Raw genomic sequence first — 70,447 nt, 5'->3', positions numbered from 1 at the left:
TAACTACAAACCTCTTCTTTCTTAATTAAAAACCTATCAAGATTGTTTCGTCTCATATGGTAAAACTGCTATAAAGATATCTGATATGTTAAGGTGCAGGTTCGAACCCGCAATTCCCCACTTCTCATCATTGTGTGTGTGAGTTTCATCACTAGGCTAGTTACGCTAGTTAGTAGTTACAGCCAAAAAATAAAAACCTATCAAACTTAAACAATAAAGTTCGACGAAACATAAAATTAATGCACAATTTAATAGCATAGTTATCAATATCGATAATAATAATAATAATAAAAAAACTAAAAAGAGTGTGTATCAAAAATCTTACATCTTCTCCAGATTTATCGAGACAGTCGTTAGTATGAAGATTTCGCTGTTCCTCCGTTAAATTAGAAATATCAACACCACAGAGAGGGCAATCAACAGAACTACCAAACTCGTCACACAAATTCACCTCCGAATCCAAAGCTTTTTTTCTGGACGCAACTAACCTGGACTCTAATGAATTACTGAAATAAGCGTGTTTATTACTCTTTTTCAGCTCCGAAACAGAAGAGGAACAAACGGTGGAATCAGAGTCTAATGTAGAAGGAACAAAATCTAAGCTACCGTGACCGATATCGTAACCTTCAGAAGGGGGAATGTTCTCTTTACCAGGGAACGGTGTCGTTTTGTTGGTTTTGGGTTTCTTGGATGGTCGTTGGATTTGACTATTGGATTGTGAGAGAGGTTTGAGAATTGGTGATTGAGTTTGAGTGAGAGGAACTTCGAAATCATCGTCGTCGTCGTTGTCGTCGAAGTGAGTGTGATCTGAATCGGCCATTGTTGTTGAGGTCGGTTGTTGCGTGAGATCTTGTAGAAGAAGATAATGATATAATAATAACGCCTTTTTCAAAAAAAATGGTGGGAAAGTGAAATTTTGATTCTCTTTTGAATCTCCCCCTCTATCTCAATCTGAAATTGCTACAGGCCTACAGCGAATATTTGGTTCAATAAATTTTTGTTTTTTTTTAATTCGTTTTTTATTTTTATCTTGGGCTAAAATTATTTAAAATACAAATTTAATCTACTGAATTTAAAGATATTAAACAACTGATTTTTTTTTTAAGTTTCATAAATTTTAAAGTTTTTATTTTGGTTTAATTTATCAAAACTGTTAAAGGATAATGAATTGTTTTTTTATTGATATTGATGGAGGTTTTATAAAGATATTTCGGTGAAAAAACATGATTGACTCTTTTTTATCTGGTGGTTAGAAATTCACCTTTTAAAGGTGAATAACTAAGTGTCTAGGGTTTAAACTTTGATCCAGCTATTATAATGCATTGTTTCTATCAAATGAGTTAAAAGTCACAAAAACTTAATTGACCTTTTTAATTTAGAAATTTAATCTTCGTGAATATTTTTACTTCGATAATAATGACTCTATGAAAGCTTTTTAAACCTCTCAAATACACAATAGTTTTCCAAGCAACGACCATTGTAGTTTAAGTGACTGTGGTTTCGAGGTACATGGTTTTAAACTGCAATCTACAATTGTACGTGAGTTTGTGACGTCAATGTTGTACAACCAAATATATGTAACACGATTCACATCCGTAAGTGCGATTTAAAACCTTGATCACATAATGGATGCCATCTACCGTGCATGATATAGGAGGTCAATTGTAAAAGGTTTTCACTCGTCAGTGTAAGCCTGTAAAAAATATTTTGATTTACCATACTTTAGGTTCATGATTTATTTGTAGTTTCAATGCTACTAGTTGAATAACATCTCAACCACCAATCACCACATCACTGGATTTAAGTCAAATTGGATTGCATTCAACAATGTTGTGCTTTGTGTCCGTCATTTTTGTTATAGTTTTTGAAATCAAACCATTAAGCATCTAATTGCATGTATGCGAGGCTAATATTCAATCCGAACATAGTTAACTAAAGTCCTTTCTTATAACTAGTTTACCAGTAATATATGATTGCAAAGTACAATTCTATCATATTCAAATGATTAAAAAAAAGAACTGCAATAAACTCTTGCGACCAACTTTGAATAGTATGACTGAATGATAATTATACAGTTACTTGATGTAACTTTCATAGTGAAATGTGAATTACAGATTGAAATTAATAAAAATAATATCACAAAATTATAAAACAAATCAAACTAAACATGTCACTAAACTTAAAATCATTACAATTACATTTTTTTTTATTGTGACAACAACTATTGATATTTTACATTGGTTCATGCAAAGTTTTGGATTTGTTTAATTCAGCAGACTGAGAGAGAAGGGAGATATTTTATTAGAGGGAGGGGAAAATAAAAAGAATTATGCTTTTTACCCAACAGTTGTTGCTCGTTTCCAACTGAAAATATCATTTTGCCCCTGCGCAAGTTAAGTCATGCACCTCTGGCCGGTGGCGCGAGTTAACTCACGTTGTTATGGCCGGTGGTCTGGGCTCAAGAACGCGTTTTTTGAACGATTCTTGACTCTTCTTAATTGATTTTACACGTTTTTTTACACCTCTTTGCACGTTTTTTGACTGCATTTAGTGCAGTTAAAACCTATGTTACCATAAACCCCCTATTAATACCCCTCCAACCTTCACCATTTTAGTCTTTTCAGTTGGGAACGATGAAAAAGCGTTGGGTAAAGAGCATATTTCAGATAAAAATAGGGGTTTTATGGATGAGTTTTCACCTTTGCTACCTAACACGACCAAGTTAAAGGTTTTAAACTTTTTAAAATCCATGCCTCCCGAAGCTTTAAAACAAGCTAGACGATCTAAAAATAACAATTTATAATTCATTTTTAACCTTACCACGACCACCTTACCAACATACATCATTTTTTCTCCAAATATTCAAAAATTAATTACAATAATAAATAAACACTTGTTATACAAAAGAAATGGATTAAAGACGCGACTTTATAATTACTTCCTTACCCAGATGCGATAACAATCTACCCACACACATTGATTTTATTTTACACCAAATTCTTAATAAAGGCAAAAATATATTTCTCATTTCTTCCCACCAATGAGAGAAGCCCCAAACACTTCGCTTGATCCATACTTATCCTCATTCCCAATAACATAATTAAGGGTGAACAAAAACCCGGTATTTGAAAAAACCTGCCCAGACCGACCCAAAAAGGTAAAACGGTCGGTTCCAGACGAGGTGAGTCTGCGGGTTCAACAAAGGGAAGTTTCAGTTTCAGGTGGGTTAAAACAGACGGGCGGAGAATTTGGACCCTTCGATGTCCGAACCCGCCTGCAGTTGAGGACATAATCAATATTCACACATTAAGATCTTTCGCATTCCATCAAATGTTTATCTAGTTTATCAATCTTCCTGGTAGATGTCCACTTTTTCAATCATGGATGGGCTTTTTTCTTACCATCTATGTTTTTTTTTTCTTTCTTTGAACTCGGTTTTGGATATGCTTCTTAGTGAAAAGCTAAAACCGAGAAAACCGAACCGAAACCCGTAAATCGGCGAACCAGATACCCGAAAAACCGAAGAAAGAAAAGGGGCTGAATTTGGTATTCTCATAACACTTGCAGGTTAAAACGGTGGGAGGTTTTGGGCCAAACCCTCCCGTTATCGAGCCTTAAACGTACCAAAGTCGTTTGAAATCAGAGTAGGCATGTCATTACTAAAAAGGACTTCGCCTTTATACCCAATTTAAGGATATCTATCAACCTTCGGGCCTCAACCTCACATGCCATGCAGAAAAGTAAATAAAAAATGCAATAAGCAAATGAGTTGGAGGATACAGTCCTACAAAACCCTTGCACTAGTTCCTCTCAAACCTACCAATAGAATACTAAGACCCACACAATCATCATTGCAAAGTACCTGATTATACTTGCAGAAAGCATCACCCTCAACACTATCATATGTCTCATCGACGTCGATCTTAAGCATCCACCTCCCCCGCTTTATCTCTAGTCTTGCATTTCATCGCATGGATAATAAACACGTTGAACCATAAAATTGTAACAATGAAATATTACAATTGTTTAAATTTATGAAACACTATATTCTCTTTAATAAAAAAATTTAAACAAGTCCCTGTAAACTTAACTCGTTTGAAAGAGACAATGTATTTATAACAGCATGGATCAGAGTTTAAACTCTGGACACCACTTACTCACCTTTAAAAGGTGAATTTATAACAACTAGATTAAAAAGAGTCAATCAAGTTTTTTCACCAAAATATTTTTACAATACCTCCATCAAAATCAATAAAAAACAATTCAATATCCTAAACAGTTTTGATACATAAATTAAGGACCAAAATAAAAACTTCAAAATTTATGAAACTTAATATTTTTTTTTTGTTGGTTGGGGTTTGAACCCCGACCTTGCATATAAGTTGTTTAATACAATAGATTAAATATTTATTTTAATAATTTTAGCTGAGGATAAAAATAAAAAACGAATTAAAAAAATAAAGAAAATATAATGAGCCAATAATCGCTGCAGCAAATTCAGGAATTGTGGTTCACACTACAGTCAGAAAACCAATTGCTCTAATCTGTTTCACTGTGTAATTTTTTTGACAGCAGCGAATCACAGTCCCTTACTCTTTCGTGTGTGTCCGCGACGGTTCCATCACCATTTACGGCTGCGATATCTCTCCTCACAAAAGGCGACTGTCGTCGCAACGGAACTTCACTCCGCACCGAGATTCACCAACTGCAAGCCTCAGCGGCGCGATCCACGTCCTACCTTCTCTACTTTCGGGTGTCCGTGACTCTGTGATCCATAACTAACCTTCCAGACTGCATTTGATTATGGCGGCGGCGGAGGAAAGGTGGTGTGTGGTCACCGGAGGACGAGGCTTTGCTGCTCGTCATTTAGTCGAAATGCTAATCCGATTGAACACCTACTGTGTCCGCATCGCCGATTTGGGATCCACCATTGAACTTGAACCCTCTGAGCAATTAGGTCTTCTCGGTCAAGCTTTACACTCCGGTCGTGCTCAATATGTCTCCGTCGATCTTCGCAACAAACCTCAACTCTTAAAAGGTCAACCTTAATACCAAAACAAAACAACATTCTACATAGTTTACATTAATTAATTAATCTTGTTAATCTCTGCAGCATTTGAAGGAGTTGAGGTTGTTTTCCATATGGCTGCTCCAAATTCTTCTATAAACAACTACCAGCTTCATCATTCCGTCAATGTTGAAGGTGAAGCATTAAATCATTACTCTTCTGTTGTTGAATTTTTGTTTCTTTCGATCTAAGTTAGGTGTTTATTTTTGAAGGAACAAAGAATGTTATTGATGCTTGTGTTGAGTTAAAAGTGAAGAGACTCGTTTATACTAGTTCTCCCAGTGTTGTTTTTGATGGAATTCATGGAATTCATAATGGAAGTGAATCGTTGCCTTATCCACCTTCGGTACCTACTTTACCAACACTTCGTTTTAACTTTCATTTTTTTGACTTGGATTGAAACTTTAGGAAGATAACTGCATATACATGATATGCATGGATAGGGGTTTTATGTTATTATATAATTTAATCTAGCTATTGGGATGGAAATAGGTTCAAAATGTTTGTTATGGTCTTGAACTGAATCCTACTGTTTCCAGCATAATGATCATTACTCAGCAACTAAAGCCGAGGGTGAGGGATTGGTTATTAAGGCTAATGGGACTAGTGGACTCCTGACATGTTGCATACGCCCTAGCAGCATTTTTGGACCTGGTGATAAACTGTTGGTGCCTTCATTGGTTGATGCTGCAAAGGCAGGGAAATCCAAGGTAGATGTTGTTCTTACCTGCTTTTGGTAAATGTTTGATGTATTTTACTGCTTAAATAAGTAATCCAATACTCACGGCAATTTCATCTTTATATGCATACTATTGAATCTGAAGTTTACCACAGGAACAAAATTGGATTTAGATTGATCACAAAATTGTTAATTTTTCTTAATAAAATTAAGTGCCGTGATATGGAAAAACTGGTTGGGGACCAATATGCATGTGTGACTACTTTCATTAGCAGAAACTTTCTTGAACCTTTCTTTAATTGATGATTTATACTTTTCTCTTACCAGTTCATTGTTGGTGATGGCAATAACGTATACGATTTCACATATGTTGAAAATGTGGCTCATGCCCACATATGTGCTGATCGAGCTCTAGCTTCAGAGGGAACCGTTTCAGAAAAAGCTGCAGGAGAGGTACCATATAACTTTTTTAGTCATGCTATATTTCTGTTTGTAAATGAAAGATAAGAGAGGCATAAGAGAAGTTTTGATGGTGTATTTTAAGATTTGGACGATGAAGCTCTTTGTTGAATCATTGTCTGTTCTTTCTTCCCTGGTGTGCACACTTTTAACAAGGAAATTATTTATAAAACAATGTTAATATGTTAAAGGTAGAAACATTTATCTGGGTAAATGAGGAAGTCTGAAAGACATACTTGTGGATATTAGGAATAGAAAAGTCCAGTGGGCTGACATCCTAACAAAACCTTTGTCTACAACAAGGTTTATCTATCTCAGGGACAAACTCAGGGTGTCTGACAAGCTTGCTCTTGGTCAATCACCCTCAGTTTGAACGGGGGCTATTAGCTCAGTTTCATATAGTTGAGAATTCTCTGATTCAGTTTAACAGCCTCTCTCAATTTTTCTGAACTTTCTCTCTGGTTGTCTTCTTCTATGAACATCAGTTTCTAACAGTAGGGAAATAATTGCTTGTTAAACTTAGTTAGATTCGGAATTGAGTATTGCATTTTTTGTGGAGAAAAACGAAAGATGGATCTGTATATTAAGCTTGGGCAACTTAGTAATCACTGTAGTGTTTTCTTGATGATAAATACTTGTTTTGTAGGCATATTTCATTACGAATATGGAACCTATAAAGTTTTGGGAGTTCATGTCTCTAATTTTGGAAGGTCTTGGATATCAAAGGTGATTTCTTTTGTACTGTTAACCATTAGGTCTTTCTTGCTCTTATTATGTAACACTTATTTTAATCTGTGATTCACTCTTGATGCAAAACAAGGATCCAAATCTCTCGTGAATTAAAGTAATACAATATTTTGACTTGAAACACTTCAGGAATATTCATATATTATAATAATACAGAAAACTTGTCGTCACATCCTAAGCAAAAAATGAAATTAAACTTAGTAATTTATTAGCAGATAAGAGAAATTCTTAGATTACAAAAATAAAAAATATGAAAATTATCTTAATGCAATTCATTCTGCATCACCCCTGCCCTATTTATAGTCAAAAGAGACATGCTGGCATGTGACTATACTGAGGCAAATACTTATACATTCTTTTTGTTTGTTTTATTCCATAATATTGAAGGCGCAAATATAAGTTGGATTTTGGCATTAGGATTAGGTTGAAGTCTCTGTCAAATCATCTCTGGGTTAAGAATTTTTTGTCCTGGCTATTAATTATTATCTTTTTTTTTTGTGCGTTTGGAAGAGCCTATTTATAGCTTATTTGGATTTATCTTATGGCATAAGCACTTGTGTAAGTGTGTGAACTTATGAAAATAGCTTATGATATCTTTTAGCGGTTTTCAACTTATTTCAATAAGCTCTATAGGAAAATAATTTAACCACATTCACTCTTTGATTACATAAATAGATATACCTAAGTGCTTATATGAAAAGTACCTACTCAATATATGCTTAATTAAGTTGTTTATCCAAATGGCATCCTTATTTAATAAACACCTGATCAAGTTTCGTAACCTAATGCACCCTTAACGGTTTTTTTTTTATGCCAACGAGAATACTGGTTTGTCTATTATAATCAATCAATTCTTTTGCAATTATATTTCTTGCTTCTATTTTTTTAATGAAATAAGGAATACATTTACGGTTTTTCATCCAAATAAACTAATATAAACATAATTATGGTATTGTCAGTGTCTTTCCTTTGTTATCTGAGTTATGTACCTTGCAGGCCAAGCATAAAGATCCCTGTCTTTGTTATCATGCCAATTGCACATTTGGTGGAGTGGATATATAGGCTGCTTGGCCCATATGGAATGAAGGTGCCTCAGCTGACCCCTTCAAGAATAAGACTCACATCTTGCACCAGATCTTTTGATTGCTCAAAAGCAAAGGACCGCCTTGACTATGCACCCATCATACCTCTACAGGTTCTGTGACGTTTCAGAAAAGTATACGTGCTCTGTCTTAACTCCAATATTCATGGCTCTGAACTGTGTTGAGATGCTTAATTACTTAGAAACTTCACTGAAGTAGCTAATTTCATGCCTGAACCATGTGCTTTGAAAAAAAATCCTGAGAAGTTGGCTAATTCTAAATCCTACAAAATTACTGATACTGTGGAGTTAAGATTTATCTAAATAAACTCAGAAATCATGTATGAGATGTGATTCTAAAATGGATGATGTTTCTTGCTCAAAGGTTCTTACATTTTGCAATGAGTATATATGTTAATCCTACTTCTTGTACGGGGTGTTCTTCATGTTTAATTAAGGGACTGTAATTTTTCTTGCAGGAGGGCATACGGAGGACAATCGAATCATATCCACATTTGAGGGCCGAAAATCAACTTAAGTCTAAAAGAGAAGGTCCCTCCAAAGCTTCTGTATATCTTGGAAGTGGAAGAGGTATGAATAATCGACTATACCCATCTAACTTCTTTGTTTGTGATATCTGGAATTGCCTTTTTGTTATTTTTGTTTTGGTTTTGTTGTTGTAACGTAGAATTAAACTTCTAAACGCCATTTAAAAGTAGGCACATTCACATAATTGTAGCAGGACACATGAAAGACATATTCTGATATTAAAAAAAAAAAACGTTGGTAAAAATTGCAAAGATAATGCAGGAAGTTGCAGTAGTTTAGGATCCCAATATGTTCATGTCATATCCTTTCTACTCCACATATCTCATCTTGATACGAAGCAGTGCATTTTAAAATTTTAATATGCATGTATATTGTTGATATGCAAGCTCTAAGAAGACTGAAGCATTGAACTCTTAAAGTTCAAATTTCGGAGCTGGTATTTCTAACTAAATCCACCACCATTCCTAATTTTTTACTAGTGATCACTTTTCTAACTCTTATTGTCTTCTACTTATTATGATACAAACACATCAGTGTAACCTGCTAATGCTGGGAGTTGTATATCAGTTTTCATTTATTTATGTAGTAGTTTTAATTGATCTACCACATTGCAGTTGCTGACACGTTGCTTTGGAAGGATAAAAAGCAAACTTTCACTACATTGTTAGTCTTCATAGCAATATATGTGAACTTCATTGCATCTGAGAATACCTTCATTACTGCTCTTACAAAGCTTCTATTATACTCATCGATCGGTTTATTCATTCATGGCATTCTTCCTGCAAAAATGTAAGCACACTGTCTACTTATGAATTTACCAGGTTGTCAATTAACACTGGAATTTACCAGATTGTCAATTAACACTGTATGTTGTCGTTAACTTGTCTAATGATGGATTACTAATATAATAACTATTGTTCGAAAGTGTCTCCTATTTAAAGATAATATACATAGTGTAAACATATAATTGATCGTGTTGTGTAGTTCCTTATTCAGGAAATAATTTCTCCATCTCAAGAACTACAATGATGATCCAGCTATTGGACACATTGCACTTTCTAATGTGAAGGCAAATGCTAACTTTAATTGCATTGTATGCTTGTTCAGATTGGGGTACACTGTTGAGAAAATGCCCACATCATGGTTTCACTTATCAGAAGATATTTCAAATCAAATTGCTTTCTCAGTTGCCTCATCTTGGAATTTTGCTGTGAATGCATTAAAATCCCTTGCAGAAGGGAATAATTGGGTGATGTTTTTCAAGGTATACACACTGCATCAAAATTTTGTATACAGTCAATTTTATATATCCTGAGGTCGTGGATTCAAACTTGCTGACACCTCTCTCCTTTGTGATCAATAGGTTGTTTTCACTCTGCTCGTTCTTAGCTTCCTGGGAGCCTTTTCACTTAAGAACTTGTATACTATAGGTTCTCTCGCTTTCTCTCATGTTGTGTGGTTTATTTGAATCCATTGATAGTGCTTGGATGAGAATGATACTAGTTTGTTATTGTCTTTGTTACAGGACTCACCTTAGCATTTACAGCTTTCTACGTTTATGAAAAAAAGGAGGAAGACATTGACGGCATATTTTTAAAATCACATACTTTTGGATGCAAATTGATATCTGATCTTACCAAGAAGTTTGTTACTTCAAAGATTGATTGATGGTTTTTTCTTCTTCTGGTTGGTACTAGATTTTTCTTAGATGAGCGGGCTGATGCATCTTCATTTAATCCACGTTGGAATTCCCTGTATCATTGTACAATTATTGTAATGTAATTTGATATCCAGTAGATGTTTTTTTTGAGTTTTTGTAATGTAAACTTGCTCGGAGTAGAGGTATTTTTTTGCAGTGGAGCTTTTTGTTGACTCTGAAGCAGTGGTAAAGAGAGCTTAAAATGTTGTGGGTTGGAGGTTGATTGATAAACCTGGGAAGCTATTTAGATTGGGAGATTAAAATTTGTCACTCCTATCGGGAATTTAATCGGTTTGCCGATGCCCTTATATGGGATGTGATTGGTGATTATCTTTGGCGGCCCTTTGAGTCATGTTTGCTCAAATCAGTCCATTGTTTTTTTCTGATGTATCTGAAGTTTCTACCAAAAAAATTGATATGGCAAAGGCTCCTTTGAGTCGGATGCATCAAAACCTGTAACATGACATGGGTCATAATTCGTAACTTACTTTCATATTTCTTTATTGTTTATTTATTTATATAGTTTTTTTTTTTGCACGAATTTATTTAGTTATTTGTGAATAAGAAATCCATGACATTTCTTATTTTATAAATTTACAAGTCTACTAAATATTTAGTTTTCTCTTTTCTATTGCATATTCAATTTTTAATATCCATATTTTCAACTTATCTTTATTTAATAAATAGATATCTTTATATTTTGAAGTTTTGTGGTATTTGACTTTTGACAAATGAATCACTGATTTTTTATTTATTTATTTACTATTACATTTTAAAAAATCACTTTTCATTTCATCATCACTAATTTTGACCAAATAATTTTGATAAAGATCATAAAAACAAATGATTTATGTGACTAATGAGTATATATATATATATATATATATATAGATATATGTCGGCGATTAAACCATGTTAAATGGGAAAATACTTGGGTGACTTTAGTGTATTTTAGATTAGAGTGATAAATGGATGTAATATGGATTTAATATATATATCATCATATAATTTCCCTAAAAAAAACTTTGATATATTTTTTTAAGTAGATCATATAAATTATGTGCGTAACTTTTTATACAAATATAAATCCATTTGATTGATATGTTTAAAACATTAATCTAATCTAAAAAACATATCGCATGATTTTATATTTGTGTGAAGAATTACAAAGATCTTATCTTATCTTATATAAAAGTTCAATTGAAGGTAAATTTAACAAATGCCTAAAAAAAAAATTGAAGGGTAAAAAATGGAATGGTTTTTTATAACAATTTCAGCCAGCAGTGTGATGGGATAAATTAAAAATTCTATAACATCTAAGTTTTTTTTGGTTACTATAACATCTAAGTTTGGGAAATTTTACCCTATACCCCGACACATATACTTTCACCCCTACAAATCTTCGAAAATTCCAATTTTGCCCTTTTTGCTATTTAACCTTTTACACATTAATTTTCCATCAAGTATGAGTTCACCCCCACATGGTATACTATTAAGTCTGTATTTTCGATTTATTCTTCCTGTATAGAAGGCTTCCGAAATTTTTCCGAAGAACTCATCTTTACTTTTCCAGAATGTTGTAGACATCATTTCCGAAAATAAACCGGAAACCTTATATAATAGTTTTCCGGTGTACATCTTTTTTCCAGAATTTATTTTCTTATTTTAAAAGAATCTGTCAAAGAATTAATAAAAGGCGAGGAATTAATAAAAAAACTAGACAAAAGAATTAAACTAAAAAACAATAACCTCACAAAACCAGAAGATCTAAGAAAAAAGTGAGAACTTTGAAAAGGTTGTTTTATGGCCGCTTAATTAAAAAAGTTTGAGTTAATTAAATAAAAAGTAAGAACTTAAAGAATAGAAAAACAGTGCCTGCCCGTCAGAAAAAGAAAAAGAGTCATCCGGAAGGCTTTGCACGCGGTTTCCAAAAAATCAGAAAACGATTCAGTGAATGATATCGGTGACCCATAATACGATTCCGTGAATCTAACACAATCATAGGGCAAAACGACTCCGGTAACTCAGAAAACCTTAGAATATTCATAAAACCTCAACCTCAATCAATGATTCCGGCAAACGATTAAGAGAACAAACACAACCGTATGGAGAAACAATTCCGGTTGCAAGAGTTGATGCCAGTAAAAGAAAAATTAAATCAAAATGTTTTTGGCAAAGTAGGGTTCCGGAAATACTTGTTGCTGCTGCAAATGTTTTCCATAAAAACGTGGGGTGAACAACTGAAATAGTGATTGAGTTTTATTTTATACAAGGGGTAAATTCGGTACTTTGTGTCAAATGTTGGGGTCAAGGTATAAATGTAGGGGTATGGGGTATAACTTCCCTAAGTTTGATTAAGTTATATTTTTATAATAGTTATTTATTTTTTTACCCGAGCCCAATCCACAGACATATCCATTTGGAAGAGCCTCCAAACCCTAAATCAACAAAACATCGTTCTCCCCTTGCGCTTCCGTTGCACTGAACTCTACCGATTGCCGCCGTCAACAACTAAACCTGGCTGTGCCGTCGGTAAGCGGTAAGAATCCCTAGATTCTCTTCTCTTCATCTTCTTTCTTTCTTTCTTTCTTTCTTTCTTTCTTTCTTTCTTTTCCTTTCCACATTAATTTACTCTTCTATCTCTCTACTCTATTATAGATTCCATTTCACTGCGACAACGCTAAAGCTTTACGGTACCATAATCACTCACCACCGCAATCATGGCGGATGTAATGCTAATGAAAGAAATTGAAGACAAAGCTTTGCTTCTCGGAATTGATCTATCCTCTATCGATCTCGATTCCATTCACCTTCCTCCAGGTGACAACTGCGGAATCCTCAGGTATATTAATCAATGCTCTTTCACGTTAATTAGAACCATAATTTCAGATTTTATGATTCTGATTTGCTTTTTCGCCATGTATGTAGTGATGACGATGATGTTATTCAAGAGGAGAATCTGGAGTTTGATTCTGGATTTGGCAATATTATTGTCGTGGATAATCTACCTGTTGTTCCCAAGGAGAAATTCGAGAAGCTTGTAACAGTTGTTAGAAAAATTTATAGTCAGATTGGTGCTATTAAAGAGGATGGTCTCTGGATGCCTGTTGATCCTTCTACTGAAAAGTCCTTGGGTTACTGCTTCATTGAGTACAATACTCCTCAGGTAAATAGATACTTTTTTTTTAGGTCGAATTCAATGTTTGTTTTACCATCGGTTTGATGAGGTTAAATTGCAATGGCTATTTTAGGAAGCTGAGCTTGCTAAAGAGAAGACTCAAGGATACAAACTGGATCGTTCCCATATATTTTCTGTGAGTATGTTTGATGATTTCGATCGCTTCATGAAAGTGCCAGACGAGTGGGCTCCTCCTCCAAACAAGGAATATGCTCCAGGGGTAATGATTATATCTCGACACAATTGACAATTCTGATCATTTGAGACCACCATATTAGGATTATGGGAGACCTTTTGTTAATTTTATACCAAAAACAAATAGGCACCACTTGCGTGCTACTTGGTTGTTATATAGTAGTTAGATACTTAGATTAAGGCAATTTCATGTTTTCTCATGGACCACACTCCTTGTAGAATTACAAATATGATTGGTTTACTTGGTAGATACCCCAACGTTCAATCACTATGTTCTTAAATCTGGTTATAATTTCTAATTTAATTTAATATCTTTTACTTGGTAGCCTTCTATGTTTAGTGATTCTTAATGGTCTTTATTTCTCTCAAAGGAAAATCTGCAACAATGGCTTACTGATGCTAAGGCACGAGACCAGTTTGTGATTCGTGCTGGTTCAGATACTGAGGTTTTGTGGAACGATGCTAAACTTTTAAAGCCCGACCCTGTTTATAAACGTCCTGTAAGTGAACATTATATATCAGTATCTTGTATTATTTGATGTTTTCTAGGTCCCTTTGATCATTAATCTCTTAATCCCTTTATGGTTGTCATATTTTTTGAATTACAGTTTTGGACGGAGAGTTTTGTACAATGGTCACCTTTGGGTACTTACTTGGCAACAGTTCACCGTCAGGGGGCAGCAGTTTGGGGAGGTGCTACCACCTTCAATCGTCTCATGCGTTACGCACATCCTCAGGTTTTTTTTTTTTCTTTTCGAGTTTTCATTTTATTTTTTAATACATTACTTTATTTTCGTTAGTATTAAATTATTTATATAAATATACTAATATCAGTATATGAATATAAATCTCAGGTTAAGCTTATTGATTTTTCACCTGGTGAGAAGTATTTGGTAACTTATAGCAGCCATGAACCAAGCAATCCTCGAGATGCTAATGTGAGTGTCTTCTTCTTTGTTGTTCCATTTTGAGCTTTTCGTGAAATTGTACCTAACTACAACATTCTTTCTCTAGAGGGTTGTGATAAACATATTTGATGTGAGGACTGGTAAAGTGATGAGAGATTTTAAGGGAAGTGCTGATGATTTTGCTATCGGAGGTACTGGAGGTGTCACTGGAGTGTCATGGCCTGTTTTCAAGTACATCTCTCTCTCTCTCTCTAACTTAAATATTTAGCATGCCAATTTAGTGATGAATTTGCATTTTTTTCTTTGCAGATGGAGTGGTGGAAAAGATGATAAGTACTTTGCAAGGATGGGAAAAAATGTACTTTCTGTGTATGAGACAGAAACATTTTCTCTCGTTGACAAAAAATCTTTGAAGGTTGAAAATATAATGGATTTCAGCTGGTCACCAACTGATCCCATCATTTCATTGTTTGTTCCTGAGACAGGAGGTGGTAACCAGCCTGCTAGGGTAAATTTCTGTTTTCCTTCCCTTCTATGGTCATGTGTAATGGATTAAGTTTTTGTTTTACTCAATAGCTTTTTACCTCATGTGTGTATGTATTTATTTATTTTTAATTTCTGTTCTTGATGGATTTGTAGGTAAGTCTTGTTCAAATCCCCAGCAAAGAAGAACTCAGGCAAAAGCTTCTTTTTAATGTCAGTGACTGCAAGATGTACTGGCAGAGCAATGGAGAATACCTTGCTGTTAATGTTGATCGTTATACCAAGACAAAGAAAAGCACATTCACAGGCTTTGAGCTTTTCCGTATAAAGGAACGTGACATACCTATTGAAGTTCTGGAGCTCGAGAATAAGAATGATAAGATCATTGCATTTGCTTGGGAGCCAAAGGGACATAGATTTGCTGTTATTCATGGTGATAACCCTAAGCCTGATATTAGTATCTACTCTATGCGGACGGCTCAGAACACTGGCCGAGTTTCAAAGCTCACTACTCTGAAAGGCAAGCAGGCAAATGCTTTGTTTTGGTCACCAGCAGGTCGCTTCATTGTACTAGCAGGATTGAAAGGTTTCAATGGACTGTTGGAATTTTACAATGTTGATGAGCTTGAAACCATGGCTAATACTGAACATTTTTATGCAACTGATGTTGAATGGGATCCAACTGGAAGGTATATTATCTATCCAAATGTGTGTTGATATTGCTTACCAAGGTTGAAGATCATGGATAAATTTGTGCAAAATCAGTCTAAAATTTAATTAACCGTAGCTATTAAATGTTGACTTTTCTTATTTACTGATCCCCATGTTTATATTGGTTATCCATTTTATACGACAGGTATGTTGCAACTGCTGTAACTTCAGTTCATGAAATGGAAAATGGATTCAATATATGGTCTTTCAATGGCAAACATCTTTATCGGATATTGAAGGATCACTTCTTTCAGGTAATTTTGCTATCATTTGTTATACATTATTTTATCCGTGTATTACAATGGTCCAAAGAATGACTTTTGGATGTACAATGTTTATATGGTTATAGTTTTTTTACATGGGATTGTGAATCCATTGTTGGCTGTAAAAGTTTTTCTACATGCAGAATTCAGACTAAAGCTGTTGTTAAATCCCTTGTTTCCAAAAGCCTTTTTTCAGTAGCTTTACTAATACTATTTATTCTTCCCACAAACCAAAAATTGCTGTACAATATTTACAATGTTCTGTAATTTTTTCTTCTTTCAATATATATAGTTCTTATGGAGACCCAGACCAGCCTCTTTCTTGACTGCTGAGAAGGAGGAAGAGATTGCAAAGAACTTGAAGAAGTATAGTAAGAAATATGAAGCTGAAGACCAAGATGTTTCATTGCTGCTGAGTGAACAAGAGCGTGAGAAGCGTAGGGTCTTGAAAGAAGATTGGGACAAGTGGGCCAATGAATGGAAGCTGTTGCATGAAGAAGAGAAGCTAGAGAGGGAAAATCTGAGGGACGGAGAAGCTAGTGATGAGGAAGAGGAATATGAAGCCAAGGACATTGAAGTTGAGGAAATAGTGGATGTTACCAAAGAGATCCTTCAAGTTGAGGAGTATTAGCCATGTTTTCAAGAGTGAGGCGAAGAAGTATGTAACTGGCTAGTAGATGGTATTGAATCATTTTATTTAGTTATCCTAGTAGCTAGTTGGGCAGTGTCCTTTGTGTTCATCTTTGTAGACCCAATTTTGTAGTTTTTTTGTTTCTTTTTTGATAAAGAAATTCCCTTTTTTCTCATAAATTTGAACGCGACAGTTTTTGTAGTCCCTTTTCAGACACAAGTCTGTTAACTCATCACACTTTGCCATCTTAGCACTTAAATGCTAGAAGAAATTTGTTTTGTCCGATTATTGTTTTACAGGCCTATGTTATCATGGACTATGGTTTTACATATTTCTTTCTAATCTTTTCCATTTGTCTTCTCAACAATTGTGAAAAAATTATGATCAACAACCATGCCTGTTATACAAAATTAAATGAACTTGGCTTGATATACAAAAAAAGTTAGCCTGATTCTAAGCTTAGAATTGTAGTTGGTACAAGTCACAGTTTATTTTTGTCTGTCTTATAATGTCATTCGTCATTCAATTCCCAAATCTTCATAATGGTTCCACATAAACACAAAAACTAGCGACGCAAAATTGCACCAATTCATCTCAAATTCCCAATTCAAGGACTCAGATTCATTTTTATCCTCTCTGCACCAATGTCAATCCGTGCAAGGATTCACAATATTCCAAATATAACAAAGAATCACCCTAAAACTCTTCTAATCCTTTTTAGTCTCTTCCATGTGTGTAATTTTTTTTGGAGCAATGATATTTGAACAACCATTTGGTACAACTTTCATGACAACCTTCTTTTTCTCTCTTCTTATTGGTCAAAAACAATGGAGAGAGAAAAATGATGAGAGAGAGTAAGAATATAATGTGAGTATGAGAGAGAAAGTTGTCTAAAAGTTGTCACAAAATGGTTGTACATATATCATTTCTCTTTTTTTTGAGAGATTGTGTCTTTGAAGAAATGCAGAACATGTGAAAAATATGTGTTGATGTGGGGGTGGATATCTCTGAGTACTTTCCCTCTTTTACCCTCAAAATACGGCCAAACTTAATTTCAGAATAGGCGAGTGTTCTCCTTTTTCCACCCCAGATTTTTAGGTGTAGCCAATGCTTTTGGCTTAATTTTAAGTGTGAAAACTTAATTTTCACTATTTTTCAAAGAAAGAAAGATTTGGAACATTAAGATCTGCATTATTTTTCCTTAAACTTTTAGGTGTAGTGTCAGCTTCACATGCACAAGGACGAGACATTTTAAGTGTGAAAAATTCATATTCTGAATTTTTTTATAATGTGAAACTGGATTCTCATTAAGTAAAAAATTTGGAAACATCTTTAGAATTTCAAAATATCAGAAAATTCACATTTAGATTCTAATTTTAAATACTTCAAGAAAAAGAAAAAAAACGTTTTTGGAAATTCACATGGTTTGTGAGGGGAGGGGTATGGGGAATTTTTCAAATGTAAGATTTTCTCTATTTTGAGAAAAGCATGTATAGCAATCAATTCAAGGCATGTATCGAACACTTTAGGTCACATTTGTACAGAGCTTCAAAGTAAGGGCTAGATTCTAAACACTAAACCTATAGGAATGGGAGTAAGTGGTGTTAACTGTTAACTGTGAATATTGGAATTTGATGTGTAACGACTCAAAATCAAAAGATATTCTTCTGTCAACTCTGTTCCTCATGTATGCTTAGTCTTTTATTTGATTTAAGAACTAAACATCAATAAAAAATTTCACTAAAATAACAAAAGGAAGATTAAATTTTTGTACAGATTAAATTTGACAAAAATGTACTCTATAGCAACAAAAGTTATATTTAACTTAATTATTTATTTTACTGAGTTGAGCCTGAGTTTTGGTTTTGGTTTTATAAGTAATGTCTAATTAAGTTAAATATATGTTTATTGTACAGTTTTCTTATCATTATTCTCCAAAGTGTGTCCTTATTTATTTGTCACTTGATGTTAACATTTTGGTTGACTCTTCTCACCTTTTATTTTCCTTCTTTGTTCTTCTTCTCCTCTTTGCAGCTTAGGGCGTTTGAACCATTGATGTCTCTATCCATTATTAGGGCACTAATAGTAATAGATAGCTAACTTTGGCAATGCATGTTGTGGGATGCCTTATGCATATTGTAGCGTAGCCTTGGGCCATGACCATGATGGATATGAATTGAATAACACAAGTCCACGAATTCTCTGCTGTAACACTGTAGTTCAAAAATTTCAATTCCTTTTTTTGTTGTCGTTACAATCAGAGATTCCAATTCTATCTCCAAAATTATGAGGTGCATAATGGCATAAAGTTTATTTTATCTCTTTCATAACATATACTGCAAGTGCAACATGGGAAATTATATTTTAAAGATAAAGACAATGAAATGAATACTTAAATATGTTTTTGGTCCCTATAAATATACCAAATTTCGTTTTAGTCCCTCTAAAATTTTCCTTCAACCTTTAGTCCCTCAAAAATTTTCCATCTTCACTTTTGGTCCATCCTTTAAAGTAAACTCATATGTAGAATTCATATTTTTGAATAAAATTTTGCATAAAAATTTATAATATTATAATAATCTCTCCAAAAAAAATTAGAATTTTTTAACAAAACATGAATTTAATATGAATTTTTATATTTTTGATGGTTAAAAATTCATATTAAATTTATGTTTTGTTTAAAAATTCTAATTTCTTTTGCACAATTTCATTAAAAAAAAATACTAAAATTAACTTTAAAATAGGGACCAAAAGTAGTGATTGAAAATTGTATAGGGACTAAAAGTTGAAGGAAAATTTTAGAGGGACTAAAACGAAAAGTTGGTATATTTATAGGGACCAAAAACATATTTAACCCTTAATTTTTTTAACAAGATTTTATTTAATCTAATTGAGATTTATAGGTAATTATAACTTTTTTCTCTTAAAAATAAAGTAACTTTAGATAGATTTGTTTATGTTCAGTGTGTTGCTAGTATTCTATTAGCAAACATCAACAATGAAACTCCTTCCATTTAGATGCTTAAATGATATCATAGGTTCAAATTATTTCTTGAACATTCAATTCCCACAACCAATCTTTGTGTTTGGGGGCAATGACACAGCTCACGAACTTTTGACCAAAGGCGCGTTTTTACTGGTTGAAAACTATTTTCAAATTCCCTCTTAAGCTTAAGACAACTCAAACCTTTGAGAATTCCTGCAAGTACTGTCCTTAAGGTAAAGTCCTTCGTAAAAAAAAATTCGTACAACTGAACATTTCAAATATTTTTTTTACCAAATGTGTCCCACAAACAACTCTATACATGTGTTTTGGAAAATTTCAATTTTGCAGTATGACCACATGCTAAATGCAAAGCTCAGCTCCAAATAGCAACTTCTAAATATCACGATGGTTTTTGCAATGGGCCACAAGAATAACAATTCTAACTCTAAACCACACATAGATTATGCCATTACTTTTCAATAATATTCATTAGTTTTAAATGAATAATCAAGTAAAACTAAAAAAAAATGAAGAGAGTGAATGTCCTTCAAAATAAGTGCCAATGCAAAAATGAAAGTTTTGGGTGTTAAATAGGGGAAAGACCATTGTGGATGCCCGTAGTTTACACTTACACATGTTCCTCGCCTATGAACTGAATAATCAATTAGATTAGATAAATCTCAGTGGAAGTAAATGTACTTAGCATGAGTTTGGAAATGCGTTTGGAAGCTGGAAACCGCGTCCCAATGCACTATTCACGCTTCCCAATACTTAAAAAACGTGAAAAAGTAGAAGCTCCAATTTGGAGCGTTAACCAAAACAGCGGTGGGTGTGGTTTTCACCGTGATTCCAAACGGGGTCTTAAATTAAGGATTAGGGCTTGGAAAGGGATTGGTATCCGTAAGAAAGAAGACAATGAGGGTGAAGTGAAGTCTTGTCACAATGCCACAGCTCATGGGTGTAATGCCAACTACAAACGTACGTGCTTTTTCCTATTACCATCTCAGTCATCACTGTTGAGAGGGTGGTCCTGTTAATTATCTATGCAACTTCTTGGCCTTTATTGGAGACTGGTTTCAATTGCTTGACAAAGACACAACTGTGTGCAAAAAGGATTTCAAGCACAACGACTGTAATAATTTTTAACTATTATTATTATACATATATACTGACCAATTTGGCTAAATTACAAAAATAAGTTGCGACTGTGATAAGAATTTTAAAAGCATAACAGAATATGGGCACAATATGGTTAATTGATTCCTTTATATTTATCCTTATACAAATATGAAGTTTTCTTTTTTGAGAGGGTATACAAACACGAAGTTGACTTTTGACTTTTAAGCAAATTGGTTAACCATCTATTGCTTATATATGGGGCACCAAAAATGGATCCCTTCATGTGCATTATTTCCCACATTGAGTTTTAGTCTTATATCTAATTTGTTGAATGGAAGATGGTGTATTTTAGAAAAGGATTTAGATCTATAAAGTGATTAAAATAAAAAGTGAGATTATTTTTCTTTATTACTTTAACAAACTCATTACTTATTATAATGTATCTATTACTTTTGTTTGCAATTGAGTTTTAGAGGGGATTGATTATTTTTCTTTTTTTAATTAAAAACACTATAAAATGTGTCTTAAAATGAATTAAGTGTGCGTAACAAAAATGAATTCCGTGTAATTAAAATATTACATGAACATTTATCATATCATTCATTCAATTTTTTTAATATATATAATAAACTTTGTTCCCCAAGACTCTAAAAAATAATCCTACTGAAGACATGTTAGACATTAAAATTTAATACTGCTTCCGATTATAATTTGAACATTGGTTTGCCAAATTATGATATTTCAGTCTCTTTTTTTAGACCCAACCATGTTGGTTAGGGTGGAAATGTGTTGTAACTAATATAGAAAGGGAAAATTATGTTGTTTGAATCCGGCGGATTGATTCTTTTTTTGGTCGTAAATCTTAACTGTATAAATAAATTAGTACTATCCATTGAATAAAATGTTTAATAATATTTTTTTGGCTCGAATATTTAAATATATTCTTTTTTACTTTCATTCTCATCAATATTTTTTTTCGGTTCCTCTTCAAGTTTTTTCCCGTTTTTGATCCATGCAAATTTTTACTTATAATCGTTGTTGTTTTGTTTTCGTCCTTTAAAATAAAGAATAAAATGAATATTAAAAGGACCAACAAGGGTTGGATCTAACCGAAGAGATTAGACAACATGACAAATCATAAGTTTATATCATGGTTGAGGGTGATAACTATATTCAGGGATCAACATCTCTCAAAATGTAATTACCTAAAATAAAACAACTTATGAAAACCAAAGTTAAATTAAATGGATACTTTTTTTGTTGTTCGTAGACGAGTAATAAAACTTATACACAACTTTGTACCAAAAAAAAAAAAAAACTTATACACAACTTTAAGGTCTTAGATTCAAACTCAGATGAAGGTGTATAACATATCTTTTTTGAAGAAATGTGTGACATATCTTAAAAGTATTAACACCGTCAGTTGAGTTACACCAAGTGAATCAATTTCACAATAACGATTCTTATTTTATTTTTTTGGATTTGTAAAAAATCAACCCTTTTTTTGTTTACATAATTAAAATAAAAAATATATATATTTAGAAGAATTAAAAACTTATTTAAATCTAATTAAAATATGAAAATAGTATAGGAAAAGGTCCATGACATGACAATGACATTGATTCAATATTTGAAATTGCTTCCCCCTGTTTCAGAGAGAATAAGCATCATCATCATCATCATCATCTCCGATCATGGTTGAAGTTGAAGCATCACTCAGACCCAGGTAAAGCTCTGTCTAATAATCTCATTCTCCCCTTTGCGTTGCACTCACTTTAAGATAATTCCATATTCTCTCTCTCTCCGCCACTTTCCGTTTCATTTCAACTTCAACCCAAACACAAGCATGGTTCCCGTTACTCATTATCTTTGACCCACTTTTCTTTTCTCTCTCATCACACATCACATGTTATTCCAATTCACAAAAATCACTGTTTTTTATTATTACCAAAATGGAATCACACACAAAAAGAAGATTGAAACTCTGATTGCGACTCTTCCTCACACCACTGCACTATATTCAAAAAAATTCCCTTTTCTTATTGTCCTTTACTTCTTCTGCACACTCCATTTTTCATCCTAAAAATTCATTCTTTGTCTCCAATTCTATAACCCCTTTTGTCCAGATTCCCCTTTTACCCTCTCTTAATTTTCCCAATTTGTTCAAAAATTTCACCTTTTTCCAAATTGGGTTTGTTCTGCATAATGAATTATTGCTGATGAAATATTAAAAATTGTTTTTTTGGTCAATGAGGAATTGTTTTTCCTCTTTGAATTTCAAGTTATGTATATAAGTTATATAGATTTTCAATTGCCTGGTGATGAAGAGAAGCTTTTGTTTTAAAAGTGTTGCATAGTAAAAAATATAAAAAAATCTTGTGTTGTTCACTGTTTTAGTGGTGGTAACAGTTATGGGTGGTGAGGGTAGAGTTGAAGTTGCGAGTGGCAAAGGGTGTTCGAGGCTGTTTTCGTCTTCAATCAGAACTCTTCAACCATTGGACCAAATGTCTCCTGTTTCATCCTCTCCGCAATTGCCATCAAATGCTCCTTTTGCTGGTCTTGTTATATGTGTTACCGGTTTATCTAAAGGTGTGGATTCATGTCTTCTATGATTGATTGGATTTCATTTCGTTTTCCTTATCTTACTTGAAGTCATTGGCTAAATTCTACAAATTTGTTTTCATAGCATGTTCATATACTTGAGCTTGAAAAGGTGTATTTTTTTATATTACAGATATTGAACTAATAACTGATATTCATACTGTGATGTTGTTAATGTTATTCTTTGAATTGGCGTTTTGGCAGAAGCAAGGAATCAGGTCATGGAGGCTACAGAGAGATTAGGTGGCCAGTATAGCCCCAATCTGCATCCTCAATGTACTCATTTGGTGGTTCAGATATCCTTTCCTTCTAAATCATCTTGAATTTTCCTATATAATAATAGCATCAGCATGATGCTGTAGTAGGAGGATGTGATTTACATATACTTACATGAACCCATTGGAAAAAAGTTCTGTTAAATCCTGAAAATTGTTTGCTTAACTTTTTTGGTTGTGTGAGAGAAGTAATTTTGGACCCATATCAGTATTTCTACTTTATCTTGGTATTGTTAAATAGTGGCTATAGTGGTACTGTAGCGCTATCACATAGCAGAATTTGAACAGACCACTATTGTTCTGCGATACACTATTTATTTAGTACAAAATATTGTGAAGTAGCGGCGCTATAGCACTGCTGCACAGCGGAATTTGAACAAACCTCTATTTTCTGCAATTCACAATTGACAAAACTGGTTTATCTAAATTTATCTGTCCTGTGCTCATCAATATCTTATTATGTTATACTCAGTGCACCTCTTATGAACCATGATCATGGTTGTTGCTTGCCATCTGTTTCCACAGCATGGATATTTCCGTAGTACCATCATGAAATCTTTAACATATAGCACAGTTTTGGCGGACGTAAATTTGAGCATGCAGTAAAGCATGGAACAAAAAATGGCCTCTTTGTTGTCACACTGGGTTGGTTTGTGGATAGTGTCAGGAAAAATGGTAATTAAGTTCATTTAATTTATACTGACACGTTTTAAATTTTTGTTAGCTGTTGTGCTTGAAGTCATGCACTATACAGGAACCTGACACGGCTTTTGTGATATTTATGAATTATAATCATACTTACTGATATTTGTGATTGTTATGATTTGAATGCATTTTCATTTTGTCTACTACAGTAAGGTTGACCGAATCACTTTATAGTTTGAAGAATTATGGGGATAACAATATGAAGTTGGATGATTTTAGACTGCTTCCCGGGTACACAAATGCTGGAAATTGTCTTCCTGCAAGAATCCATGAAATCAAGCATACTCATCATGCTGAAGAATTTCGAAGATTCTCTGGTGCAGAGTCTAACAGAAGTTTTGACTCAAGTTTGTCTGGTTGCTCCATCTACGTTGATCCAGGCATTTCATCCGAATTGCAAAACAAGGTAAATTTATGCGATATACTCCCTCCGGTCCTATTTATAAGAAAAATTTGGGTCAACAAAAGTTGATGTATTTAGTTAAAAATTTAGTCCAAATTCATTAACTTTTGTTGACTCAAATTTCTCTTGTAAATAGGACCGGAGGGAGTAGCAATAAATATCTAGACATTTTGTAATGGTTTCAGTTTCCTCTGTTTCAGTTAGGCTAGCGTATGACTGAAGTGTTCTCGGCTGACACATTTAGATGCTTTACATGTTCGATAGGTTGCTGAAACTGCATCCAAAGAAGGTGCTAGTTTGGCAGACCAATGGTTTGTTGGCTGTAATGTTAGTCATGTAGTCACTGAAGGGACATCCATTCAAAGATATCTTGGATACTCTAGTAACCTCATTACAGTGAGTGCTTCTACATTGTAATTTAATGCTTATCTAAACATTTAGAATAATCTTTTGGAGGCATGCAATTTTTTTGAAGCTCGAACAGTTTTCTCCTCCCACTTGTTTTGCTTTTTTTTTTTTTTTTAACGGTCCCTGTACATCTTCTGGAAGACATTAATATGTTATTAATATTATGCGATAAGTAGGCCTATACCGTATTATTTACATCACAATGACGTCTTTTTGATGTATGATATTTCTCAGCCAGTGTGGATTCTCAAAACAGCTAAGGAGAAACAAGTGCAAAGGCTTGTTAGCATGTCTGTTGATTTGGCAAGACAAGTTGGCCTGATGCTTGATGACATTTCAGGGAAGGTAATTTCTCAATACATTCCTAGATTTCCCTCCTTTTCTTGGAATTGTAAATACCAAGATTAAACTCGCTAATTTTCAACAAACCACTCAAATTTGGTTTGCAAAACATCCTAGACTTCCCTCATTTTCTTGAAATTGTGATCTGAATTTCATTGACATAACAGGAAATAGTAAAGCAAAAAGTCCATGACGATCTTCAGGGCAGTAAAAGTGAAATTGGTTGCAAAGAAAGACAACAAATTGTAAATTCAGCGAAAAATGGTGTCAGAAGTCGCCGTGGTCGTCGAATGCAGGTCAGCATTACATTGATTACCTCCACTTTTGTCTTTTCAGTGGAGTTGGATTTCAATATCCATGTAATTGTGTGTCTTAGAGGCTGCACACTTCACCTCTAAGTTTGTTGATTTTGCTCATCCACTAATCTATACATGTGATTTGAGTTGGTAATTTGGTATGCATTAGAGAATTTTGAAAGTTCCTCATTCTTAACATTTTGGTCTATGAAACTGGATTTCCATATTGGAATATTTAATTTCGAGCACGGTTATCCACCTGTCTTTAGTTTGTTATCTTTTTTTAAAGAAGTACTAAAAGTTGAAGATATGTGTCAATTGTTAACTTAATTTGAACGTTCTTTTGCAGACTTGTCAGACTCCGATCCGTCCGATTACACCCAATAACCTTCTGGACTCTATCTGTTGGTCAATATCGGAAGCAACTTCAACTGCTTCCATTTACACAGACTCTTTCAGTGCTGAAGATCCTAATGAAAATCATACCTCAATATTTTTTGATGCAAAAGGGGATGAGAAGGATTCAGATGCTTCATTTTCACACTCCACACGTCCTCTAACAGAAAGGTTGTTCTCAATTTGTGGCCTGATGGGTATATTTTTTCCCGATGTAGTAAATATGGCTTAATATTTCATTTTGGTTTTTTGCAGTGAGAAATCCGAGTTGATATTTAAAAACCATTTTCTCACCATACTCTTCCCTGTGGACCGGTTTTCCGAGATCGGCCCTTCCTCAAGAACGTTTTTCAGCCATAACGGTTTTACATGTCTTCAGGTGTTGGATCATATCCATGCATTTTATCAGGTAAAAGGAAACTTGCAGGCCTTATTAGCATTTGTTATAATACGGCTTATATTGTTTATTACGTGTCTCTCATTCATCTAGAACTGTCGTCACTAATGAGACAATGGATGTGGCGATTTTTGTGATAGGAGAACATGCCTAGCCTTGAAATAGATGTGGCGATTCATACAGATTCAAGACATGCGGACAGGCTTCGATCAGTTTACTCAAGTAAGGAAACAGCGGAGCGTGGGTATGTGATGTTGAAACGAATTGAATTTTTGGGCAGTCGTACGAGTTTTGAAATGTTGAAGCGCGTGAGTGGAGACAACAACTCCAATGTGTATGAGTTATTACTTAGGGCATAAGGTAAATTAGAAGCTGCAAGTTACAATAGCTAGTTATTGCTAGCATCTGTATTTTACAAGAATTGTATCTGTTACATTAAAGATGTGTTGGTGGAACATGTCACTTGAGTAGGGTGCCCAAAATGGGGACTGTGAATACAAGAAATGGGGGATTGGCTTATATGGAAAAAGATAACTTACACCCCAAGTCTTCAAAAGGTTATCTATAAAAAGATAACTACACACCCAAGTCTTGAAAAGGATTTAATTTTTACTTTTCAACATTATTTATTTATTTGAAATGCTAAAATTGACGAAAATTTTGTAAGAGTACAGTTACGAACCACTTGAACTTTTGGTTTTTCATTGTTACGGTTATCTATAGTATTTTGGCACAAATAGCATTTCTCTTTACTTATTGAGGATGGAATCATAAAAAGGTAAATTTGGATTATTTTTTTTAAGATTATTGAAGGTCTATTGTTGTTCATGAAAAGTTTAAATTGGTTTTCACTTTTTATTTGGTGACTTGATAAAATGTAAAGGGAATGGAAAAATCTGTTGAAATGATAGTAGCTGGCAAGGCTTCAAAAGTCGATTGTTGTGGTTGTGTGAATTAAAAGCTTTTTTCTACAAATTTGTTGAAATGATACCCTCTATCTCATTTATTTGCAAAAATAATTTGTTCTCAAATAACCGATACTTTGGAGTTTCAATGTCACATTATTTATTTTTTTCAATTGCGCCATCTAATTAATATCACATGCATCACTCTCAATTCAATGTATGTCTATGATAATGTTAAATTTATCAACACTCGATAGAGATAACACGAAAAATACTATTTTCTCTTTTATTTTTATGATTTTTTTAATTTGTGTGAAATGCTCAAATATCTAAAACGCTCGAGCAATTTAGTTTTGCTTTAGGGCTTAAGGTTGGTCACAAATCTAGATCCTTTTTCTCCTCAAGAATTCCGCTTGCGAAGGTTAATCATGCACTCAAAATACTGGTATCCGTAGCACTATGTTTTTGAGGAAATATCTTGGGTTTCCTATCCCCACCAAGGAAGAACTAAGATTTCAGATTTCGAATTTATTGTTGAGAAAATGCAGATCTGCCTTGCCTCTTGGAAAATTGGAGTGTTCAACTCATGCATACTTTACGTGAAAGAAATCAATGTGTTGATTATTTTCTTAAGCTTGGTGGCTCCCATCATAATAGTTTTAAGATAGTGGATAGGAAGGAGTAACATAGTTCCATTTTGTGTGTGGATTATTTGATTGCAAAATTATTTTGATTGTATTTAGTTACGCTGTTTATGTTAATCAGAACCTAAACAAAAAAAATTTCTACTTTGAATCAGAAATATTTTAAACGAGAAATGGATAAACAAGTAAATTTTAGCTTCTGCTGAAAAAAAACCACTATTAGCCATAAATTCAAGAAAATTAAACAAATCCAATACATGTGTAGTCAACAATGAAGCGAGCCGAAATTACTTATTTTTTTGTGTTCAATAAGTGTTAAACACTCGTTCAAAAGTAGAAATCCATTTGTCAATCATTTAACCAACACACACTGATCAAGTATTCTTGGTGTTACTTTAGGGTGACACCATTAGTTAGCTGATTAAGCTTGTTATAAACATCATACACACCTAAACTATAAAATTTTAACACAAACAAAAATATACATTATAATTAATTGGGTTAGGCTAGCAAGTGCCCCAGTTAAGGAAAAGTTTCTTTTTTGGACTTCTAAACAAGTGCCCTTGGGGCACTTGTTAGCATTTCCCTAATTTATATATAAATTTTAAAATAAATTATAACACAATTATCATCTCATATTATACAATTAGTTTTGTTAAAATTCATAAATTTATTCATTAATTCTATTTAAACCAAATTGCTGCTAAAACCCTTCCCCTACAGCCTCTATCTATCTGTTATTTATTCTTTCTCTTCATCAAATATCTATCTTCCTTTCATCTTTCCTCTCCTCTTGCACTTGTTTTTTCTGCTGCGGAGGCAGCACGAACAGAGTGAATCGAATCATCTAATTTGCAGCAATTCAAAGGACTCAATTACCTTTATATTCAATCGGTTAGTTGGTGGAGTCTAAAAGAGATAGATTATTGGACTGCAGTAGAGTCAAGTGAGCTCTTTATACCACTTGTGGCTTCTCCTTGGCATTCTACATCGCCATCATCAATCTTAATCATAATTTTTCCAAGCCGCTGTAACTCATAAAGCGCTTGGACTGCAGCAGAGTCATATGAGCTCTTCTTATCACTTCTAGCTTCTCCTTGGCATTTTATATCACCATAACCTGGTATGCCCAAAGTTATTTTCGACACAAAACAGTTCAGTCCTTTGCTTCCTTCCAGCCCTTTACACGATTCAAATAGAGATCTGTTATAAACGATACTCGTCAGATTCACATTTATATTTTTTAGCACCACAAAACGTGACATGTAGTAATATTTAAAATACTAGTCTTGGTACAAATGTGTTAGCGGATTCACCTATCTTTATATTCTGTTGAATCAAAGGAAGGCAATGGCCACAGCTTTCTCTTGCACACTTCATACAGTTCGCTCCGGGGTCCTCCCTTTTTATTCATTTTGATTGATGAAACAACTGTACAACATGAAGCCAACAATGAAGTAAATCTAAATAATATAAGAATATGAATGCATATCGATTGACCTAAGCATTAAATCATGATACAAGAAAGTACAAATGAAAATTTCTACAGATGTGGATTTTGTTTCATTCGGAAGACAAGACTTGCTATCAAACTCAGAACGAAATTGTCGGTGCGAACCTGGAATAGAACCACTAGTATCAGAGGCTTTACTGGAAATGTCCTTCAGATCACCAGTAGATTCATTTGCAGCTGAGTTAGTTTTGTCCAATTTGGGCTTTTTAATTGCTACTGGCTTTGGGGGTTGGTCTTCAATTTGACAACTGGGAATACTGTAATCCATTACTTTTTTTCCCTTATATGAAATTCCCCTTTTCTGTAATTCACAAGTATAAACCAAATGGTCAATGAAACATAAATATTAACAAAGATAGCAGTAGCATGCAAAAAAAAAAAAAAAAAAAAAACGAACTAGGTCCAGAATACATTCAGAAGAGAATAACAAACCTCAAGATCCTTCAACAACTGAAAAGCAGCGTCTCCTTTCGCAGATTTTTTATTTGGTCCCTTTCCCTCTCGAACCAATCGTTCATTTGGCAACTGTACACGAATCTCAACATGCTCCATGGTTCCCTTCTTATCATGACTTATTTTTACTTTTACAAAATATCCGAGAGAGTCGGATAATTGCATTAATTCACGCAATGGAGGCAGTTCAAGTTTTTCAGGAGTAACAATTGGAGATAGCAGAGGATTGAAAACCTTCCACACTTGATCAAGGTCGAGCTTGGTATCAATTAGTATAGCCCCAGCAATACTCTCTACTAGATCTCCAAGTGCCTGTGTTTGAAACAAAAACAACGGCACAACTTTTAAAAAAGAAGTTCTAGTATTTGTATAGAAACGCATATTTTAAGTTTAGTTTACATATAAAAAAAAAATTCATCTTAAACAAACAAGCCTTAATTGTGGTTTTAATTATTTGAATAACAATTCTGCTTTTAATAATTTGCCTATTTTATCTATCTATTACAAGTAATGGTAATAAGTAAAAACATTAAACTGAAATGATTCCAATAATAGTTCTATTGATTTCTGAATCAAACCAAAACAAATTTATATTTTAAACCATTCTATACAAAACATGAGAGAAATTCTTTTTTTTTTAGGTAGTTAATGTGAGAGAAATTCTAACAATAATATAAGTAACTATATGCTATAAATAACCTTAATGATAACCATAACTAACCTTAGGAGCTTTAATCCCTTGGAGTGGTACGGCATTGTCTTCTGGTTCAGATATAACTTTCGCATATTCTAATATCTGGCTTTGTAATAATCCCGAGCTATGCAGAAGGTGCTGGTGAAGGTTTCGTCTAACAGCAGCTTGAGCAAAATTTTCATTATTCACAGAAGCAGAACGCAGGTCAGTCAACTCTCCCGGATCAATTTCGGTATGACTCTGAAATAGATGCCATGTGATGAGCAGGTCCAATACTGAGTCACCAAGGAATTCAAGCCTCTGCCAGAAAATATGCATGATAAAAAGTAATAAGAAATTTTCATAAGTTATAAACTCAACAAGGCTGTATTTAGGGCCCGTTTGGATTGGCTTATTTTCTAGCTTATGCAAATACATAAACTTTTATGTATTATTCATAAGTTTGCCAAGGTGGTGAATGAAAAAACAACTTATGAAGATACAATTTTTGTTAGTGAGAACTTAATAAATTAACATAAAAGCTTATTTATTTGCAAACACTATTTTTCATAAGCTTAAACATAAGCCAATCCAAACGGACCCTTACAGCTTAATTAAGCGCTTATAGCCTAATCACTTATTACGTAAGAGCTTAAGTTTAAACTATTTCTATAACAAAAGATAAAATTAAGTCAAATGGTTTTCATATAAGCCATAATAGTTTGTTTGTAAGTTATGCTGGAGAGTTCATGGAAATAAGCTGAAAACAGCATATGGACATAAGTTGTTTCCGTAAGCTCTCTCAAACTGTCTCACATGCGATTATGCCAGTAGATAAACTCAATAAGCCAATCCAAACGGATCCTAAATAATTCTAAATATATGAAACATAACAATTACCTCATAGCAGCAGCCAGTTCCATGTTCTGACTCAGACAAATGTGTGGTTGCCTCCACCAAGAGTCCCTTGACAGAAAATTCGTATCCAATTTTTGCCTCAAGGCTGGCAATCTCATTTACTTTTGGCATATATGTGTGGAGAGACGCAGCAGTAATGGCTTGATCAACCATTGACAGTTCAAGTTCCGAATCAATCCCGAGCCATTTCATCATGTGAAGTGAAGCAATCAATCCGCCACCTACATAGTATGCTCCTATCAGAGCTTCAACACAATCAGCAATAGTCTTCGAGCACATCCAGCGATGACCCCTGTCACACAACTTTCCAACCACAACTTTTGGATCTTCAGTGTGGAACTTTACATCTAAAGGCACTTCTAAGGTTTCCAACCCACAATCACAAGGAACAGTGTGTATACAGTCTTGTCCAGGAGCAATCCAACGACGCGGTTCAAATGCGGAGTCTCGAATATATCCCTGTCAGAAAACATGACAAGGTAATATGCATTGAGTTGATTCATATTTGTTAGTGTTAAAATTAAGAATTTTTAGATATTCCTTTAATTTTATAACTTCCTAGATTGATTGTTATTACTCCTAGAGTATACAACTTCCGGGGTTAGTGCTCAATAAATAAGCAGTCAACGTATTTATTGTATAACCATTATAAATAGAAGGGTGTGATCTCATTATAGACACACAATTTACACAGAGCTTTACAGAATTTTACAGTTAGAAACAAAACATTCCAGTGCCTGCACCTAATGAATTACTTAATATTTTTTCCCAAAGGCTATTGAATCTTCATCAATTGATCCTTCAACTTCAGTAGACTCAATTGATTATTGGCACCGGATAATAATAGATTTGAGCTTTATCCACATATTAAGTCCTTTTGGGCTTTCTCACAATAAAATGCAGCAGAAACAACACACACAACAAAATACAATAGAAAAAGAGTGGACAGACTGACACGAAGTGCCCGTCTGTACTCTAGTATATATAATACATCCAAAGGCTTTTTACTAACAATTTAAGTTTTAAGCTCCTTGACAGTAACAAAATAATAAATAATAACTGTAGTTAAGAATACCTGTAAGTTGCGATCTGTTCCCAGCTTGTGTAGGGTTGAATTACGAACAGCCCATTGTCTCAAGGACGATAAGTGTCCTTCATGTTTCTTAGGATATTTAAGATAGAGATGACAGCTCACCGCATATTTCAAAACAGAATCTCCTAGCAACTCAAGACGTTCCATAGAAAACTTTTCACAGCATCTTAAAGTTGTAAGTGCTTCTAGAATCTAACAGACAAAAAGAAGAGACAAATAAGATTATCATAATAAAAGCACAAATGAATGTGTATCTTTTCCACAAAATCAGATTGTATAAGACAAACCAGAGAGCTAGGTATCTTGAAATTGTCTGTGTGACCATTTATCTCTGCTCTAAGCTGACTGGATAACATCAAAGATTCAATACGGTACATAAGAGATGGTAGCAAGTACATTGACTTGTACACATCTCTTTTAACATCAAGAAGGCAAAGAAGCTCGGGTGGAATGTGAACATGTACAGGAACTTTTGGGGCTACCGGGCCAACTTGTGATGACTTGTCCCCACCATCTGCCAAACTCGAAGAAAATATCATAATCAATGGAATATTATATTTGTCAAGTTAATATCTTGAGTTAAAAAAAAAAGAGCTTGTGTGTGATATCTTTTCTACATTGTCGGCTTTAGGTGGGCCGCTAATGATTACAGCTTGTTGGTGTCGGTGTTTTTGAATCGTCAGTAGGTAAAATATAATCCAATGACAAGTTCAAGGGAGGGGGAAATGTGCCATAAGATTGAAAACAGTTAGGAAAAACCAACCTTCCTCGGGAACGTTCAAAAAAAGATTGTGCGCATTATGACCTTGCTTCAACCTTAACAAAGGCTGTTCTGGATGTCGTAGTGTGATTCCATACCTGGTCAACATGAGTTGTTTAGTCAACTATATTCATCATTTAGGAATGGCAGGGTAGTAAAAGTGAGAGAGAGAAAACAACGGAAGGTGGGATGAAACAAATTATGTACCTTTTCTGGAAATATTGTGTAAACGTCATCCTGTCTTCCGGTCCAGACTTGTCATTGTTCCCGTCAAAAGGACTTTCAGCGGATGAGTTATCAACTACATCAATGATACAATATACTTTTCCGGTATGAATGGCCAAAGCTACATTATCTTTCACACTATTAACATCAACAACACAATTGGCAAAGTGAAACATGTTTGTGCTTTCACATTCCATATCCGATGATGAACTGGTATCACAAGGTGGTGATATGATTTTGCTGTTATCGGTATCACATGGTGGTGATATGATTTTGCTGTTATCATCAGAAACTTCCATAACCAACGAAAATCTCCGCCTAACAAATGCAATAGCAGAAGCACAAGAATTGATTGCAGACCAATGTATCTGCAAAGATCTGATACATATATCATTTGACTTCTCAAGTGGTAGAAGCAAATACGAGTTTTTTGGACTCCACAATAGTTCTGTGTCTTTCTGCAGTAAAAATTCCCTTTCCCCTTGGACTGTTGTGGACTTACGAATCAATCTCCCGAATAAACCGTTGAAAAAAAGCTCATGGAAGCTTTTTGCTTTCGTCACCTAGAAGAGAACCAACAATAAAACATCAACTTAACCTTCAGAACAAATCACATTAATGCTCTATAATATTTCGGATCAAACCTTAAATTTATTTATTCTAGTACCTGTTCGGCATCCAAATCTACTTGGCCACATGAAATGACAGAAGTCTTCACCATCTTTGAGATTAAATACAGATCTAATTCTATATTTCCCACATCATCATCAAGCTTTGACTCGATCAGAAGAACGAATCCAGAATAAATTTCAGAAACAATATTACATTTGAATTCAAATTTATAAGCATGAAATTTGGCTCCATCAGGTTTGTCTCCCCATGAACCACATAATGCCTGAACGCTGGCTGTGCCGTGTAACTCCTTTCTTTTCGTGGTCCCTTAAAATGTGAAAAGCAAAGCAAAATTAAACAGCATCAGCATGAGTAACCGAATACTTTGAATGGCAAAAACAAACATTTGCAGGTCTCTATAATAAAAAATACGGTAAGCAAGAATAAATTCAATCAGAAAAACATTTATACCTGCACCTGCAGCTGCAGCTGCACTCGATTCCTTGTTTTTTATAATATTGTCTGCTTCTAAAGGATCTTCAATGAAAGGAACAAGATGGTCATTTAAGGCACCCATTTGATGCAGCTTCTTACAAGCTTCTAAACATACAAGAGTCTTTGCCTGTCGAACATCTTTTCCTGAAGGACCAACTAGTACTTGGAAAGCTGCATTAGGTGGTAATATTAATTTACACATGTGCCCTCCTCCCTCCATAGGCAGCGATTCAAAATTGGGCTTTGCAGAGGAGTACCTACGTCATAGAATACAATTCAAATTGCATGAATGGGTTGTTTGAAAACACTATGCTTCAACCAGTTAGAAAAAAAGTACACAGGCATAATAGGATCTACTCTTACTTGTCTCGTGGGAGCTTTTCGCAATATTGATTTATAAGACTGACACTGGAGTCTAAAGTGACTGATGCTCCGGTAGAATCCACACAGTATGATTCTGTTTTCCTTACAGTAAACGCCCTTAAATTAGATTCATGGTCTTTACTAACAGCTGCATCATTCATGGAACGCTCGCTCCTGATTATGTCAAACAGCTGATTTCTTTGCTTCAAGTTTCCCCTGTAGATATAAGTCAATCGTTAATTAATTTGTGTGTATGTGTGTGTGAGCTTATGTGGTTCGAGGATATTCACTAAGAGTATTCGGGGGGGCATAAGAAATCTCCTGCATCAAACAGGCTCTAAACTGGTCGTAAAAATTTATTTAACGCTAGGAATGAGAATAATCACCTCTCCAACATCAAAATAAATTGGGAGTTAGCACGTCTAGATCTTCCACGAGATTGGATATAACTACAAACTGTCGTGGGGAGGTCAAAACGTATCACACACGAGCAGTTTGGCACATGAATTCCTTCCTCAAGTACATCAGTTGTAAATAGAAGATTGACCTAAATAAAAAAAAGCATTAAGAATCTGATGAGATTTTTTATGCCGACCATTTTTTTTTTTAAATAATCTTCTTGTATGTTACCAAATACATACCTTTCCGGATCGGAAAGAATCCAATATCTCTTTCTGCCTCTTACGAGCTAGTGCATCAGCTGATGTATTGCTTCCAGTTACATAGGCAACTGTGAGATGAGATATCTGGGAAACTTTTTTCACAAATCTTTCAATCACCTTTGCTGTAATGATTCTTTCAACAAAGATGAGGCACAATAACTGACTAGGTTCTCTGCAAAAAAAACACAGAATTATAGATTATGTGTTTGTTATGATGCAGAATACTCCCACTGGTCCCTTATAGAAGAAACATTCTGAAGAATTTGAAGGTGAATTAATTGCTTAAATGACTTTTGTACCCTTTTATATTCATTAATAGAAATACAATTAATACATATATTAGTGCGTGTGAAAACATTTAATGCCAAGGTTACTTTAGTAAAAACCTTATAAAATGACCACAGTTAATGAGTCTCCTTGATCTTGATTTTTGTTTTTTCTTTTTGTACATAGGACCAGAGGGAGTACAGTTTTACAGTGAATTCATAGTTGCATACCCAAATGTTTCGAAGAGTTTAATAAGTTCAAGTAATTTTGGTGAAATGTATCCCATGTCTACTGCCTTTGAACAATCAAATTCAACATCCAAAATCATTTCATCGGCTGCAGAAATAATAGTCAAAGAATAAGCAAGCCATTTAAAAGGACATTTTATTGTCGTTTTTCATATTATGAACCAAGTCAGAAACACATATACTGTACATAGGAACATCTATTGGAAACCAGATTGCTTTTGTTGATGTATTAACACATCAATAAAAAATCTTGAACAATAAAAAATCTTGCTATATGATAAAAATATATATATATATATATATATATATATATCATAAGAATTTCATAAAATACACTAGCGCCAAATAAAATAGAATAATGAAAGGCACTAGATTGCGTGTTAATCAGACATAGATAATTGCAATCTCAAATAAATAAGTGTAAAGATTTAAAAGGACCAAAAGCCCAAAAAGGAGAAAAAATTCTATATGCGCACCAAGATGGAGGGATTCTTCAATTATTTTGATTACTTCTTCAATGATAGTTACACACTGAAAATTGGCTTTTCGGTAAACTTCACACTCTCCATTAATTTTGGAGAATTTCTTTTGACAGAATTTAGCTGCCTGCACAAACAAAAACGCATTATTAGTAAAGATAATTAAAAAAGTCAAGATCAGTTGAAAAAGTCAAGATCAGTTGACACCAGTTGTCAAAGTTAACTTTGACACCAAATCTCATCCATTCAATTGTTTGATCCAAAGGTCTGCATTTACTCATTCAACCATTGATTTTGTTCCATTTTAGGAAAATTATATCATTTATTTGTTTAAATTTTGATTTGAGATTCTTTCCAAAAACACATTCACTAGTCTCTCTCTGTTCACTGATCGCTTCTTCTCCAAATTGATAGAGAATTTTTTAATTTAAATCACAATACATTACTCAAATATCTATTTGTGCGTTATCAGATTGATCAGAAAGTAATATAAAACCATGTCAATATGAATTGTTAATTCATATATCTATGTGTGCATTACCAGATTGATAGAAAAAATGTTAATAATTTAAGTAACAAAACAAAGAAACAATTATTCATACATATTATCAAAAGGCTTGCGACAAGACTTCCAAGTGGGAAAATTTTGATATTTTCTGACTGATATATCAGAAGCCGTGAAATAGTTAAACAAAATATAACATTATCTTAAAAGGAAAAAAAAAAAATACTTCCATAGTTTTTGCTTAATTTACAAAACGTAAGTAACTCATTAACACAGAAATAGCCCTTGATTAAGAACATATGTTAGATAAGCTTTAAACTTCCATTATAAACAACAAAAATAGAACAGATTTTTCATTTTCTTTTTATTGCACGTTTTTTTCCATAATGTCACAAAGTTGATGAGTACCTCATAAGCACACAACAGTCCAAGATCTTCAAGGCAATATAAAATTTTTGCAAGCTCATTGGACATCCGCTGATGCAATGCCCTAAATTTTTGGTCCATATCCTTATAATCACTTTGAAATTCTGACAACAACACGTCACACTGTCCAAACATATTAATTTTCATCAGTATCCTTTATTGTAAGAAAATAATGAGTAAGAAAGGGTTAAAAAATAGTGTATCTTGTACATAGCCATATACATGGAACCCACAAATACCTTCGACCACAAAGCTTCAATTTTTGGCTTCAAACTCAAAGCATGAAACCGTGCCGGGTCATAGAATCTACAACTCTCTTTTGCAGATGGGATATATACATCCATCTCCGTCCGATCTTTAACAACGTAACTCTACACAAACAAAACCATTTACCTTCTTTAGCTAAACATAATCTCGCATGTGCATTGTTGGAAAATTAATTTGAGTTGCACTCAAGAAATCAAAATCACCTGAGAATCCAAGATGTTTTCAAGATCTGATATCTGACCCTCACAAACCAAAGTAGAAGAAACACCTAATTCATGACATAAATGAAAAAATAATAAATATAGTACTTTTTTATACTCACAATCTAGACTGAGTGACAGTGGAATTATGAAAAGAAACAACTAAAAATCCTTCAAGTAAGAGAGGAAGCAATGAGCTTCATCAGAACGTAGGGCCTAATGGGATAAATAGTGGTTTAAAATTACTTGAAAAGTACATTTGCAGGAAAACCAACTATTTCTCATAATATTGAAAAGGTTGAAAACCAACTATTTATATACATGAGATATGATCTAAATAGGAATGCAATCCTATCATAACTTCTAAAGATACTAACAAATCATACTATAATAAATATAATAAATATCAATATCTCAACAGATTTAATATGAAAAGAAACAAAGCTTGACGGCTACAATTGAAGCAAAAACAAATTGCATAACCACAATTTATAAATTCACTGAAATTGCAGCAATGGCTAAAATTTTGCCATTTACCATATTAATATATGCTTTAAAGTATCTCAAGTCTGGTGCCTCTTTATGATCATGATTTGCATTGCATCACATGATATGTTTCGAAATGATAAATAACTTCAAAAGAATATTTCAAAATGTGTTGCAAAATAGAAAGCTTACGAAGTGAAAAATAAATCCTCTTTAAAACCCTGTAGTTGTTTGTTAAAGTTGGAACATAAACATTACCTCTTTTACCAACTGGTGATGCTGTCATCCCGAAAATCTTTGGCTTTTCATTAGCTTGGTGATAAAACTCCTACAGCAGCAGAAGACATTAGTCATATCAAAATTTATTCTCTAAAGTTCTGTCTAGTTCAACTGAAGCGGGAGAAGGGAGAGATTTTAATGGAGAAGGGAGAGATTTTACATATGTGTTGAGTTTGGTTCGACAATGGGAGAGGAGAGATTTTAATGAAGGGGAAATGCAAATTTACTTTTTTTCACCATCGTAATATTTAAGGTCATGTTAAATAAAAAGATATTTTTAAGTCCAAAATTTAATGAAGTAGTTAAAGTTTAAAATCCCCCATTCCCTCCAAAAAAATGAACAAAACAATTGAAGTTTAAAATAATTTCGCCCCTCCTCTCCATTTCCTTCAAAACCAAACAGACCCTAATACAAGAAATCGTGTATGATCGATAAAATAAAAGAAAAATTTGTTTTCTAGCACTCACCGCCATTATTTTTGCATAGGGATGGTTGCCTGATGCCCAATGACACTCATCAATAACCATCAAGCATATCATTTCTATACTCAGGAATGCTTTTCTGAAGGCATCCAAAAGAATCTGAGGTGTCATAACCATTACCTATATGATAGAAAGAATGAAAGATGTTATTCTAATTACTCCAAGTCAATGATATTCAAGTTTATCAGCAAGATTCATGGGCCGCAAATCAGAACAATAAAAAATTTAAGCTATTAATCAAATTATGTAACTTTTCAGACTAATATCTCACTTCAAAAGAAAATGGTGAATAAAAAACCAGTCAAAATACAGATTCCTGACAGTGCACAGATCCCTGACACCCCCAGAGAATAACAATAATGTGCTTGCAAATCTATTTTGAGTAAAGATGGATGGCCAAGGAGGTAATGGTGCCAAGGAAAAGGCTACAAGTATTTAACTATGTTATTTTTTATGTCCCATGATTAATGAATAAAATAAGGGCCTGTTTGAATCGACTTATTTGAACTTATTTACTAATACAAACATTTGTGAGATTGCTTGAGAGAGCTTACATAAACAACTTATGACATGTTCTTAAAGTGTTTTCAGCTTATTTCCACAAACTCTCCGATATGGCTTATTAAAACAACTTATAGCTTATTTTTGAAGACTTTATTTTATATTTTGTTACAGAAATAACTTATACGTAAGCTCTTATATGATAAGAGCTTAATTAAGTTGTTTATTCAAACAGAGCGTAATTAAGCCATAAATTCAAAAATAAATTGATCATAAGCTCTAAAGTTAAAAAGTCCATGAGCCCTAGAGAGCAATCAATACTCCAAATCATGAAAGTAAAATCACCAATGAACAAAGGAAGCCTAAAGTAATTTTCTGGGAAAGATAAACATACATCATTGTCACTAATTTCCTTCTGCCAGCTCTTCAAATTCCATGTATCAACTCCTTTGGACCCATAGTATTCCTCAACTTGTAAATCTGTGTTCAGTTTTATATTCTTGTATTGCTGCAATGTGAATGCACAAACGACAGCTTAATTCACCAAAAAGATCACACTTGTGAATTGAAAATAGGAAAATAGTGAATTAAACACAAAGTTAAGAACAACATGCCTGATTCACAAGGTGAACAGTGGGAGCTAAGAAAACAATCAATTTTTTGACACCACTAGACCTAATAGCTTGACCAGTCTCCTTGATAAGCAGTATAGCAATCAATGTTTTTCCTGAACCTGTATCCATAATTGCAATTGTATTCCTCTTTTTTGCAACTTCAAATGCCTCCAACTGATCCCTGTAGTGAAAATCCAAAATTGCATGAACCCAAAAATACAATCTTTATGATCTGTCTAGCCAAAATACAAAATTTGATGAATTGGGTTGTTGAAGAAAAAAATTACAAAAATTGCATGAAACCCAAAAACGCAATTTTTATGATATTTTTTTGCCAAATTTCATGAAAGGGCCAAAAAAAAAAAATTGATGAATTGGGTTGTTGAAAAAGGAGAGAGAAAAGGAAGCAAACCTTCTAGGAACCAAGTTGGCAATGAGGGTTTCTTCTTGAGATGGAGAATCTTGTTCAACATTGGGTTTTGCATACAAGTGATCGAATTTTCTCTTGAGATTTTTAGTTTGATTTTGATCATCATTGTCGTTTGATGAATCCATGATTGAATCCATGTTATCGTTTGATAAATCCATGAGAAAGATGAAGAACAAGAATTGCTTCAAGTTTTGATATTTTTTTTCTCCAGTTATAGTGAAAACAAACAAAAAGGTTTAAGGTTTTGTTAAAAAAAACAAAGCAAAGGTCTTAGGTTATAGTTCCAATGAAAGAAAAAAAAAACGACAGAAAGTTAAGTTAAGGTTAGAAGCTATGTTGCAATATAATGTAGAGAGAAGTGAAACTGAAAGGAGTTAAATTTGGTTGAAGAGAAGAAAAGAGTGAAGTGAAGAGTACAAACAAATAAGAACAACGTGGGTGAAGTAGATAGATTCTGTTCTGTTCGGTTCTGTTGTATACGGACGGAACAAGGGTAATTCTGTTGTGTGCTGCTTCATATATGCTGCACGCTGCACAATATAACTTTTTTTTTTTAAGGAATATTTGTAAGTATTATTATTTTTTAATTTTTTTCAAAAAAATGACCAAGGATTTCTTTCAGAAATGATGATGATTTATTTATATCATTGATATAAAGATAATTTTAAAGTTAACTATTGAAATTGTTGAAGAGAGATAATTGTATCCGATGAATAAGTGTTGCATGGATCATTGGACGTGGTTTTTCATAATAGGGATAGATTGAGTTGCGCTTTTAGAAAATATCGTTTCTTATAACAAACGATAAATGTTATTCGTAATTGTGATGATTTTTCTATAATTAGTATATTTAGAGTCGACTTTCAATTGTTGAAAATTTAATTTCATTCAATAAAAAAAATTCATTTCGTTAATTTTATTTATTTATCTATATCGATTTTAGTTATTTCTTTTTCTTTGTATCATTTTAAGTTGTCTCGTTCATATATTTGTTTAATCTTATTGTATCTATTGTCAACATAAAATTTATCGTCTTTATTTTCTTTTTATTATTTGCATTGCATGTGTGGATCTTAATTTTCTACTTCAGTAGTTTTCTTTTGTCCATTTGCATTTTTTTGTTCTCTCTATTTTTTTTCTTTAACACTTTTATTGTTTGTTATTTTGGTCAAATTTCTTTTAACCATTTTACTATTTTATGTAGACAAACTCTAATGCTCAGTTGTTTTTTTTTTTTGCAAAAGTACCATCTAACTCTAGTCCCGCCTCCTTATATATAGATGAATATTTGGCATTTTTTTGTTGGCTTTTTCTATAAGAAATTTGAGTGTTAAACCCACTTGAGTTGGTCTGGTGGTATTTACTTGGGACCTGGGAGTGTGCTCCTCCTCGAAGTCTGAATTTTGCTCTTCACCCAGCACATTTTGCTCGCGCCCTGCAGCCGTGCCTAAATTACCCCTGCGCAAGTTAAGTCACGCTGCGCATCTTAACTTGCGCACGTTGTATCTTATGCGTGACTTAAGTAGCGTTGCGTGAGTTAACTCACGCTAGTTTTAAAACACCCTTACCTTCTGCTACATGCTTCAACTGCCTCAATCTAGTGATTTTTAAGCTTCATAAATGATCTATTTGTATGGTATATTAAGCCACCAGAGCAATTATTGCTTTCTAAAAGAACATGCTCAGTATGATTTGATATTTTCTTTTGTACGTGTCTCCGAAATAACTCAAACTTATCTGATGGATGCTTGGACAGAGGACAGAGTTATATGAATATTCAAAGCTGCTTGGAAACTCTCAGTTTGTTTTGCATTCATTTCAACCATATAAGCTTATATCATATATGCTAGCTGAAGTGGGAAAGGTTTTGGACTGCTGAAGCATATAGCAGAAGGCAAGGGTGTTTTAAAACTAGCGTGAGTTAACTCACGCTGCGTGATGCGTGAGTTAACTCACGCTGCGCAACTTAAGTCACGCAGGGGGTATTTTGGTCAGGGTTGCAGGGCGCGAGTGTTTTGTGCTGGGCGAAGAGCAGAAATCTCGAAGTCTTGGGTTCGATTCTTCCCGGTGCCATTTAGCTTCAATTAGATGTATTATATTCAGTTATACAGTTATACATATTTTACAAATGAATCTTTGTTTCTACGGTTATACATATTTTACAAATGAATCTTTGTTTCTATTAGATATATTATATAAGCGATGAATAAAAAAACGATTAACGATTTTATTAAATTTATAATTTGTTGTGCCTTTTTCCATATGAAATCTGATTATTATTTAATTTTTTTATTCGGTTGTAAATATTTTACAATTGAATCTTTGTTTCTATTAGATATATTTTATAATTGAATATTTATAAAAAAATTATGCATGATTCATAAAAAATAAATGAATCTTTGTGTCTTTTTAAACAAAAAAATAATATTTCTTACTATTAGACATATTTTATAAATTAATAATTCATTTTATTAAATTATATTGTTTTGGTGCCTTTTGCCATAGGAAATATGAATATTATTTAGTTTTATTAGTTATGCATATTTTGCAAATAAATTTTTAATTATATTAGATCTATTTTATAAACGAATATTCGTTTTTATTATATGTGATTTATAAAAAATAAATGAATCTTTGTTACTTTTTTTTTTTGACAAAAGTCTTTGTTACTATTAGATATATTTTATTAATGAATAATTGATTTTATTAATTTTATAATTGTGTATGCAGGCCCATTAAAATTTTATATAGATATTAAAATTTGAACACATTATAATTTGGTTTCTTATAAATTAATATAACAAATTTGGTATATGTTTAAAAGTAATTAGAATATTCCACTATTACCCTAAAAAAATAGTTAGATTAGACCACTAAATTTATTCTCTCTATTTTTTTCTCCTTTAATGCTTTTATTGTTTGTTATTTTGGTCAAACTTCTTTTAACCGTTTTACTATTTTTCAAGCTGGTCAAACTTCTTTTAACCATTTTACTAGTATTTTTCAAGTTTTGCCTCTAAAGTTTTTAAACCTATTTTTGAATAAAATTACATTTAACAATTTAAATATTTTAATTCAAATCTAAATTAACACTAAAATTATAGAAAATTGGGAAACTCTTAAGCTAACTGTTAAAGATCTTTTAGAATTAGTTTTCATTAGTTTTTAATACAATTTTAATTATTTTATTTATTTTATTGTGTGGATATGAGCCCTCTCTTTCATATCTTTGTTTAGTCTTATCGTATCTCTTGTCTCTATACAATTTTTGTATCTTTATTCTCTCTTTTCATTGTTTGCATTGTGTGTGTCGTCTTAATTTTTCTACTTTTATGTTAAAAGTATTCTTACTTTATGTATGTCGGTAGTTTTCTTTTGTCTATTTGCATTTTCTCCCCTCAATTATATTTTAAATGCTTTTATTGTTTGTTATTTTGGTCAAACTTCTTTTAATTGTTTTACTATTTTTAAAGTTTTTGCCTTTAATGTTTTTGAACCTATTTTTGGGTAAAATTACATTTAACAATTTAATTATTTTTTAATTCAAATCTACATTTACACTAAAATTATAGAAAATTGGAAAACTCTTAAACTAACCGTTAAAGAACTTTTAGAATTAGTTTTTAATACAATTTTATTTTTTTATTGTGTGGATATGAGCCGTCTCTATCATATCTTTGTTTAATCTTATCGTATCTCTTGTTTGTATAAAATTTTACCATCTTTATTCTCTCTTTTCATTGTCTGTATTATGTGCGTCGTCTTAATTTTTCTACTTTCAGGTTAAAAGTATTCTTACTTCATATATGTCGGTAGTTTTCTTTTGTCTATTTGCATTTTTTCAATCAATTATATTTTTAATGCTTTTATTGTTTGTTATTACGCGTGTCGTCTCAATTTTTCTACTTTCATGTTAAAAATATTCTTACTTTATATATGTCGGTAGTTTTCTTTTGTCTATTTGCATTTTTTCCCTCAATTATATTTTTAATGCTTTTATTGTTTGTTATTTTGGTCAAACTTGTTTTAATTGTTTTACTCTTTTTCAAGTTTTTGCCTTTAGTGTTTTTAAACTTTTTTCTGGACAAATTACCATTAACAACTCAATTTTTTTTAACAACTCAACCTTAACACTTTAATTTTATCAACTATAAGTTGGTATATAGCTTAATTTTACCAAATGACATAAAATGGTACTCCCTCTGCTCTTATACATAAGCACTCATTTCATTTGACTAAACAAAATTCCTTAAATATAAACCGTTTTTTTCAAATTAATAAATAAATTTATTACTCTTTTTGTAAACACGCCCTTAGGCTTAATTAGTAGTACTACTAACTTGTCTGAAAATATGAAAAATCAAATTTAATACACATAAAAACAAAGGACAATTTGCTAATATTAACACACAAAATAGACACATTAACTGCACCAACAATTTTTTAAGAAATATGAAAAAAGCAAACGGAGGAAGTATAAATGAGTGGTCTTGCATGGAGCCTTGCATGCGAACTTGAGAAGATTCTCTTGTATCTTGGAATTCGAACCCTCCCATTTCTATCGTTGCTTTTTAGCTAGTAAATTATACTACTCCCTCAGTCCCGGATTAACTGAGTCATTTACTAAAAAAAAGTGTTCCAAAATAACTGAGTCATTTCAATTTTCAATATTACTTTCATCATTCCCAATTCAATATATTCTACTTTTTTCCCTTTATAACTCTAATTAATATTACTTTCATCATTCTCAATTCAATATATTCCACTTTCCTCTTTATTTATACATTTTTCTTAATAAGTGTGAAATGAGCCAATGACTCAATTAATTTGGGACGGAGGGAGTATGAAATGGAATCCCTTACATGCTAGGAAAATTTACACTTAAAGCAACGTGGATGCGGCAAGTTTTAAAGAAAAAAATTGTTTTAGTGCCGGTATGTGTCTTAGAAACGAAAGAGGTGAATTCATTTGTGTTTAAACCGTGTGGACAAATACTTAACCAACACCTTAAGAAGCGGAAGTATGTATGGAGCTTAAGACAAGCACTCTTATTTATGAATTTGAATTTTACTCAAGTGATTATAGGATTAGATATCAAGCTAGTGGTTGACGGCACCTCGAGTAAGCATAGTCACAAGTTAGAATTTAGTGTTATTTTAAATGTTTGTAGAAAATTATTTTGCTCTTTATCAAACTTTAGGATAAGTTTTATTCAGCGGCAAACCAACAATGTTGCTTATTTTTTAGCTAGAGCAACATTGTCTTATGCTAGCCACTAACTTTTGATCATATTCCAACATGTGCATTATGACTACTTTGACGAATAAAATAAGTTAAATTTGTTTGTGAAAAAAACCACAAATATTTTTTTTGGTACAAAAAACAACAAATATCTTTTATTAACAAATTATTAAATTTAAGATACGACACCACTTGGATGTTAATGTAAATTTTTTATTAACATCCAAGCGGCGTCGCTGTATCTTAAACTAAAAAGAAAAAGGAAGTGGTATCCGCATATCGATATCATATAGTGTGCTCGTATTTGTACGTGATTGAGATGAATTTAACGGCTACAATCAACCATACATGATGGAACACCTACCCATATTAGAGTTCACTGCTGCCCTGCATCACATGGCAAACAATGAAAAATCTAAAGTGTTGATGCCAAATTACGTGTATGTTTGGTTGCACTTCTAGAGGAACTAGAATTGATTTTGGAGGTGTAGAATTTGTTCTGATATATTTGATTCCGATCAAGTAGATTTGATTATGTCTTTAGAACTGATTATACTTGAAGCTAGGATTTGCAGCTTTTTAGCTCTATAATTATTTTTCACAAACAAATTTATAATAATTTTAACTCACTTTTATATAAATATTAACCAAAATTTAGTCAGAATTACTATTAACCAAAATCAATTCTTCATAATGCACACGCAAACGGTCAATCTTGAAAATTATGTGTGCCCAAAGTCCTTCTTTCAAGATAGTCACGCGATCTTACTATGCAATCTTAATTGGACAGCTTCAATTTCAAGTTTGCGAAATTTATGCCAAGTTTACGGGTACACCGCTGAAAAAAGCTGCACCCCAAGCATCTCTCAGGCTGCACACCGTCCGATCTCGATTTAATGGTCACCATTGCGATGATGGCATGGATTTGTGAATTTGTAACCACGTCAAATTGAAAAATGCCTCTTATCTCCAGGGGCGTAAACTATAATGATAAACTTTTAATACATTTTTTTAGGGTATATTAAACGAAGGCATAAGGAGTGTTGCCGGGAAAAAGTCACAAACATAAAAACTCTAGCATGAGGAATGTTAAAGGGAAAAGTTACAGACCAGTTACAAAACAACAACAAAACAAAAAAGAAAATTGCTTTTTTGACATAGAATACTTCCAATTGACACATGGAAATGACCTTAATGCCCCTGACGGTAGTTAACTACCGCTGGTAAACACGCCGGTTGTTAACTACCGCTGAGTTCCATCGGTTGTTAACAACCGCCGAGTTCTGCATCTTAAGAACGCAGGAACCTCCATTTTCTGGTTACAGTGTTGATTGCTAAACTTGTCCATTCAAACCAAAAATCACCCAAACTTCAATTTGCTCGAAAATCAACCAAATTTCGTCAATTAATTCACAAATAAGTTATATTCTTCATATTTACAAGCAATGTAGTTTGTTTAGGGTTTTATTTTACATATTTTGGAGCAAAATGTTAGTTTCACATTAGAAAATTGAAAATGAAGCATGATTTTGATGTTTTAAAGTATTGTTTATGCTGTATTTGTTGTTTAGAAACAATGTAGGTACAATGTAGGTACAATGTCGCCCTTTAGATGTTCAAATCACACTAATTATGCTCCTAATTTAGAATGCACATAAGGTGTTTGATAAAATGCATAAGTGAGGAAATCTTGCTTTTTTTGTGTAATTTGTTTTCAATTATGTTCAATTTTAGTATATATGTTATAATTATTATAAGCTTGGATTTTTAAATTTTTTGGCAAGTTTGAAGCATGACATAATGTGGTATGTTATATAAAGTTTGATGAATGTGTTATATTAAATTTTATGAATGCCTAAGTTTCATTTTTGATATGTTACATGTTACTTGCTATGTTCAATGCCTTAAAAGTTTTAAATACATTGTATGAATGCCTACGTTCGCCTATGTTCAATGCCTTAAGTAAATGCTTAGATACATTGTATTCTTAAATACATTGTCAACTTATTTATGTTTTTTAAAATTTGTTTTGTACAAATATGGCTAGGGATACGGATGAGCAGCAACGAGTTATTAGAGAGGATAGGATGCAGAGAGGTAAAGAGGCGAGTACCGCTAGTGCTCGGAGAGAAAAGAGGGCTGAAGACTCGTATGTGATGAAGTTGTTTTCTACATCAAACAAGATAAGTAAGTATTTGTATCGTCTCCACAGGGATTAGTGCGACATCAAGGATAGTTCAACGACAATTATCATTCTAAGTTAAAAGAGTGGTGGTTTGGTTGTTTCATTTACAACTAGGCTAACTAATATGCAAAAGTAAAAAGATGAGATTATAAGGTTTGAAACTTGTTAAGACTAGAGTTCCTTAACCAAGCATCACACATAACCAAATGATCCATACGAATTCTAGCTATATAACCAACATTATCACAATCACTTCGGTTATCGTTTAAACATTCGTGTCCAAATCCCTTAAACGATAACAAAGTCGATTGGATCACTCAATCGACCGTGTCCAGCCTGACTAAGTGTCCAAAAGCATTAAGTTCATGATTAAAGGTGACTATCAAAGATCTACAAACTTGTCAAGAGTGATATAACCTATGATAGATTGTCATTCTAGCTCTACAATACCCTTCGTGTCCAAAGCGATATCATCATTTCTAAGTTATCTTTCAAACATTCGTGCCCTAACCATTCAAAAGATAACATAATCGATCGTGTCATAAAACGATATAGTTATTTCTAACGCATCTTTTAAACATCAGTGACCAAATCATTTAAAAGATAACAAAGTCTATCGGATAACTTAATCGACCGTGTCCAGCCTGATTAAGTATCCGAAAGCATTAACAACAAGAATAACAACTATATTGAATATAAATTGCTAGAAACATATTTTGCAAGATCAAAAGGATTACATGTTAGCAAAGATCAAGTACCTCTCATCCCAACAAAGGGTATTTAGCTACACATCATCATGGAAGCCATGCAAGGATGAATTGAAAAGGAAGGATTCATTACCCTTGTGATGTCTCAGCAAAGGAATAAGGATCCAACTTCCAAAATCACTCTCACTCTATATGATCTACCCTATTTCTCTCTATGAAATTACAATGAAAAAGCTAAGCTAAAACTAAGAGAAAAAGAATATCTAAGATAATCCCAACACACTATCTTCAAAGAATAGCAAGTGGGCCATTTATAGAGGTCTGCTCTGCCTGAGGTCGCAGCTGCGAGCTACACCACTCGCAGATGCGAGTTGAGATAATACAAAGGATCCAGAGAGATACGCTATTGGCGTATCTGGTCAAACCGCCCTTACTCGCAGTTGCGAGTAAGGGAGCTCGCAGTTACGAGCTGCTCACATTGGCACTCGCAGTTGCGAGTTTGAGTGCGAGTTGCATGCCTCCTGGATCAGCTTCTACCCAAATAGTACTTTTTCATGATTTTTGGTCTTTGATCAGTGTCTTGAGGCTAATTCCTGCACAAAAGAGTAGAGTAAGATATATAAAGCGTAATAAGGCATTTAACACTTATTTCTCGGCTTTTCCTTCAATTACTTGCAAAGCAAGCAACAAAAAGTGCTTAAAATATAACATGAATTTAACACTTTTTTGACACTTATCACTCTCCCCAACTTAACTCTTTGTTTGTCCTCAAACAAAGGAATGAAAATCAAACAAGTTAATAACAAGACACAAGTACATAAGGCTTTGAAGTCTTTCTCGGATGAATGATTCAAAATGAATGCGCTGGCAAGGTTAAGTTTCCAACTAATTTAGAATTCTACTACTAATATGAGATGAGTCCTATGTACAAAGTTCATGCCAAATAGTTCAAAACAATAATACAATTATTCACGAACCACACCTAACACACTTCTTTGGAAAGTAAATAAACAATTGAAATCATATGAATGAGGGTTATGAACACACATCTAACAATCATGCTAACATCCTGATTAAGCTATGTGTCCATCCAAATATCGTTTCAAAAAGCACATAAGCATGGATCAAAAGGTCTTTCTAGGGTTATAACTTGGCTGGGCTACAAGAGAAATGTCATATGTGGGGCAATTGATTAAAAAGGCCTATCAAAGAGGAACATTCCTTGTATCAACGATTAAAATTCAAAATCTTCCCTACCAACCATTACAAACCCTTGGTGATTAACAAAATAACCAATAACCTTGACAACTTATTCTATTTTTGACTTTTCTTTTCTTTTCTTTTCTTTTCTTTTCTTTTCTCAAATGTACAAACTAAGTATATACACTTCAATGTTGTCAGGTTATTCAAACAATTTTCACCAAGATACTTGACATAAGATTTACATCCACCTTCTCTCCCCCAACTTGAATCAAAATACACCCTATTTGAATGTTCCTTTACTCTAAGGAAAAAGGGACAATTAAACGATAAAGGTTTAGGGTTCAACAACTAAGATCATACCAGAGCCCTAAAGTGTGTCAAGAATGAACTGGATTTCGAAAACTTCAAGGGCAAATTCATCAAGCATTGTGCTTATGAATTGACAGTTCATAATTGAGGACTCCGATTCATTTGGCTCAAGTGGGTTAGCAAATACTCGCTCTTCTCACAAGGTAGGCTTATTTGTGGTCAAGTACGTTTCGCTCAATAACAAAAATGTGCCTTGATCCTTTCCATGCTTTCATACAGTTCAAAACAATTATTAGATTTAACATAACAAAAACAAGTTAGACGGTGATTATTGGTCTCCAGCATATAGTACAACAGTGTGAAGCTACCTCACTTTTAGGTTAAGTACCAAGTGGTTCACAAATAAACACATTATTGCGGAAAACTAAATGAAATGAAATTTACACAAAGTACTCGTTTCATATTCGAGTAAAAACCTAGAAAAACTGGAAACTTGTACCTTGGCTTTGCGCTTTAACCATAATTATGTATCATTACTAATCATCTGAGATTTGAAAATGAAGCAAGAGTGATACAAATGAAGCTTCCATGATTTTCAAAACAAAATGAAATACTTAATCAACCAAAAGTGCTAACACATTATTCAACATAAAACAAAGTACTAATAAAACAAAATTTAAGTCAATGTGCTAAAATGAGCAAACAGCAGAAGCAAACAATCAGAACTGCACTAACTCGCAGTTGCGAGCAGATTTACTCGCAGTTGCGAGTGAATTGGTAGTCAACATGGTCAATGACCAGTTTACTCGCAGTTGCGAGCTATTTTACTCGCAGTTGCGAGTTAGGACAGTTCAGAATTCTGCTCTCTGTTTAACTTCTGTTTTTGGATGATTTGATGCATACACATGACTTTAATACCTAATATGCATTAAAACAGTAAATGAACTTATAAAATTGGGTTGCCTCCCAACAAGCGCTTGTTTAACGTTGTTAGCTCGACGCCTTTTTCGTTAGGGTGGCCAAAATGAGACGGACAATACATCATCCTTTGTATTCCTTCGCTTAGGGAGGAATTCCATGAACTTTAAGTACAGATGATGTGGAGTCCATGTCCTCCTTAACTTTGATTTGAACAAGGCACAAATTTCATCAATGACCCGGTCAACTTCAGCCTTGCTCACTTTCTTCCCCTTTTGTTCAAATGTTTCTTCCTTGCTAAGTAACCGTTCCTGTTTCTCAGTCACCTTCATCACTTCTCCATTATCAACAGCTTTGACCTCTTCAGTAAATGACCTTTCTTGAGGAAGTCCTGGTTCATGTGGTGGCTCTATTTCTATTGCATTCTCTAGTTCACCACATCCTTCTAATGTTGTGTCTTCCTCAGTTTCAACAGCACTTTCTTCAACAATCTCTCCATGAGTGGATTGAATGTTGGCTTGGTTATCCATGATTTGAGCTTGAATCATCTCCAACTGGATTGATAAATTCCTCAATCTTTGGTTGGTATTTTGCATGTTTATCATGGATTGTTGCATGAAGATATTCAAAGTATTTTCCACATTGGAAATCCGTTCATCTTCATAAGGATATTGTTGATACTGTTGATATGGTTCATACTCGGGTGGAGTGTAGAAGTTAATGTAACCATGATCAGCCATGATTTCTTTGATGCGGAGAATCTGAAACGGATAAAACTAACAAGAAACTTTTCTTTGTATATCAAAGAGGGGTTAGTGGTAACAACTATAAAGTAAAGAAAAATATTTACGGATTATGTGCAAAAGCTTAAAATGATAAATCAATCTTTCTATCTATGATATCTAAACACCAATCCCCGGCAACGGCGCCATTTTGATGAAGTTGTTTTCTACATCAAACAAGATAAGTAAGTATTTGTATCGTCTCCATAGGGATTAGTGCGACATCAAGGATAGTTCAACGTCAATTATCATTCTAAGTTAAAAGAGTGGTTGTTTGGTTGTTTCATTTACAACTAGGCTAACTAATATGCAAAAGTAAAAAGATGAGATTATAAGGTTTGAAACTTGTTAAGACTAGAGTTCCTTAACCAAGCATCACACATAACCAAATGATCCATACGAATTCTAGCTATATAACCAACATTATCACAATCACTTCGGTTATCGTTTAAACATTCGTGTCCAAATCCCTTAAACGATAACAAAGTCGATTGGATCACTCAATCGACCGTGTCCAGCCTGACTAAGTGTCCAAAAGCATTAAGTTCATGATTAAAGGTGACTGTCAAAGATCTACAAACTTGTCAAGAGTGATGTAACCTATGATAGATTGTCATTCTAGCTCTACAATACCCTTCGTGTCCAAAGTGATATCATCATTTCTAAGTTATCTTTCAAACATTCGTGCCCTAACCATTCAAAAGATAACATAATCGATCGTGTCATAAAACGATATAGTTATTTCTAACGCATCTTTTAAACATTAGTGACCAAATCATTTAAAAGATAACAAAGTCTATCGGATAACTTAATCGACCGTGTCCAGCCTGATTAAGTATCCGAAAGCATTAACAACAAGAATAACAACTATATTGAATATAAATTGCTAGAAACATATTTTGCAAGATCAAAAGGATTACATGTTAGCAAAGATCAAGTACCTCTCATCCCAACAAAGGGTATTTAGCTACACATCATCATGGAAGCCATGCAAGGATGAATTGAAAAGGAAGGATTCATTACCCTTGTGACAGGGCCGCAAGTGCACGGCTATGTCGGTTTTAGTATAAAAAGTATCGTATCCACAGAGACCAATTTAACAAGTACCGCTTTTCGTTGTTACTATGTTTATCTAGGGTCAAATTCAAAATAATTGGGTTTCGAGCGTAAAATATAAATATTGATTTTAATAAATTAACGATAAGGAGAGTCCAAAACGATGGTTTCCGTCGACCTTCGTCACTCACGTAAATTTTGCGCTAATTAAATAGTAACGAGAGAAATAAAACTTTTGTAGAATATATTGAAAAAGAGACTCTGTTTGCTTTCGCAATACGTTGTCGGAATTTTTCGGCGCGTAACAACCTACTTTCGTAGCGTATAACTACAGGCTTAAAAATTCAATTTTCTAATTCAATAAATTCTTAATTAAAAGAAAAGAAGTGCTTTCGCTTTAACCTTTTCAATTAAAAATCTGAATTTTCTTAGTCGGATATCGTTTTCGCTCTTTCGATGCGTAAACGATATCTCGGTGTCTCTACTTTCGTAGTAGACTTTTTAAATTACAAAACAGAATTTTCAAAACAAACATTTAAATTCTCGTTACAATAAAAGGGGCGCGTAATTTACATGAGTTCCGTCGGTACGACGGTCCTTTCGTTTTGGACTCAAAATAAACTACTCAGACATAATTAAATAATAATCTAAACCTATCTTTGATGAATTCATGTTAGAAATAAATAAAAGGGAGCCGAACCTGTGTCAAGATGGATATTTTGAATTACGAAGAAAAGAAACCACGGCAATAGTGTTCTCAAACAATTAAAATTGAATGGAACACCTAGTGTAAAGACACGCAGCTATAGAGAAATAAAACAAGTGCAGCACCAACAAAGAATAGCCAACATAAACGTGCAACAATGGTGAAATTGGATTGAACAGTCACGCAGCAAAAGAATTCAAATGAATTGAATACCGAACAGTAACTCAAGCAATGAAAACGTATGGATAATATGGCACCAGCAAATTGCTAAGGAATTAACACGCATGAATGGAATTAAGTACCAAAAGCCATGGCAACGTTGATGCAAAGAAAATAAAGGAGAAAGTCCAAACCTTGAATTAAATTGAATGTAAAATATACTGCAGAACTGTATTGTGAATTACGGTATCTAGGGTTCTAGTAAAATAAAACTGAAAATAAAAACTAGGGTCCCCTGCAATTGAGTGTCTCATGTGCTTTTATAGTCTAATTCTTCAGCAGAAAAATTGCCAAAGGTCGTTGGGCTTGTGACATATATTTCTTTCTTTTCCTCTTTTTCCTTCACTTCTGCTTTTTACACCTTATGGTCCTGAAACACATCAAAGTACTAGCGGTAATCGTGCAAAATAAAATAAATGACTCTAAAATAAATGGAAAACAAACTATTTAAACAATGTATTTTGCATGTTATCAAACTCCCCCATACTTGAACCATTGCTTGTCCTCAAGCAAAATGCAAGGGACGACAACAACATAATTCATTAAAACAGAATGAACTAAAAATCAATTGCATTTTTATTTTTCAAGGCTTTGTTCTCAGGATGCATTTATCACAACCTAAACACTTTTTAAGGATCACATCAACCCTACAACAGTTTCAAGTGAGTGTGTGTGTGGAGTCCAGCTTTTTATTGTGCCTGTGTAAGAGATATTATGAGGAACATGTTCTATCCTTAATGCTAAAGTAACCGAGAAAAGTCCTTTCTTCATTTCATATAAGAGAGATGGGAATTCAGTTAAAATTAGATTAACAATTTAAGCACAAGGGGCTGCAGATGCTTAGGGGCTATCTATCCTCATAGGAAGTCTTTATGGAGAGGGTGTCCTTTCCCCCTAGATTCAAAATCACCCTAAGCAGTGCTGCAAAAATTTTATCATCTCCGCGTAGGAAGTCTTTTTGGAGAGGGTGTCCTTTCCCCCTAGCTTTGATGAATTTATTTCCTCTTTTGAGGGATTTGGAACTTAAGTTCAATTAGGGAGTCACCACCACATTTAGGAAGTCAGAGAGGAGTGTCCTTTCCTCCACATGTTGGTGCCATTCTCCCGCCCCATTTTAGTTCAACAATTTATAACAATAAAGTACATTATTTCCCACACAAACTTATACTACTTTTACTCTGAAGACTTTTAAGGGTCTAAGTTACCATTAAAGTTAGAACGTGCTCCTTAAAATACCTACTCATACACTTACTCAAAGACTGCAACTTTGTGTTTTTCTCAAAAAGAGAATTTTTCACATTGAAACATGATATGAGTTTAGTGAAACTTAAAAAGGGAAAGGGTGTTTACATGCACTCAGCCTTAAATTAGACAACAAATTTCACATTAAAGTCATCATCGAACTCAGCCTTAAATTTATTATTATTTTTATTATTTTTGAAATTTTATTGGTTCATAAAACGGGAGAATTAGACAACAAACAAAAACTACACATTTTATTGACTCGATAATTAAGACTTAGACTGTTAAGATGGGAAATTCCTCCCCCACACTTAAAACTGACATTGACCTCAATGGAAATAAATAAAAACAAAAATAAAAGAAAAGGAAAGACACTACCTAGCAGATCAATCGTCGTCTGGGTCATCTGGGGGCATCCAATGATGCTGGATCATCCATATATCCTTGCCAATTTTTTTTTCTTGCTTTTGGGACATGCCACCTATCCTTGCCAACTCTGACTGATCATCTTATTTCTTAAAAAAAAGTAAACATAAAAATAAAGTCAATAAATAAAAGCTGTGGGTTGCCTCCCACGCAGCGCTTCATTTAACGTCGGTAGCTTGACGCCTTACTCAGCTTTCAGGGGGGTTCCAACCTATAAGTCGAGAGTGACTCTGATGAGTACTCCTTAACGCACCGATCTATGGTATCAACAAGGCAGCATGAGTCATTAATCGATGGGCTTTTCATAAATTTGGATAAGAGGAACTCAATCTTTTCATCTCCAACCTCGAAGGTTATTTTTCCCTTCTTCACATCTATAATAGCACCAGCGGTAGCTAAAAAGGGTCTTCCTAGGAGGATAGGAATGTGAGAGTCTTCACTTATGTCCATCACCACAAAGTCAGTGGGAATGTATAGCTGACCAATTCTTAGAGGAACATCTTCCAGTATTCCAACTGGGTATTTTATGGATCGGTCAGCTAGCTGTAGGGACATTTTTGTTGGTTTCAACTCTCCTAAATTGAGCCTCTTGTAGATAGACAGAGGCATGAGACTCACACTAGCACCTAAATCACAGAGAGCTTTATCAATGACGTAGTTGCCAATAACACAAGGAATCGAAAAACTCCCTGGATCTTTCAATTTAGGTGGCATCTTGTTCTGAATGATAGCGCTACACTCCTCAGTGAGTGCTACAGTATCATCGTCATCAACCTTCCTCTTATTTGTCAGAATTTCTTTTAAGAATTTCGCATAAGAGGGCATTTGAATGATAGCCTCTATGAAAGGGATGTTGACATGGAGCTTCTTCAAGAGCTCAATAAACTTCTTAAACTGACACTCACTCTTTGACTTAGCTAGTCTCTGAGGGAACAGGATCGGAGGTTTGTAGGGTGGTGGAGGTACATAGGGTTTCTCTTTTTCTTCCTCCACCACCTCTTTTCTCTTTAAGACTTGCTCACTCTCTGTAGGCATAGACTCCATCTCAGCGCCTTTCTTCTCACCTGGGCTCTCTAACTCTTTTCCACAGAGCAGGGTAACAGCATTCAACTCCCCTTTTGGGTTTGTTTGAGGTTGCGCAGGGAATGTTCCCAATGGTGCAGCTGCAGATGCTTGTTGTTGGGCCACTTGAGAAATTTGTGTTTCCAACATCTTGCTATGAGTGGCCAACATATCAACTTTAGATGCAAGCTGCTTAATCATTTCATTAGTGTGGATATTCTGATTCAGGAATTCTTTGTTCTGTTGGGTCTGAGCCATGACGAAGTTTTCCATCATTAGCTCCAGGTTAGACTTTTGAGGAGCAACAGGGGCTCCTCTTTGACCTTGGAAACCAGGGGGTGCAATGGGTGCAAGATTTTGCGAATAGGTGGGATTGCTATTTTTATATGGGAAATTAGGATTTCTTTGCCCGTATGGGTTCCCATGCGCGTAGTTTGCCTGGTCCGTAGCGACTAACAGATGACACTCAGTAGGAGTGTGTCCAGGTGTACCGCAAATCTCACAGTTAGGGGCCACAGCGGCCACGGGGGCAGGTGGAGTGATGGTTAGACTATCTATCTTTTTATATAGCGCATCAACTTTAGCGCTCAGATGATCAAAACTGCTAACCTCGTACATCCCTGCCTTGGGCTGGCCTTTTTCAGCTAGAGCGTGCTCGCTCCCCTATTGGTAATGGTTCTGGGCCATATCCTCAATCAGTCCCCAAGCCTCAGCAAACGGCTTGTTCATTAGAGCTCCTCCCGCAGCTGCATCGATAGTCATCCTTGTGTTATACAGGAGACCATTGTAAAAGGTATGGATGATCAGCCACTTTTCCAAACCATGATGCGGGCAAGCTCTCAAAAGATCCTTGTATCTCTCCCACGCTTCAAAGAGCGATTCTCCGTCTTTCTGCATAAAGCAGGTAATTAGGTTCCTCAATTGTGCCGTTTTGCTCGGCGGGAAATACCTAGCGAGGAACGCCTTTTTTAATTCATTCCATGTCGTTATGGAATTTGACGGCAGGGAATTAAGCCATGCGCTGGCTCTATCCCTGAGGGAGAAAGGAAACAAACGTAGGCGAATGGCTTCAGGGTCGACGCCATTCACTTTCAACGTCTCAGCGAACCGTACAAAGGTAGCAAGGTGCAAGTTCGGGTCCTCCGTTGGGTTTCCGGAGAACTGATTTTGTTGAATTATCTGCACTAAGGAGGGTTTGAGCTCGAAGTTATTCGCTGCAATGGCAGGGCGAACAATGCTCGTATGAGGCTCCTCCTCAGAGGGCACAGCGAAATCCTTCAGTGGCCTATTATCGTTGTTGTTGTCGCCCATTTCTGATTGAGTCTCAGATTGCGACGGGGTATCGAATAACAATCGACGCCTAGCTCGAAAGTAGCGCTCAATTTCGTCAACGTAGCTGACTAGATTTCCAGCACTTCGGGTTTTTCGCATGCAAAGTTTTTTTTTTTTTTTTATAAATAAATAAAAGGGCCTTAGTCTAAACGGTGTAACAACGGAGTAGCGATATTGCCAAAAATTGGTCCCCGGCAACGGCGCCAAAAACTTGACAGGGCCGCAAGTGCACGGCTATGTCGGTTTTAGTATAAAAAGTATCGTATCCACAGAGACCAATTTAACAAGTACCGCTTTTCGTTGTTACTATGTTTATCTAGGGTCAAATTCAAAATAATTGGGTTTCGAGCGTAAAATATAAATATTGATTTTAATAAATTAACGATAAGGAGAGTCCAAAACGATGGTTTCCGTCGACCTTCGTCACTCACGTAAATTTTGCGCTAATTAAATAGTAACGAGAGAAATAAAACTTTTGTAGAATATATTGAAAAAGAGACTCTGTTTGCTTTCGCAATACGTTGTCGGAATTTTTCGGCGCGTAACAACCTACTTTCGTAGCGTATAACTACAGGCTTAAAAATTCAATTTTCTAATTCAATAAATTCTTAATTAAAAGAAAAGAAGTGCTTTCGCTTTAACCTTTTCAATTAAAAATCTGAATTTTCTTAGTCGGATATCGTTTTCGCTCTTTCGATGCGTAAACGATATCTCGGTGTCTCTACTTTCGTAGTAGACTTTTTAAATTACAAAACAGAATTTTCAAAACAAACATTTAAATTCTCGTTACAATAAAAGGGGCGCGTAATTTACATGAGTTCCGTCGGTACGACGGTCCTTTCGTTTTGGACTCAAAATAAACTACTCAGACATAATTAAATAATAATCTAAACCTATCTTTGATGAATTCATGTTAGAAATAAATAAAAGGGAGCCGAACCTGTGTCAAGATGGATATTTTGAATTACGAAGAAAAGAAACCACGGCAATAGTGTTCTCAAACAATTAAAATTGAATGGAACACCTAGTGTAAAGACACGCAGCTATAGAGAAATAAAACAAGTGCAGCACCAGCAAAGAATAGCCAACATAAACGTGCAACAATGGTGAAATTGGATTGAACAGTCACGCAGCAAAAGAATTCAAATGAATTGAATACCGAACAGTAACTCAAGCAATGAAAACGTATGGATAATATGGCACCAGCAAATTGCTAAGGAATTAACACGCATGAATGGAATTAAGTACCAAAAGCCATGGCAACGTTGATGCAAAGAAAATAAAGGAGAAAGTCCAAACCTTGAATTAAATTGAATGTAAAATATACTGCAGAACTGTATTGTGAATTACGGTATCTAGGGTTCTAGTAAAATAAAACTGAAAATAAAAACTAGGGTCCCCTGCAATTGAGTGTCTCATGTGCTTTTATAGTCTAATTCTTCAGCAGAAAAATTGCCAAAGGTCGTTGGGCTTGTGACATATATTTCTTTCTTTTCCTCTTTTTCCTTCACTTCTGCTTTTTACACCTTATGGTCCTGAAACACATCAAAGTACTAGCGGTAATCGTGCAAAATAAAATAAATGACTCTAAAATAAATGGAAAACAAACTATTTAAACAATGTATTTTGCATGTTATCACCTTGTGATGTCTCAGCAAAGGAATAAGGATCCAACTTCCAAAATCACTCTCACTCTATATGATCTACCCTATTTCTCTCTATGAAATTACAATGAAAAAGCTAAGCTAAAACTAAGAGAAAAAGAATATCTAAGATAATCCCAACACACTATCTTCAAAGAATAGCAAGTGGGCCATTTATAGAGGTCTGCTCTGCCTGAGGTCGCAGCTGCGAGCTACACCACTCGCAGATGCGAGTTGAGATAATACAAAGGATCCAGAGAGATACGCTATTGGCGTATCTGGTCAAACCGCTGCGAGTAAGGGAGCTCGCAGTTACGAGCTGCTCACATTGGCACTCGCAGTTGCGAGTTTGAGTGCGAGTTGCATGCCTCTTGGATCAGCTTCTGCCCAAATAGTACTTTTTCATGATTTTTGGTCTTTGATCAGTGTCTTGAGGCTAATTCCTGCACAAAAGAGTAGAGTAAGATATATAAAGCGTAATAAGGCATTTAACACTTATTTCTCGGCTTTTCCTTCAATTACTTGCAAAGCAAGCAACAAAAAGTGCTTAAAATATAACATGAATTTAACACTTTTTTGACACTTATCAGTATGTCCCTAAGACTCGGAGGCGCAGGGACCCGATGATACATGGAGAGGGCTCACAGGCACATGTGGATGACTCCTCCCAGGTGGTTGATCCGACACCAGCGCATGATTATGTTGGGTATGCGGATGATGATTTTGTTGGCTATGATCGGATGGAGGAGGAGAGGATGTATTTTCAGCCGCCGCCGCAGGACGAGGCAGAGGATGAGGGTGAGGGGGTGCCAGAGGGGGTGCCAGAGGATGTTGTGGCAGATTATATGGAGGCACAGAATGTTATTGCCAAGGGTGAGCCTGAGCGTGAGCGTCAGCCACGACGAGGTGGTCGTGTTCGGCGGATACCGCCCTATCCTGCTGGAGAGGCTCCCTTTCCTGGAGGACCTCAGACCACGTCATTGTTGTCCGACTACGCGAGGCACGTGGCGAACCCTCTTTGGGTGAACCACAATAATGTAAGTGTTTAAATTGTTTAAAATTCTTTAAATGTTTTAATTAATTATATTAGGTAGCGTAAGTGATTTAATTAATTAAAATTAGGTAGCGTAAGTTGTTTAATTAATTAAAATAACGTAGCGTAAGTGATTTAATTAATTAAAATTAGGTAGCGTAAGTTGTTTAATTAATTAAAATAACGTAGCGTAAGTGATTTAATTAATTAAAATTAGGTAGCGAATTTGGCAGCGTAAGTTGTTTAATTAATTAATATAACGAAGCGTAAGTGATTTAATTAATTAAAATTAGGCAGCGTAAGTTGTTTAATTAATTAAAATAATGTAGCGTAAGTGAATTAATTAATTAAAATTAGGTAGCGTAAGTTGTTTAATTAATTAATATAACGTAGCGTAAGTGATTTAATTAATTAAAATTAGGTAGCGTAAGTTGTTTAATTAATTAAAATAACGTAGCGTAAGTGATTTAATTAATTAAAATTACGTAGCGTAAGTTGTTTAATTAATTAATATAACGTAGCGTAATTGATTTAATTAATTAAAATTAGGTAGCGTAAGTTGTTTAATTAATTAAAACAACGTAGCGTAAGTGATTTAATTAATTAAATAGTGATTTAATTAATTAAAATTAGGTAGCGTAAGTTGTTTAATTAATTAATATAACGTAGCGTAAGTGATTTAATTAATTAAAATAATGTAGCGTAAGTTGTTTAATTAATTAATATAATGTAGCGTAAGTGTTTTATTTATTTAAAATAATGTAGCGTAAGTGACAATGTCTTATTTAATTTGAATTTCATATGTGGCATGATCAAGCGTGTTATAAGTGCGTAAACGCAGGGAAAAGGTTGAAGGAGCTTGATAAGCCGGAGGAGGCTTTGAGATGGTTTTGGGAGCCTGTGGAGGGGTCTGGCCTCCATGGTTTGATACACGTTGGGTTTTCGACTGTGACCCATGCCATGATACGTGCTCTGTGCGAGAGGTGGCACACGGAGACGAGTAGTTTTCATCTACCTGTGGGGGAGATGACGATCACTCTGGACGATGTGCATAATCTTCTGCACATTCCTATTTACGGCCGCATGTTGGAGCACGATGAGTCGATGGATCGGGACCGATCGATTGATATGATGACCAGGTTGTTGGGCATGTCAGATGCTGATGCCAGAGATCAGGTTAGGGATGAATCTCTTGGTCATATCAGTTATCCCGCCCTGAAGCGGGTTTATGAGGAGCACCTGACTGAGGCTAGACGGCTTGAGCGTCCACAGTCGAGGGAGGAGATGCAGGAGAGAGCCAGGAGGAGGGCGTGCTGTGTGAGGAGTTTTCTTCTATATCTCGTCGGTTGTGCGCTGTTCACTAACAAAACGAACAGACACATCGACTTGATATATCTTGATTGCATGGCGGACTTGGGGGCGATTGGGAAGTGGTCATGGGGAGGGATGACCTTAGCCTACCTCTATGATTATTTGGATGATTCTGTTATCTTGAATAACAGAACGATGGCTGGCTCTGCGACTCTTTTGATGGTAATATTTATCTTAATTTCTTTATGAATTTATTTTATAAATGTTATTATCATGTTAGACTATTTTATAATGTTTTAGATTTATTGAATATTTAACTCGAATAATTTATTTTGTTAGACTATTATTTATTTTGTTAGACTATTATTTATTTTGTTGCAGGGATGGATTTTGGAGCATTTGCCAGGTCCTTACCCAAGGAAGCGTAACCCGGATTGGGACCCGCGGACACCATGTGCTGGGAGATGGCTCACTACCAAAGGCCATACGAGTGTGCACCATTACCGCTCACGCCTGGATCGCATGGAGGTGGATAACGTCAGGTTTTCTACCTATGGTGATCGCAGAGACGTCCACCCATTTCAGATGTTGTGCACTTACTCGGGATGGCTCATGTGCGGGAAGGAGAGGGTGTACCGTCATTTACCTGAGCGGGTGAAGAGGCAGTTCTCCTTTGTCCAGGACATTCCCAGACATCCTTCAGCTGTCCCTCCGGTGCCTACTACGCAGTTGCTGACCACTGTGTTGATGGACGCTGCGGCATGGTTAGTACGTGATTGGGTGGATGGGTGTCAGACACCATGGCAACATGTTCCTGGCTACATGGCTTGGTATGCCAGAGTCTCTCACCCTCGCATTCTCCCACCTGATGAGGGATCCCCTCCCAGGCCGGCGAACGTGGAACAGCTCATTGAGGAGGAGCATGCCAGTGAGATGCCTGAGACACTGACGATCGTCCGGGATGTGGCGCACATAGCCCGAGATATTGCGGCCAAGCATGGCGAGATGACCAAAGAGGAGGTTGTCCAGGAGGTCATGCGGATAGTTACTGCTACTGAGTCTGTCCTTACTTATCAGATTTCCAGGCGGCGCAGGGGGCAGCAGAGGCAGGGTAGGCAGGGCTGATTAGTATTAGGATTTTTTTATGTATTTTTTGACTATGATGATCATGATGTATTATTATGACATGTTCCATACATTTTCCTATTTATATGACATATACGTACGTTCGTTTTATATTATTTATTGCGTTTTAATTTTACCATGTTCCTGTTAAATATTGGATGAATATGTTTAGGTATTATTAGATAAAAATTTTAGAAGAATTTTCAATTGGTTATTTGATAAAATTTTTAGATGAAAATGAAAGTTAAAATTGGTTAGGAAAGACACAAAATAAGGAAGATGGAAATGAGCTTCTAGAAAATGTTAAGCACGTAGCGGCAATTAACAACCGCTACATTCAGCTTCGGCGGTAGTTAACAACCGCTGGCACTCAATGGTAGTTAACAACCGGCGTGTTTCCCAGCGGCAGTTAACAACCGCCAGGGTCATTAAGGTCATTTCCATGTGTCAATTGGAAGTATTCTTTGTCAAAAAAGCAACTTTCAACAAAAAAATGAACCTTGGTCCAAAAGTATAAAGGACTTTTCCTCTCAATACCGGTTCTTAACAGTAGCAATTAGCAAAAGGCATGCTGCCTACAACTCCACCAAAGCTCGACCAATTCCTAAAATGGAGATTTAAACTGAAGGCCATTCCAACCATGAACTTCCAGCTTAAAGATATGTGCGGAAAAAACTCCACAAGTTTATTAAGAACATGTTTTAACTTCCAGCCTAGGTGATATATTCAATGCTATAATGATCTACATGAAGTATTTTTCCTGGTTTACAAACAAATTCATATCATTTTTCTTGATTAGCCCCATAATTTGCATCAAAAATATGTTTCCTGTTACAACAAACAACAAAGTCAGCAGCTAATACAGCAACAATGATTCATGATTAGCAACTAACAGAATGATTTGGAAGAGTATCACAGCAGGATTTGGTTTATGTAAATTGTAGAGTTAAATGCATTTTAATGGTGAGATCATCCACATAACTCTCTCAAATTTTTTTTCACAATTGAGAAGATCCAAATCCATCAAAGCTACTAACAATTACAAAATCCCCAATTTTAACGATTGTCACAAATTCCCCATTTTTAGACAAATCAAAAACCCTAATAATGATTTCACAACACAAATATATTAATCATAGTTCCAATTGCATAATGAATCAACCAATTGAATACAATTGAGTCATAAAATAATCCCAAATTATAAAACCCCAACAATGAAGATTTTGAAATTCAATTACCTGTATCTGTTATGTAGCTGTTGGAGGCCCAATGAAGAGGAGTTGGAAACTTGGATTTTGCTGCAGTGTTGGTGGGCTGTGGAGGCTGAACCAGAAAGATCCCGCAGAACCAGACGGAGAGAGTGGAAGAAAATTGGGCCGCGCACGCAAGAGAGTGAAGCAACTGGGCGGATTGTGTGACAGTGAGAGGGAAGAAGGGTGTGTGTCATGCACGGCACGGTGGAGGTACTTGGGAGGCTGCTGCCGGCAACAAGAGATGAGATGAAAGAATTTAGAAGGCTAGAGAGAAGTGTGGGATGAGAATCTGAGAGTGGATTGAGTCCTGGGTCAAAGGTGCAAAGCAAAATTTTCAGAGTTCAATATGCAAAAACTATAGTGCAGCATGTGCAGTTTTTAATAGTTCAGGGTGTGCAAGTGCACCCCTCAATAATAGATGACTCCGCCTCTGCATATCACCAAATATTAGAATCGATTCCAGGTTAGCTAATAGCACTCAGACAAGCCAACTTAAAAAATGGGATGTAATAAAGGGAAAAACATTTCACCAGTAATCACCACAAGAGCATATCCCACTCCTAAAATGATGGAATCGATTGGCATCCCTCAAAACTATCTCTCGCTGAAAAACCTTAGATATATACTTGATTGCATTATGGCAATCTCCACATACTCTAAGGTTTTTAATTACCCTCAATGTGGTAGATGATGGAGTTTTCATGAGCCCATAAGCTATTGCTAGCTTCTCACTGTGATAAGATAAAGCACTTTCTTTATCTTCTTCTTCTATATCCACAAGTGTAAACTCTGTATCAGGGACATATCCTTCTTCTTTGATCCTCTTCATAACGTACTCCACCTTATTATATATCAAATCAGTTTCTTTATGTGATCTATCCCCAGCAACAAATAAGTGCACCTTGTTTTTCATGTCTATCCAACTAAACCCTGGTTCCTTCTTTACATTTACTCTTTTCATCATATTCCTAGCACTCACTGCATTTTCCCATTGGTTAGCAGCCGCATAAATATTGGATAAAAGAACATAAGCCGCTGAATCAGAAGGATCCATGGTTAAAAGCTTTTCTGCCACGCGTTTTCCAGTCTCTTTGTCTCCCTGAACCCTACAAGCATTAAGCATTGTTCTGTACATTGTAGCAGAAGCTTCAAAAGGCATTGATGATACCACCTTCTCAGCCTCTTGTATGCGCCCCGCACGGCTAAGGGCATCCACAAGACAAGAATAGTGCTCAATCTCAGGTTCAACTCCATAGGTTTTCTGCATAGAATCAAAATTTTCATATGCATCAGATATCAAACCAGAATGACTACAAGCAGAAAGGACCCCAATAAAAGTAACTCTATCAGGCGTTACACCCCTAGATTTCATTTCATTGAAAAAGTTGAGAGCTTCCTCAGCATTTCCATGTTGAGCTAATCCTACTATCATGGCATTCCACAAGGCAACACTCCTAGTGCTCATTCTTCTAAATAAGCCATATGCATCTTCTATATTCCCACACTTGGCATACATGTCGACAAGTGAGGTCATCACAAAAGGATCAAAAGCACAATTCAACTTCATAATATTTGCATGAATCTGCTTCCCTTGTTCTAGTGCTGTTAAAAGAGAGCAAGCCTTGACAAGGGTGGCAAAGGTATACTCATCCGGTTGCACCCCAGCGAGTCTCATCTGATGATATGTAAAAAGAGCTTGCTCTTCCTCCCCGTTTTCCACACATCCCGAAATCACAGTGGTCCAAGCAACATCATCCGGCGAAGGGATCTGATTGAAAACTTTACGAGCACTTTTCATCTCTCCACATTTCAGATACATGTCCAGAATACCACTAATGACAAACAAATCATAATGAAACCTCATTTTTATAACAACAGCATGAATCTGCTTCCCTTGCTGAAGCCTCACCAAGCACCCCGCAGCTTTGGCCGCATTTGCAAAAGTATTCTGATCAGCTTTCTCTCCCCTTTCATGCATTAGGCTAAATAGCCTCAAGGCTTCACGATAGTTATCACTCACTATGAACCCATGCATCATAGCATTCCAAGATGCCAAATCAAATCCATCTTGGTTCTGAAAAAGAAGCTCCGCCTCCTCCATCTTTCCACCCTTAGAATATACATCAATTAGAGCTGTCGAAACAAATGAATCTAAGACGATCCCAGCTTTTAAAGCACAGGTATGAACTTGCCTACCAACACAATAGCTTTCTTCAAGAGAGGAGCAAGCCTTCAAAACGCTTGCAATAGTGAATTGATCTGGCAACAGGCCACTCCGTAATAAATCAATGAAGAGCCTTAAGGAACACTCCTCTAAACCACTCAGAGCACAACCCGATATCACAGTGTTCCACGATATTAAATCCACTTCTTTCATCTGAGCAAACATCCTTCTTGCATAATTAACAGAACCAGCCTTAACATACATATTAATAGCGCTATTCGCAACAGACACAAATTGATCCCATCCAAACCTCACAACAGCACCATGAATCTGTTTTCCCAGTTCAAGATGGTTCAAACTGGCAACCACAGAGAGGATCACAATATACGTCAAGCTATCACACGGTACACGCGATTTGATCATATCTCTAAAACAATTAACAGCTTCCCAACCTTCACCTGCTTGGAGATATGAAGACAAAGTCTTGTTCCAAACAATAACATCGGAATCATCATCACAAATAAACAACTTAATTGCATAAGCTCGAACCTGCTCCAACTCCCTTTCAAAAACAGTTTTTTTACCAATCCCCATGAGAATAGTCCGAACACTAACACAATCAGGACGCAGTCCACTTCGATGAAATGCAGAAAAAAGACCCAACGCTTCATCACCAGCACCCATTTCAACATAAGCCTTCATCATCACATTCCATAACACCACATCCCTCACAGGCATTCTATCAAACAAAACACGCGCCTCCCTAATTCGTTGAAGCTTAGCATATATATTAACCAATGCACCAGCAACAAACACATCCCATTGCAACCCAATCTTAACAGCATAACCATGAAGCGACTCAGAAGCAGACAGAGAACCATAGAGTAAACACAGCTTAAACAATGGAGACAGAGTATGACGAGTTGTTAGCATAACAGATTGACGTAGAAGACGGAAAATGTGAAAGGCTTCCTGGGTTTTTTCGACATCATGAAGCTCTCCGGTGTGAGAATACGCAGCGAGGATGGCATTGTAAGTAACGAGGTCTCTGTCTGGTTGAGGCGTTATATCAAACAGTTTGCGTGCGGAAAAAAGAGAGCCGCATTTAGCGTACATTGTGATGAGGTTGTTGGTGAGATAACGGTCGGGTTTGAGGCCGGAAGTTAGAATGAGGGCGTGAGTACGTTTTCCGAGGATGAGATCGGAATCGGCGATGGCGTGGCGGAGGATGGAGAACCATTGAGGAAGAAGAGACGAAGGAGACACGCTGCATTTGCGACTCATTGTACTAGACGTTTTTGCTCCTCCATTTCATTTTGAGTTCTTGTTTGACCGTAACTAATGTATACTAAGTAGTTGTCATTATGAGATTCTTTGAGAAAATTTATGGAAAAGTAGTTGTCATTATGAGATTCTTTGAGAAAATTTATGGAAAAAAAGTTGACTTGTTTATAAGTTGTTTTCAACTTATTTTCATGGGTTAAACATCATATACAATTATCATGATGAATGATTATGTGTAATATGTAAATTAAGTTGTTTATTCAAATGAGGTCTAATAAAAACTCAATCTAACAATTCTTCAACTTCAAAAAAATATTCTAAATCGATCCAACAAAACAATTTTATAACACAAGTAATGTTATATCACTATGAAAATTAGTCACAAAAGTTTAAGTGGGTTTAACTTAGTTGGTTGGACGTTGTATTACGGTTCAAACACTACATTCTCTAATTATTCACTTATAGTAGTGAATTTTGGTCATCAGACTATATGACAAAAAAAAAAAATCATTCGCCAATATCACAGTAGTACACGTGTAATATATGATAAACTTTTTTAACGTAACATTGAACATTGGTGAAAGGCATTAACGTTGTTTCGTTACATGTCATCATGATTAGTTTCGTTTTTATTTTTGAATGATATATATATATACAGTTAAAACTCTATAAATTAATAATGTCAGGACCGGAGAAATTTATTAATTTAGAGAGTTATTAATTTATCGATAAATTAATAATTATTAATTTAAAGAGTTTTTAAGTAATTATACTGTACATACCAAACAAAAATATAAATTAGTCTATGCCTCTTAGAATTACGTTGCAGCGAACCTTGGGACTCAACCTTAATTAGTAACTACTGTGTTCATATGCATTGGAAATCAATAATGACTTTTGAAGTGCAGTAAATGTAAACAAGAGAAACAAATGTGTTCAATGTATTCTTAATATATTTTTTTCAGTTTCTATGAATTATTAATTTATGATTTTCTTGGGACCGAAAATTATAAAGGGATCTCCCGAAAAATTATTATCTTATTATTTTATCGAGTTTTACAATTTTTTACATTGGCCCAAGTCGGGACCGGACAAATTTATTATTTTAGAGAGTTTATTAATTTACCGAGTATTAATTCAAAGAGTTTCTACTGTATGTGTGTGTGTATATATATATATATATATATATATATATATATATATATATATATATATATAAGACATAGTACAAATACACCAGAAGGCCATCTGGAGATGCCCAGAAAAATAAAAGAAACTCCCAATAAAACAACAACTGCCAAACTGAGGTAAGGGAAACTCGGAGAGGCACCACCCAGGCTCCTAACAACAAAAAAGCTAAGAACAACACCAAGGAGTGACCATAAAAGGGAGACCACCCCACACCTGCGAAAACAAAAAGCACAAAGAGAACCCAGGGAACCAGGTCGGGAAAGAGAACCCCCCCCCCCCCCCCCCCCCAACCCAAGGACCACCGCCACAAAAACCCTACTGCTGTCAACAAAGGACGGGTTGCACCTCCTGCTCATGATAAGATTAGTTTCGTGATATTGAGCAATTTCCTTTTTGTAATTTGAGTTTTTCTATCAGGTGAAAAATTGCATATATTAAAAAGTTTAAAATAATAAGTTTGTATTGAAACTTGTGAACCAGGTCGGGAAAGGAGGAGGCAAAGAACCCCCCACCCCAAGGACCACCGCCACAAAAACCCTACCGCTGTCAACAAAGGACGGGTTGCACCTCCCGCTCATGATAAGATTAGTTTCGTGATATTGAGCAATTTCCTTTTTGTAATTTGAGTTTTTCTATCAGGTGAAAAATTGCATATATTAAAAAGTTTAAAATAATAAGTTTGTATTGAAACTTGTGTATTTCATGAAAAGTATATAACTTTTTAATAAATGATTTTTTGAAAGAACTTTTTAATAAAAAAAATTGTTATTTTTAGTTCCTTTAACATGTGCAATAGAAATATTACACGTGTTAAATAAACCATTATAATTTTAATATATATAATCCTTATTGTATATTTCAACGCTATGATTTTTCTCTATTAATTTACTTATTCTTTACACACACACCTTTTAAAATAGGTATAGGATGTTAATGCACACCTTTTAAAATTAAAGTGTGTGTATATTAGCATTA

The 70,447-nt window shown here is 34.6% G+C and overlaps 8 protein-coding genes and 2 non-coding genes across 11 annotated transcripts in view; 5 read left to right on the top strand and 5 right to left on the bottom strand.

Moving 5' to 3' along the window:
* The window catches only part of LOC146942345 (sterile alpha motif (SAM) domain-containing protein), a 6,858-nt gene extending 6,034 nt beyond the window's left edge, over positions 1-824 (bottom strand). The window contains exon 1 of the mRNA XM_085756318.1: positions 326-824. Within this exon, the coding sequence (XP_085612444.1) occupies positions 326-820 (495 nt within the window). The 5' untranslated portion in view covers positions 821-824. The remainder of the gene's footprint in view (positions 1-325) is intronic.
* Positions 825-4,524: 3,700 nt separating this feature from the next.
* Positions 4,525-10,777, top strand: LOC146942344 (3beta-hydroxysteroid-dehydrogenase/decarboxylase). Its single transcript, XM_085756317.1, has 12 exons — positions 4,525-5,038; positions 5,114-5,203; positions 5,281-5,414; positions 5,608-5,778; positions 6,075-6,200; positions 6,853-6,932; positions 7,950-8,148; positions 8,514-8,625; positions 9,198-9,372; positions 9,691-9,847; positions 9,947-10,013; positions 10,109-10,777. The coding sequence occupies exons 1-12, from the start codon at positions 4,804-4,806 to the stop codon at positions 10,249-10,251; spliced, it is 1,689 nt and encodes a 562-aa protein (XP_085612443.1). The 5' UTR covers positions 4,525-4,803; the 3' UTR covers positions 10,252-10,777.
* Positions 10,778-12,722: 1,945 nt separating this feature from the next.
* On the top strand, positions 12,723-16,936 carry LOC146942343 (eukaryotic translation initiation factor 3 subunit B-like). Its single transcript, XM_085756316.1, has 12 exons — positions 12,723-12,821; positions 12,941-13,124; positions 13,211-13,448; positions 13,534-13,680; positions 14,027-14,155; positions 14,264-14,392; positions 14,510-14,593; positions 14,670-14,794; positions 14,873-15,071; positions 15,203-15,735; positions 15,903-16,011; positions 16,313-16,936. The coding sequence occupies exons 2-12, from the start codon at positions 13,003-13,005 to the stop codon at positions 16,649-16,651; spliced, it is 2,154 nt and encodes a 717-aa protein (XP_085612442.1). The 5' UTR covers positions 12,723-12,821; positions 12,941-13,002; the 3' UTR covers positions 16,652-16,936.
* Positions 16,937-19,727: 2,791 nt separating this feature from the next.
* Positions 19,728-19,873, top strand: LOC146942342 (U4 spliceosomal RNA). Its single transcript, XR_015033589.1, has one exon. It is a non-coding gene; the product is annotated as a U4 spliceosomal RNA (small nuclear RNA).
* Positions 19,874-22,348: 2,475 nt separating this feature from the next.
* On the top strand, positions 22,349-27,316 carry LOC146942341 (uncharacterized). 2 transcript variants are annotated; one of them, XM_085756314.1, is made up of 11 exons: positions 22,349-22,482; positions 23,166-23,345; positions 23,562-23,654; positions 24,206-24,307; positions 24,487-24,743; positions 25,005-25,136; positions 25,383-25,493; positions 25,658-25,786; positions 26,136-26,353; positions 26,438-26,591; positions 26,720-27,316. In XM_085756314.1, exons 2-11 carry the CDS (start codon positions 23,168-23,170, stop codon positions 26,936-26,938), a joined length of 1,593 nt encoding a protein of 530 aa, XP_085612440.1. In that variant the 5' UTR covers positions 22,349-22,482; positions 23,166-23,167; the 3' UTR covers positions 26,939-27,316. The 2 variants fall into 2 exon arrangements, with proteins under 2 accessions (XP_085612440.1, XP_085612441.1); XM_085756315.1 differs by having other exon boundaries at positions 22,431-22,482; positions 23,154-23,345.
* Positions 27,317-28,661: 1,345 nt separating this feature from the next.
* DCL3 (dicer-like 3) lies at positions 28,662-41,569 on the bottom strand. The gene is made up of 25 exons (XM_085756308.1): positions 41,063-41,569; positions 40,651-40,831; positions 40,431-40,544; positions 39,521-39,655; positions 39,032-39,101; positions 38,291-38,355; positions 38,060-38,191; positions 37,803-37,943; positions 36,887-37,016; positions 36,393-36,498; positions 35,875-36,067; positions 35,620-35,780; positions 35,234-35,449; positions 34,847-35,127; positions 34,431-34,702; positions 33,746-34,326; positions 33,542-33,636; positions 33,066-33,292; positions 32,761-32,970; positions 31,668-32,144; positions 30,816-31,088; positions 30,074-30,406; positions 29,747-29,942; positions 29,445-29,559; positions 28,662-29,331 (listed from the first exon to the last, which is right to left on the bottom strand). Exons 1-25 carry the CDS (start codon positions 41,236-41,238, stop codon positions 29,052-29,054), a joined length of 5,160 nt encoding a protein of 1,719 aa, XP_085612434.1. The 5' UTR covers positions 41,239-41,569; the 3' UTR covers positions 28,662-29,051.
* Positions 41,570-51,735: 10,166 nt separating this feature from the next.
* Positions 51,736-52,455, bottom strand: LOC146942339 (uncharacterized). The gene has a single exon (XM_085758040.1). The coding sequence runs from the start codon at positions 52,381-52,383 to the stop codon at positions 51,736-51,738; it is 648 nt and encodes a 215-aa protein (XP_085614166.1). The 5' UTR covers positions 52,384-52,455.
* A 2,000-nt stretch (positions 52,456-54,455) lies between these two features.
* LOC146942337 (uncharacterized) lies at positions 54,456-60,623 on the bottom strand. Its single transcript, XM_085756307.1, has one exon. The coding sequence runs from the start codon at positions 57,752-57,754 to the stop codon at positions 56,270-56,272; it is 1,485 nt and encodes a 494-aa protein (XP_085612433.1). The 5' UTR covers positions 57,755-60,623; the 3' UTR covers positions 54,456-56,269.
* On the top strand, positions 57,954-58,061 carry LOC146942338 (small nucleolar RNA R71). The gene has a single exon (XR_015033730.1). It is a non-coding gene; the product is annotated as a small nucleolar RNA R71 (small nucleolar RNA).
* A 3,437-nt stretch (positions 60,624-64,060) lies between the features above and the next one.
* Positions 64,061-68,575, bottom strand: LOC146942336 (Tetratricopeptide repeat (TPR)-like superfamily protein). The gene is made up of 2 exons (XM_085756306.1): positions 64,819-68,575; positions 64,061-64,408 (listed from the first exon to the last, which is right to left on the bottom strand). The coding sequence occupies exon 1, from the start codon at positions 68,279-68,281 to the stop codon at positions 65,360-65,362; it is 2,922 nt and encodes a 973-aa protein (XP_085612432.1). The 5' UTR covers positions 68,282-68,575; the 3' UTR covers positions 64,061-64,408; positions 64,819-65,359.
* Positions 68,576-70,447: the final 1,872 nt, after the last annotated feature.

This window comes from Medicago sativa, chromosome 3, assembly GCF_051527215.1.
Source record: "Medicago sativa cultivar Bolivia chromosome 3, Bolivia_mono, whole genome shotgun sequence".
Taxonomy (NCBI): domain Eukaryota; kingdom Viridiplantae; phylum Streptophyta; class Magnoliopsida; order Fabales; family Fabaceae; genus Medicago; species Medicago sativa.
The sequence above is the reverse complement of the archived record's forward strand: the minus strand, read 5'-3'. Positions and strand labels throughout refer to the sequence as shown.

Bases quoted from the DNA above. Each gene is read 5' to 3' on its own strand.
- LOC146942344 (XM_085756317.1), top strand. From the start codon at position 4,804: ATGGCGGCGGCGGAGGAAAGGTGGTGTGTGGTCACCGGAGGACGAGGC. The intron at 5,204-5,280 runs GTGAAGCATTAA...TTATTTTTGAAG, and splicing joins TCATTCCGTCAATGTTGAAG to GAACAAAGAATGTTATTGAT. The intron at 10,014-10,108 runs GTTCTCTCGCTT...TCTTTGTTACAG, and splicing joins TAAGAACTTGTATACTATAG to GACTCACCTTAGCATTTACA.
- LOC146942343 (XM_085756316.1), top strand. From the start codon at position 13,003: ATGGCGGATGTAATGCTAATGAAAGAAATTGAAGACAAAGCTTTGCTT. The intron at 13,125-13,210 runs GTATATTAATCA...CCATGTATGTAG, and splicing joins GACAACTGCGGAATCCTCAG to TGATGACGATGATGTTATTC. The intron at 13,449-13,533 runs GTAAATAGATAC...TGGCTATTTTAG, and splicing joins TTGAGTACAATACTCCTCAG to GAAGCTGAGCTTGCTAAAGA.
- LOC146942341 (XM_085756314.1), top strand. From the start codon at position 23,168: ATGGGTGGTGAGGGTAGAGTTGAAGTTGCGAGTGGCAAAGGGTGTTCG. The intron at 26,354-26,437 runs GTTGTTCTCAAT...GGTTTTTTGCAG, and splicing joins ACACGTCCTCTAACAGAAAG to TGAGAAATCCGAGTTGATAT. The intron at 26,592-26,719 runs GTAAAAGGAAAC...TTTTTGTGATAG, and splicing joins ATATCCATGCATTTTATCAG to GAGAACATGCCTAGCCTTGA.
- DCL3 (XM_085756308.1), bottom strand. From the start codon at position 41,238: ATGGATTTATCAAACGATAACATGGATTCAATCATGGATTCATCAAAC. The intron at 39,656-40,430 runs GTATGTTTATCT...TCTATCATATAG, and splicing joins AGGAAATTAGTGACAATGAT to GTAATGGTTATGACACCTCA. The intron at 37,017-37,802 runs GTACTCATCAAC...TTGTTTGTGCAG, and splicing joins GACTGTTGTGTGCTTATGAG to GCAGCTAAATTCTGTCAAAA.
- LOC146942339 (XM_085758040.1), bottom strand. From the start codon at position 52,383: ATGGCTGATCATGGTTACATTAACTTCTACACTCCACCCGAGTATGAA.
- LOC146942337 (XM_085756307.1), bottom strand. From the start codon at position 57,754: ATGTACGAGGTTAGCAGTTTTGATCATCTGAGCGCTAAAGTTGATGCG.
- LOC146942336 (XM_085756306.1), bottom strand. From the start codon at position 68,281: ATGAGTCGCAAATGCAGCGTGTCTCCTTCGTCTCTTCTTCCTCAATGG.